The sequence below is a fragment of the Dendrobates tinctorius genome, unplaced genomic scaffold, assembly GCF_039654945.1.
Source record: "Dendrobates tinctorius isolate UK_male_01 unplaced genomic scaffold, ASM3965494v1 ptg000208l, whole genome shotgun sequence".
NCBI lineage: Eukaryota > Metazoa > Chordata > Amphibia > Anura > Dendrobatidae > Dendrobates > Dendrobates tinctorius.
In genome coordinates, this window is record NW_027361875.1 from 8645184 (window position 1) to 8717272 (window position 72089).

Consider the following 72089-nt stretch of genomic DNA (forward strand, 5'->3'; position numbering starts at 1 on the left):
TCCTTCTAGTCTTGTATTCCAATCATGTGTATTGTCCCACCAAGTTTCAGTGATTCCAATGACATCATATTTCTTTTCCTGTGTTAGTAGTTCCAATTCTCCTTGTTTGTTGCCCATGCTTTGTGCATTAGTATAGAAACATTTTAGTTTGTGATTGGTTTCTCTTTCTCCAATATTTTTATTAATTAGATTCTTTCGTCTTTGTTCTTCCTTTCCACTTCTAATAGCAGAGTTCTCAATAGCATTTGTCAGGTGTATGGCTTTTTCTGGTCTTTTGCTTCCCTTCCCATGTTGTTCTAGTTTAAAGCTCTCCTTACAAGTGTAGCAAGGCGACTTCCAAATACATGCTTTCCAGTCTTCGTAAGGTGCACCCCATCTCTAGCAAGTAGTCCATCGTATAAGTAGTTCACTCCGTGATCCAGAAATCCAAATCGTTGCTGACGGCACCATCGACGTAGCCAGTTGTTCACCTGCAGAATCTTATTCCACCTCCTTGTTCCATGGCCATCCACTGGGAGGATGGAAGAGAAGACCACCTGCGCTCCCAGTTCTTTCACTTTCTTGCCTAAGTCTTCAAAGTCTCTGCAGATGGTTTCCAGGTCGTTTCTTGCATCCAACTTGCATCCAACTTGAAGCAGCTGGAGGAGTTTTGCCTCGAGGAATGGGCAAAATCCTAGTGGAAAGCACATAGAGACTTATCCAAAGCGACTCGTAGCTGTAATTGCAACAAAAGGAGTCCCTACAAAGTACTGACTTTGGTGAAGTGAATAATCATGCACACTGAAGTTTTCAGCTATTTTGTCCTATTTGTTGTTTGCTTTATAATAATAAGAAAACTAAATATTTACAGTTGTAGGCATGTTCTATACATGAACTGATGCAAGCCCTGAGAAAAAACAGTGAAATTCCAGGGTGTGAGTTAGCAAAAGTCAAAAAAATGCAAGCAAGTGAATACTTCCGCAAGCCACTGTATGTATGGCGCTTTGATATATGGAGCACTGAACAATAAGGAGGCTGCAGCCCCTTTAAACAGTTTTATCAGTGTGATGCCGGGTTCAGTCACCGCTCTGAGTATATAGAGCGGCGGCTGTAACCGCAACCCCGTCCCTGACTAACGCTCACTCTGCATTGGGGACGGCTGTCAGTCAAGGCTGGGGGTGAGGTTACAACTGTCACTCTCTATACTCAGAGCGGTGACTGAACCTCCGCCAGCGCCGCCCCCGTGACTGACACCGTGACGCTGCGGGGGGACTAAAGTTAATTCTCCCCCCTATGGCATTCAGCTAAGTGCAGGTGCCGGACAGGTTAGCAATGCCATTAACCTTCAGATTAACCCCATATCTGCAGGTTAATGGCGTTTTTTCTGGTGACAGGTTTGCTTTAAATGAACAAATTTCCTACACTTTATTAAAAAAAAAAAAACTGTCTGCATTCCCTTTTAGCGCTTCAGTCTTTGAAAGCTATAAAGCGTCTAAAAGAAGTGACCTGACCATTCTTCAGGTGGCTCCTACATTGAACCTGCCAGTAAAAATTAAAAAAGACAGACATTGGTGTCAAAACTGCAACAAACATGGCGAAAAGGATGCCAAAAGACACTTCAGAAAAAATGCCGCCAGCGATTCCCTGAAGATTCTTATGCTTTAAAAGTAACGTGGAAACTCCTGCGTCTAAAAGATGTCGTGTGCACATACCCTGAGTGATACATCGCTGGAATCAGGGTCTCTGTCCCTATATTATGCTCCTCTTAGATGGGGTAGCAAAAACCTGAGGACAGATTCCCTTTAAGTGATGTTTTAACGATCCAGTCTTAGAAATTTCCTAAAATAGTGTCATTACTGCAGTATTGGAAATCGAAAGAAAACTACAGACTTGTAAAACAGCAGACAAACTGCTGTTACATCTACAATATTATTGTTGACAATTATAGTGGGTGTCATAGCTGCCTCCGGATGCCAATTTTTCATGACACCCTAAGTATACAGTGTCATTACATGTATAGTATTAGTCACAGGGTAGTGAGTCTTTCTCTGGCCCCCTATTCCCCACAGTACAGACATGCAACAATCTGGGACTAGCACATGGTATCTGAGTAATGTTGATCTACGAGGTACTTCTCCCACTGCCTGTGAGAGTAGAAGGAAAGAGCACCAATTCTGGGGAAGAGGTTAGTTAAAAGGAATGTGTCAACAGGTTTTTGTTCTCCATTTGAGAGCAGCATGATGTAGGGGCAGAGACCCGGATTGCAGTGATGTGTCACTTATGGAGTTGCTTACAGCAAGTTTGAGAACATAACCATTTTATTTTCTGCAGCTCTAGCAGTTCTCTGAATGCTGAGCTCTGTATATCCCGGCCCACACCACTGATTGGCGGCTTTCTGCCTATGCAGAGAAAGATACCAATCAGTGTTGGGCCGCGGTTGAACTACATGACCATAGGTTTACTAGTCCTCTAATAATCTGGCTGATTAAACAGTTTATCAAAACTACTGCAAGCAGCCCAGTAAGTGACACATCATTGGAATCGGGGTTTTGTTCTCTACATCATGCTGCTCTCAGCCTGAAATTCCCTTTAAAGGATTGCTATTGGAGCAAATTAGGTCAGTTTGTTGCATTTTTGCTTGTTTTTTTTTTTTTGTTTTTTTGCCAGAAAAGCAAACTGAGGATATAAATATTTAAGATGAAAATAGCCCTTAAAGCTTTAGGACATCATGGGAGTTGATGGATTTTTTGCAGAGGTCACTTCCATTGTCATTATCCATTTTGGGAGCTCTTAATAGGCATCCCGATTGCCCGATTGACCTATTTCATGGACAGTAAAGCCCATGATATGCAGTGAAGTTGACTTTTTATGGCCTTATTATATGTTTTCAATGGTCTAGAGGTGACGACGATATTTATATATGGGAATATTCAGCTTTGGTACATTACTAACATGTGGTAGATGTACAGTATATTTGTACTATCCACATGTGGTAAATGTGAGGGAAAACTTGCACCCTCCACCGCACACGTCGTCCTAGCACCCCACGGCAAGCTGAAGGCGCAGATGTTAGGGAGGATTTCAGGAGACAACAGATCGGATCTTTCTTCCTGGGGTAAAGCGCATGCTAACATTTGTAGACATTAACTGTACGCTGATCACATAATACTATATGAAAACATATGCGCTCCTCATTAATCCCCTTAATCCTTAGAACGACAATTCCAAAAATACTTGTTCCTTTCACTGGCAATCGCTGGAAAATATGGACTGAAAGGAAAGCTTGCTTGACTAATGGCTTGATCCCTGGCTGGTTGCTGTGGGTTATTCAGCTGACCGCAGGAGTAGAGATCCAACATTTTTGGCTTTTCGGATTGTTTGTTTTTAAGTATTTGCAAAAAGAGGACTGTAACTAACTAGCAATGTGATCGATCAGATTTATTATGGTGGCCTGGGAGTTATAGTTTCACAGCATCTGGAGAGCCAAAGGTTGTAGATTGCTGGTAAATATCTACTCTACTATCATGCAGCTCGGGGCTCATTCACACATCTGTTATTCAAGTATGAGTTCCCCCCGTATTTTTCACAGATAGCCTAACATATGAATGAGTTCTATGGGGTAGTTCACATGGCTGATTTTATTTTTTGTTTATAGAGACCAAGAGGTTTACACAAAATTGCGGAGACGTGTCTGATTTTGACCTAGCGTTGAACCAAAATTGGCAATGCACGTCTATGGGTCCATGAAAAAAATCCATTTTTCACGTACTCCGAGAAATGAGAAGATTAGAGAAACTTTCTTATTCTCAAAGACAGATTAAACTAGGACAATTTTTTTAATACGTGAAAAATAAAATTGATATCTGAATGAAACAGAACAGACCCTTGAGTAATGACATCCAGAGCTCCCCATTACCAGTATTATGACAGCCAAGGCATTCCTGCAGAAATCGCAGAGATCATGTGTCCCCCATCCTTATACACAGTATACTTACAACTAGGGGTTCCCACTTTGCCCCCATTTGGTATTCTCACACCAAGGACTCCCTTCCCAATATCGCATTCATCTTCAAGCAACCCTGTAACTAGAGATGGACGACTTTGCCTTTTTTAGGGTTGAGTCGGGTTTCATGAAACCCGACTTTCGCAAAAGTCGGGTCGGACGAAATCGGCCGACTATAGGGAAAAGTCGGAGGCCGACTGGAACACGAAACCCAATGCAAGTCAATGGGGAAGCAAAGTCGGCAGGGAGTGGAGGACAGTAAACACACCTACTGTGCCCATTTCAGTGCCAAAAACATCAATTCTTATTACTGAAGCTTGTCAACCTTTATTTACTTCATAATAATAGTTACGCATTGAAAACTTGGTTATTTGGCTAAAGTTGTGGGGGGGTAGGGCTGGCTCCAGGTTTTCATGTGCCCTGGGCCAAAGAGTGTCATTGCGCCCCTTTAACACATACCACAACTCATGATGCTCCGATACGGCACAGAAATATAGGTATAGTACAATGACAAATACTTTACTGCTTACATGACATGACTGATCTATTGTAAATTGTACAATAGCTCAAAAAAAAGGACAGTATATTACTCCATACAGTATTATGGCCACCACATTGTTCGCCATACAGAATAATGAACCCCATATATTTCTCCATACAGAATAATTGGTCACATATAATGTTCCATACAGTATATGATGAGCTCCACATAATGCTACAGTATATGATGGTCCCCATGGACGATGCTCCAGTGTGTTATGGGCCTAAATAATGCTCCATATATAATGGGCTCTATTTCTAATGCTCCAGTGTATAATGGGCCCCGTAAATGCTGCTCCAGTGTCTGATATCCCCCATTTGGAATGCTCCAGTATATGATGGGCCTCATGGATGATGCTCCAGTGTATGATGGGCCCTAATAATGCACCATATATAATGGGCTCCATTTCTAATTCTCCAGTGTATGATGGGCCCTAATAATGCACCATATATAATGGGCTCCATTTCTAATTCTCCAGTGTATAATGGGCCCCATAAATGCTGCTCCAGTGTCTGATGTCCCCCATTTGGAATGCTCCAGTATATGATGGGCCTCATGGATGATGCTCCAGTGTATGATGGGCCCTAATAATGCTCTATATATAATGGGCTCCATTTCTAATGCTCCAGTGTACAATGGGCCCCGTAAATGCTGCTCCAGTGTCTGATGTCCCCCATTTGGAATGCTCCAGTATATGATGGGCCCCATTTTTAATTAACCCAGGCATGGTATGTGAAAAGAGCTCCATGGAGTAATTTGAAGTGTGTTCTGCCGCATCCTTCACTTTTAGTGTGGGTGAATGACACAAGGAAAGGGGTTTCTCCTGACCAGAAGCCTGCACTGACGACTCAGTGCTTGCATTTTTTTTTAAACTTCAGAAGAGGAGGCGATTGAGCTGGAGGCTGTTTCAGCAATGTAAGCCAAAAACAGTTCCTGATGCTCCGACTTTAAAAGCAGTCTTCCTACTCCCAGAAAAGGGAGCCTTACAGCCCTTCCAGAGCTACACCATGACGCAGGCTCAACACCTCCTGCCTTAGCTGCTATTGTGTTTTTGGCACTACCAGCAGATTCACCACCACCACCATCAGTACCAGGTGGCCCTCCACGCCCACGTCCACGTCCGCATCCTCTTCCACCATACTTCCTCATGTTTTGGAAAATGGACCCAAAATACCAGCAGATATATGGTACTGTATCAGAAGTGTACAGCTCTATACAGTCTAGGGATAGCAGTAAGTCTCCGGATATATTTCATGAGTCATACACAGATGCTCACAGGCTCAGTATGGATTACACAAGAATATGAAAAGCTGTAAATGGGTACTGTAACACAAGCGTACAGCTGTATACAGTGTTGGGGTAATCTTAAGGCTATGTGCACACGTTGCGGATTCCGCTGAGGGTTTTTCCACGCGGAAACGCAGGTAAAACCACGGGTAAAGTGACCTGCGGTTTTCTTGCAGTTTGGTCTGCGGTTTTGCCCTGCGGTTTCACACCTCTACTATGTTAAAGGTGTGAAACCGCTGCGGAAACCGCACAAACAATTGACATGCTGTGGTTTGTAAACCGCAGCAAAACCGCGCAGAAAAAACCGCACCGTGAGCACAGCGTTTTTGAAACCCCATAGGGTTTCATTGTACTGTACCATGTCAGCGGAACTGCTGAGTTTCCACAGGGGCAAAACCGCTGCGGAAACGCAGCAGAATCCGCAATGTGTGCACATAGCCTAAAGCTCCAAATATATTTCTGGAGTAACAGACAGACGTTCACAGGCTCATTATGGATTACACCAGAGTCTAAATAGCAAGAAAGGTTACTGTATCAGAAGCGTACAGTTGTATACAGTGTTGGCCAAACTTGAAATCTCTGTATATATTTCTGGAGTCACCCTCAGACGCTCACTTAGTCTGGGTTTCACCATAATAAAAAATGTTGTAAAAAAGGTACTGTATAACAAGATAGCAAGTATATATATTATAGGGTACAATTGAAATCTCCATATACATAGTCCCGTAGTCACTCTCAGACGCTTACTCAGTATGGATTTGACCGTATTACTAAATGTCGAACAAATGTACTGTATAAAAAGATACAAGCTGTATTGAGTATAGGGTAAAAATTTGTATCTCCGATTCACCGTATCAGCACATACCAGGTGTATCCAGTCTAGGGGTAATTGTAAATTTCTGTCTATATTTCCGGAGTCAGACACAGACACTCACAGGCTCACTATGTATTACACCAGAATTTAAAAAGTAGAAAGAGGGAAAGGTATTCGAAGCATAGAACAGTATACAGTGTTGTGGTACTTTTAAATCTTCGTATATATTTCAATCTCAGTAAGCCAGTCCAGACTCTCCACTACTGGAAACTACATGGATACAAGTACAGACGGAAAGTCGAGTGTTAGCAGAAATTTGGGAATTACTCATAGCGGGAAAACCTCCCGGTAGATGTTGTAGAGGCGATGCAGACCCTCAATTACTGTGTCTGTGGAGACAGCGAAAACGGTTCTTTGTGAAGAAAGGATTGCTTTATCGCAGTAGCGTGGATCACATCACCGTTATTCGTCTCCATCAAATTGTGATCACAGGGAGAGATGTACCCATGGTCCTCACTGCCTATCATGATGTGTCTGGTCATTTTGGAGTGAAAAAGACAGAAGCCACAGGCTGTAGGTGATTCTATTAGATTGGCATGAGAGGAGATATTGAAAAATGGTGACAGGAATGTCACACGTCTGTGACTATCACAATTGTGAAAGGTGATCATAAACCACCACTGCATCCGCTTGTAAGTTGACGTCCATTACAAATGGTAGCCATTGATCATTTGAAGGTAGAGGCCAGCAGGACAGGCCATAGCTACATCTTAACCATCATCGATCAATACACCAATTTCTAGTGGCCGTCCCTGTGAAGGATTTCACTGGCCAGACTACACAGCAGTGGAGCAGGGAGAGGTAAGTATTGCAACTTGCAAGTGCTGTGGCCATGACCAAGCAGGGGGGCACTCTTGTGGACGACGGTACTGGCACAGGGCCACTCATAGTACTCTGGTGTGTCAGATGGTGAGTGGGCCCCCCCACCATCAGAGACAATGTATTGTACTATGAGGGGCCCTGTGCCAGTGCCGTCGGCCATCAGTGGGCCCATCCACCTGTTCAGAGCAATGGCACTTGCCCAGGTGCGCCAGGTGTTGACCCCAGCCCTTGGGGGGGTGGGCAGCCCAGTTAGGGAGGTTTAAAAAATGTCATATGTTGATGTGTAAGCTGGACATTCAGCAGCTGCAAATGGCGGAATTGGGCAAGTCCGAGGAAGAGGAGGACAAAAGCGAGGCAGTTTTCTGGCAACCTATGTGTCATCAGGGGAAGGTGGGACAAAATCCTTTGAAACCCATGCATGGTTCATTTTAATGAAGGTTAGACCATCAACATTTTGGGTCGACAGACGGGTCCTTTTTCCTGTCAGGATTGATCCAGCAGCACTGAAGACTCTTTCAGATAACACTCTAGCAGCAGGGCAAGTGAGCTCCTGTAAGGTATAGTGTGCCAATTCAGGCCAGGTGTCCAGTTTAGAGGCCCAATAGTCAAAGGGGAATGACCTGTGAGGGAGAACATCGATATGGGAGGAGAAGTAGTTTGTAACCATAGTTGACAACTGCTGTCTCCTGTCACTTGTAATCGATGCAGTATTAGCAGTCGTGTGAGCGATACTTGAGAAATCATTCCACAATATGGTCATTAAACTCCTGTCTCCAACGCCACTTCGGCTGTGTGCACCACGAACACCTCTTCCATTGTGCCCACTACGGTTCGTGGGAGAACCAGCACCACTGCTGTGTGCTGGGAAAGCCTCAAACAAACGGTTTACCAGAGTTGCTTGTTAGGCAATATTATCTCTAGGTTCTCCTGTGGCATGATGTTGTGTAATTTGCCTTTGTAGCATGGATCGAGGATGCTGGACAGCCAGTAGTCGTCATCCTTCATCATTTTGGCAATGCGGGGGTCCCTTTTTGGTATCCGCAAGGCATAATCGCACATGTGGGCCAATGTTCCAGGTGTCAATAATGCACTGCCACTGCTTGGTGGAGGAGCACTTTCTGGCAAATCCACATCCCTACAGTAAACGCACAAACACTGTACCTGACCTTGGAACACCAACATTTTCTCTTGCCCCCTGAGAAGCATCCTCCTGCCCAAAATAATCATCCCCATCATCCTCCTCCTCCTCCTCCTCTTCTTCCTCCACCTCGTCCAGGACAGTTCCTGACCAGACAATGGCAGACTGTCAGCAAGGCTTCCCTCCTCCTCCTCCTGTTCCTCCTCCGCTGCAGATGCCAGATCCTTAATGTGCGTCAAACTTTGCATGAGCAGACGCATAAGTGGGATGCTCATGCTTATTATGGCGTCGTCTGTGCTTACCAGCTGTGTGCATTCCTAAAAAAACAAAGGACTTTACAGAGGTCTTTCAGCTTTGACCACTGCACACCCGACAATTCCATGTCTTCCCTCAAACTGCCTGCCTGTGTATCCTCCCACAAATGCATTACAGCCTGCCTCTGTTCGCACAGCCTCTCAACCATGTACAGGGTGGAGTTCCACCTTGTTGCAACGTCTATGATTAGGCGGTGCTTGGGGAGGTGGAGCAATCGCTGCAGCTTCTGCATACGAGTGGAGTGGACGTTTGAGCGACGGATGTGCGAGCACAGTCTTCGCACCTTATGGAGCAGGGATGTTAACTCTGGATAATTATTAAGGAAGCACTGCACCACCAGGTTCAAAGTGTGAGCCAAACAAGGTATGTGTGTGAGTTTTGCATGGGCTATGGCTGTCACAAAATTACGGCTGTTATCACTGACTACCTTGCCTGCCTCAAGATGTAGACTTCCCAGCCATGACTCAGTTTGTCGCTGCAAGTAGTCGGCCAGTACCTCCGCGGTGTGTCTGTTGTCGCCCAAACACATCATCTTCAACACAGCCTGCTGACGCTTACCACTAGCTGTTCGATAGTGGAACACCTCGTGTGCAACACTGCCAGCTGCGGATGGAGTGCTCGTGTGACTGCGCTCTGTGGACGAGCTTTCGCTTATTGTGGAGGAGGAGGGTCGAAAGCCTACAGCCAACTGTTTCCTATACCGTGGGCTAGGCAGCACTGTTCCACCGCCGCTGTCCCCTGTGGAGCCTGTATCCACCACATTAACCCAGTGCACAGTGATGGACACGTAACGGCCCTGGCCATGGCCACTGGACCATGCATCTGTTGTGAGGTGCACCATTCCACTCACTGATTGCTTGAGTGCATGGACAATGCGGTCTTTCACATGCAGGTGGAGGGCTGGGATGGCTTTTCGCGAAAAGAAGTGCCGACTGGGTAGGTCATAGCGTGGGACTGCGTAGGCCATCAGGTTGCGGAAAGCTTCGCTTTCAACCAAACGGTAGGGCATCATCTCTAATGAGATTAGTTTGGCAATGTAGGTGTTCAAACACAGTGTACGCGGATGAGAGGATGAGTACTTTCTTGTCCTACTCAGAGTGTCTGGTAGGGTGAGCTGGACTGGAGAGCTGCATATGGGGGAAGTAGCGGTGGACCGGACGGAGTGAGAGGGGGTTGGTGATGGTATTGGTGGTGATGACCTAGATTCAGTGTTATTTTGCAAAACCATTGTGATTCCCTGAGTGCTTTGGCCTTGCGACGACACCTCAACATTTAGTGATGGTGGTGTGCTTAACGGTGGCGGTGGTCTTACAGTGGGGGAAGCGATGGAGCGTTGCTGGCTACCTTCAGTGGGAGCAGGTGCACATGTGCTACCTGAGGTTTTGTAGTCCGTCCACGCTTGCAAGTGCATGTTGATTAAATGTCTAAGCATGCAACTGTTATTCAAATTTCTGAGTTGTTTACCTCGGCTAAAGGTCCTTCCGCACTTCTTACAGGTAACCTTTGCCTCATCAGTAGGAGTTTGGACAAAGAAGTGCCACACTGAACTCTTCCTACTATGGTATACTTTTTCTGGCAACTCTTTTAGTTTTTGGTCCACGTTTTTGGACAGCTACGGTCCTGCCAGATAACCGCTGCTGCGATGTCAATGCCTGCTGCGGATCCTTCTCCTTATCTGAACTATTGCCAGCGCTACCCTCCTCCCTCAATGGATGCCAATCCGGGTCAAGAACTGGGTCATCCATCACCTCCTCTTCAAAGTCATCTGCACTTTCCTCTTTACCTTCCTCTTTGTTACCGTGTAAGGTGGTATAGTATGCGGGAAGGGGCACCTGAGTTTCATGAGGGTCAGATTCTGGCTCAGTAGACTGCGAGGGTAATGTAGTGCTCTGGGTCAATGTACCAGCAGAATCATCTAGCAGTGACTGTTCATCAGTGCACTCCATGTCAGATTCATCTTGGACTGGGGAATTCAGGATTTGACTGGATAACCCAGGCATGGTATGTGAAAAGAGCTCCATAGAGTAATCTGAAGTGTGGGCTGCCGCATCCTTAACTTTTGGTGGGGGTGAAGGACACAAGGAAAGGTGTTTTTCCTGACCAGAACCCTGCACTGACGACTCCGTGCTTGCAGGTTTTGAACGTTCAGAAGAGGAGGCAATAGAGCTGGTGGCTGTTTCGGCAATGTACACCAAAACCTGTTCCTGATGCTCCGGCTTTAAAAGCGGTTTTCCTACTCCAAGAAAAGGGAACCTTACAGGCCTTCTTGGGCCAGACGATGACGCAGGCTCAACACCTCCTGCCAGCTGCTATTGTGCTTTTTCCAGAACCAGCCGATGCACCACCACCATCAGTACCAGATGCTCCCCCCTGCCCACGTCCACGGCCTCTTCCATCATACTTCCTCATGTTTGGGAAAATGTACCAAAAATACCAGCAGAGAGATGGTACTCTATGAGGAGCTTCCAGCTGTGTAAGGTGTATTAAAAAAATTAAATCTACGTATATATTTTGTTAGTCACTGACGCTCTCCCAGTATGTATTTGACGGTAATCCAACTAGCAGATATATGGAACTGTATCAGAAGTGTACAGCTGTATATGTTTTTTGTGTAACTAACAATCTCTGTGTATGTATTTGCGGAGTGTCACACACAGACGCTGACTCTGTATAGATGTGACTGTAATGCGAATGGCAGATATACAATACTGTTTGAGAATCAGACAGCTCTTACGGTGTCTGTATGGAAAATTGTCAGTCTCCGTCTATTTTTATACGGAGTGACACACGCTGTCTCTATAGTTTTGACCGTAGGCATACAGCAGATATACGAAACTGTTTGAAAAGCGGACAGCTCTATAAGGTGTAGGTCTGGAAAAATGGAAAATCTCCTCGGTTTGTTTTTCCAGAGTCACACACAGCTTGTATTTGTCCGTGATACCAGCCGATAAACGGTAGTGTGTAAGGAGCGTACACCGCTATACGGTGTCTGTATGGAAAATTGTCAATCTCTGTCTATTTTTATACGGAGTGACACACGCTGTCTCTGTATAGTTTTTACCGTGATAAAACAGCAGATATACGAAACTGTTTGAAAAGCGGACAGCTCTATGATTTGTTGGTCTTTAAAAATGGAAAATCTCCTCGGTTTGTTTTTGCAGAGTCACACACAGATAGCTTGTATTTGTCCGTGATACCAGCCAGTACACGGTTTTGTGTGAGGAGTGTACACCGCTATACGGTGTGTGAAAAAATGGCTCTGTAACTCACCAGAACAAAATAATAAAAGTTGGAGTGCTTTGAAAAAAGCAGTTTGAACAGCAGTGTGCACACAGCAATGCAGCTAGCAGGTAGCCTTAAAAGGCAGCTTAATCATCACCAGCGCTGCTGCACACAACAAAAATCCTCCCCTTTCACTGCACACTAACTGTACAGTGAAAAGCGCTATCAGCAGAAGCAATTTTTTTTTTTCTTCTTCCCTGCCTAATGCTCTCCCTGTTCAGAATCAGCAGCAGCACCTCTCCCTATTCTAAGATCGGCAGAATTAAGATGGCGGTCGGTGGTCACGGCCTTTTATAGCCACTGTGACGCCACACAAAGCCAGCCAAACACTTCGATGTCCTTCTCTAAGATGGTGGTGGCCGCTGCCCATGTCATCGCGTTGCCCACATTGTGCGTCCTCCATCATTGGCTGAGAAAAGGCGCTGGAAGCATTATTTGAAACGCGACTTTGGCGCTCGGCGACCTCATGGCTGACCTCACGCTATGGTCGGGTTTCGATAGGCGAAACCCGACTTTAGCTAAAGTCGGTGATTTTTGAATTTGACTGACCTGTTTCGCTCAACTCTACCTGTAACTAACGGTATCATCTTATCTCCTGCTTAACATATTACCCTATGTGCACCTAGATCTGCTCTTCTGTGCAGGGCTATTTCCAGAAGTCATCATCTGGAAGCCTGCTTTTCATAGCCATTTTCTAGACCTGGTGCTAATGCACCAAGCTGGCAGACAACCTCGAGCAACAGGTTGGGTACCCCTGGTCTAGAGAAATACAAAAACCAGACCAGAGCTGACTTGGCGGCTTAGGCAATTGTATAACACACAGTGCCCGTAGACATCCTTGTCTTTTTGTAGGGTGTGTCTGTATAGAAAAAGCAAGGACAATTGTACCTTTCAATATAGTGGTGACAAGGTATGCCACTGGCGAATATAAGGGGTGCTCACTGAACTCCAGATGTGGTGCTCCAAGGTATGTAAGTAGCAATCAAATAACAATAAGCTTGGCCACTCAAATGAAAATTTATTGTCCAATGTAGAACAACGAGGCAAATACCACCACCATACAAAAAGGCAAAAATAAGGAAAACTCAATAGAAAGACAGATTATCTTCCACAACGTTTCGGCACAAGCATGCCTTTTTCAAGCAGAATCTGCTTGTAGGAGACTACAGGTAACGGGACCAAGTCTCCTTGGTGGTATTGTGGTGGTATTTGCCTCGTTGTTCTACATTGGACAATAAATTTTCATTTGAGTGCCCAAGTTTTTTTGTTATTTGACAAGGTATGCCAGTCCATTCCCCAAATTATACCAAAATGAGAAGGATTGGCATGCGCAGGGTAAATGGAACCTATGTATGTGTTTTATGCCAAACATAAATGAGTCGTTTTGGGATTATATGATTCTTGCCTATACATATCCCGTCTTATATAGCCGTCACGAACCTGTGGCTTTCTACCTATGATGGAAATAGATTGCTTGCTACAACTCTAGAATGTGGATTTATATAATCAACTAATTTTATTATATAGCAGAGTATGCATAATGCAGTTTCCTGCCACATCAGAAAGTGTCCTAAAATACTGCTGAATAAATTAAAAACTTAAATAAAATAGCCTCCTAAGTGCAAAAAAAGGTACATTTATATCACTACTATAGTCATGTTTATGAACTTCTGACAACAGATATCCATTTATTTCTCATGGCCGACCAGCAGTAATGTTACCCCTCAACAACTTAATGCATATTTAAGGGGGATTTCCAGTACTCGAATAGTGACGACCTTCATATAGGTTATTCATATGCATTCGCTGGAGGTCCCACAACCAACTCCTCAAACAGCTCTTCCCTTCTCCAGCTTCTGCCAATGTAACAAGCTTTTGATCCTAGTTGAATAGGAGCTAATCTGCAGTAGCTACTAAATAGTGTATGGAGCTGTGGTTTTTCGGCTTCGCACAGTTTTCAGCTGGCATTTCTGGAGCTGCTAACTGATTGGCTGAGGTCCAACACTTGGCATCTTCACCATTCTAATCTAATAAACAAGGAATGGAAAAACACCCTAAATGTATATTATATAGAGTCATTACAAACATAGTGATCTATATCAAGTGTTTATTTCTATTAATGTTGATGATTATAGCTTACAGTCAATGAAAACCCAAAAGTCATTATCTCAGTAAATTAGAATAATTCCAAAAAAAGACCTGCAAAGGCTTCCTAAGCGTTTAAAAAGGTCCTTTAGTCTGTTTCAGTAGGCTCCACAATCATGGGAAAGACTGATGACTTGACAAATGTCCAAAAAGCAGTCATTGACACACTCCACAAGGAAGGTAAGCCACAAAAGGTCATTGCTAAATAAGCTGGCTGTTCACAGAGTGCTGTAGCCAAGCATATCAATGGAAAGTTGAGTGGTAGAAAAAGATGCACAAGCAACCGGAATAACCACAGCCTTGAAAGAATTATTAAGAAAAGGCCATTCAAAAATTTGGAGGAGATTCACTAGGAGTGGACTGCTGTTCGAGTCATTGCATAAAGAGCCACCAGACGTTGACGTATCTAGGACATGGGCTACAAGTGTCGCATTCCTTGTGCCAAGCCACTCATGACCAATAGACAACTCCAGAAGCGTCTTACCTGCGCCAAGGAGAAAAATAACTGTACTGTTGTTCAGTGGTCCAAGGTATTGTTTTCAAATGAAAGTAAATTTTGCATTTTATTTGGAAATCACGGTCCCCAAGTCTAGAGGAATAGTGGAAAGGCACACAATCCAAGCTGCTTGAGGTCTAGTGTGAAGTTTCCACAATCAGTGATGGTTTGGGGAGCCATGTCATCTGCTGGTGTAGGTCCACTGTGTTTTATCAAGACCAATGTCAGCGCAGCCATCTACCAGGAAATTTTAGAGCACTTCATGCTTCCAAACTCTGTCAACAAGCTTTTTGGAGTTGGAAATTTCATTCTCCAGAAGTACTTGGCACCTGACCACACTGCCAAAAGTACCAATACCTGGTTTAAAAACAACAGTATCACTGTGCTTGATTGGCCAGAAACCTCACCTGACCTTAACCCCAGAGAATATATGGGGTATTGTCAAGAGGAAGATGAGAGACACCATCCCCAACAATGCAGACGAGCTGAAGGCTGCTATCAAAGCAACCTGGGCTTCCATAACACCCCAGCAGTGCAACAGGCTGATTGCCTCCATGCCATGCCGCATTGATGCAGTAGTTGATGCAAAAGGAGCCCCAACCAAGCATTGAGACCAAGTATTGAGTGCTTTTACTGAACATATATTTCATTAAGCCAACATTTCAGATTTTAAAATAATTTTTCAAGCTGGTGTTATAAATTGTTCTAATTTACTGAAATAATGACTTTTGCGTTTTCATTGGCTGTAAGCCATAATCATCAACATTAACATAACTAAAGACTTGAAATAGATCACTCTGTTTGTAATGACTCTGTATAATATATGAGTTTCACTTTTTGTGTTGAAAAACTGAAATAAAATAACTTTTTGATGATATTCTAATTTTGTGAGAAGCACCTGTATGTTCATCATTCTTTTCATGTGCCGAACCTGGAAGGAGATGGACATTATGTCTGCGTTTCCCTCTTGAAGATCAATTATATAGTTATTTTGTGTAATATGAATTGTGCAATATGATAGTAAAGTGGGTTGTTTGACAGTAGGGAATGAGAGTTAATGGTTGGGACTAGCCCTGAATTGGAGAGGCTACACTAGAGAGACAGATACAGTTTCTTATAAGGCATACAGAAAGGGCCTATCATGCATAGAAAGTAACCCAAGGTCTGATGTAAGCAGTGCCACATGACATGGGTGGTCTTAACGAGAGAGAGGAGACATAGGATAGCGAGATCCTATCGGAGAGCAAGAGAGAGAAGTGACTGAAAGGCAGAGTGATCGATCAAAGATGGGTCCTGGGACAGGACGTCTAGCGGTGTAACTCATAGAGGCAATGGGGCCTAGACAGGACAGAGTATGTAAGACAGAGAGGGCTCCGGGCGGGAGTCCCAGAGCATCAGAGACAGAGAAGATAAGTACCTGCCATGCTAGCAATATAGTTACCTAGAGAGGAAAGAAGACGCGGAACCAAGGGTTGAGTAAAGGACTCTTGCTAGCTGGACTGCAGTATTGAGCTAGGCTGTGGTGAAGTTGAGAAGAACTGCAAAGATAGAGTGCAAGTAAGAAAAGAGAAAGGAGCCGAAACTGTATGGAAATTGCTACGTATTGTGAAGAAAGTGTTCATTAAGGCTGGTTTCACATTAGCGCATTTTCAGCGCGCGCACGGCCGGGGGTAGCTCCGCCCCCGAGCCGGCTCTCTGCCCGGCGTGCCCGCCCCTTCCTTGTAGCGCCGCCTCCTAGCGCACAGCGGCGCCTGCGATCGGCGCACCCTATCTTTAGCATAGGGTGCGCAGATCGTGCGCAGGCCGTGCGCTAGTTGCGCTTTGACCTGCGCTGCGCACTTTTGACGGTGCGCCGTGCGCGCCAAAATCAAACTTTTCGGATTTTGGCGCGCACGTCGCACCGTCAAAAGTGCGCAGCGCAGGTCAAAGCGCAACTAGCGCACGACCTGCGCACGATCTGCGCACCCTATGCTAAAGATAGGGTGCGCCGATCGCAGGCGCCGCTGTGCGCTAGGAGGCGGCGCTACAAGGAAGGGGCGGGCACGCCGGGCAGAGAGCCGGCTCGGGGGCGGAGCTACCCCCGGCCGTGCGCGCGCTGAAAATGCGCTATTGTGAAACCAGCCTAAGTTATGTACCCACTATCTACTGTATATAATCCCCACATACTGTAGTTGTTGTTGAGTAAAATATTTCTTTTTGACTGGTGGACTCCCTTATTGAACTGTCAAACACCTCTTCCTGGCCAACCCAAGTCATTGGTAACATGCGAATGCGTAGCACCCCCCATAGCACAAGTCCCCAAGCCCAGGCCGGACTCCCACCTTCATGTAATGTCACAGGTCTCAAGAGATGAGTACCTCACCCTCATCTACCGCCATGTTACCTGCTGAGTTTTACAATAGGAAAACACTTCACGAAACGGCAACATTTATTTAGTAGCGTCTTTTTAGTGGTATCTTTTCAACTGCCATTTTCCAAACTTTTTACTTCACTCAACAATGAAAAAATTCTAGCGTTTTTTGAAGCAAAAACGCTGGTAAAATACCCAAAAATATTCCCTGGCATATTCTGAGCCTTCCCATTGACTTCTATTATAAGTCCTAGAGCATCTTCAGAGTGGAAATGCCTGAAAAATGGTCAGCTCTCTTCTCACTGGTTGGTGTCTTGGAGACCTGAAGCAGTCACAAGTCTAAGCATATGCATAGCAAGTGTTTTTTATTTAGGAATGCACATGCTCATTCTTTTTCATTAGCACTTTTTAAGGCAATTTTCAATGAATAAGACATTGTGAGCGCATACCCAAACATTGCATTAATTACCAACTGCAAAGTAATATACACACAGCCATAGAGAAGGGATTTACATGGGGGTTTTATTGCTCACCATGGTAAGGCACATTCAGGAACATGGAATTGGTATGCATCGTAACACAGCACGTCCATGTAATGTATGGAGGGATGATGCAGAAAATTACATTTAAGGACAGATATTCCTAAGACTATTTTAGGATTTAGTCTTCATGTAACAGTAACGGCTCCTGCATGTACAGGAGCTGATTAAATGCTTAATTCAGGCCGATTTGAGTTGTACAAGTGCCGGGCTTACAGTTTGTCTCTTAAGTGCTTTATAAGGAACCCTTTGCTATCACTCCACTGATAGACTCCAACAAAGTGTTGTTTCCTTCAGCGTCAGACAAGCCTGTAAGTCCAGCAGAATGCACACTTGCTCGCTGTCAAGAGGTTGCGGCACATTGACGTCCTATCGGTAATGGATTGTTCTTAGATTTAAAATAAATTAGCATAACTAGAATAGATTTTGGCTGACATGTTGAAAATGATATAGCACTTACACCAGAATACAAGAATGCAAGATGATACCGTAGATTGTGGACAATAAGACGCAACTTCAGGGTTATTCAGCACCGTCCAAAGCCGCTCACTTCCATATCGAAAGACCGCAGGGCCAATGATTTGGTGTTGTAGCGTCATCAGCACCAGTCCCTTCCCATACAGAGAAGTGAGCAACTTTGGATGGGCCTACATAAATTCCCCATATGAATTAAAGAAAGTTGCCCAAAAGACAGAATTGTTTAAGGTGATGGAGCTTTACGACAGATGATGTTGGAGGAAAGGAGTTGGTCAGTTGACTTTCACCACCTCTTCATTTTTTCTCCAGAATGATAAGCCGCAACCAGATATATGACATTGGCTTATTTTCATTCTCCAGGCTCAAAACACTTGGCAGAGCAGAGTGGCTATGTGTATGCGGAGTCAGGAGAGATTACTGTTCGCTGAAGAGTGATCGACCACCCACTGTCTAAGGTGTATGGGCACCCCTAGGCCTCTCTCACACGACATTAGTTCTATATTTTGCACCGATAATTGTAAGCCAGAAACATGGAAGAAAATGTCTGCATTGTTTTTGCTGTTTTGCCCCAATTCACTATGGCTGCTATCATGTACACCAGTATTAAAGGGAATCTATCAGCAGGTTTTGCTATGTAATCTGAGAGCAGTGAAATCAAGAGACAGAGATCCTGATTTCAGTAATGCATCACTTGCTAGTCTGCTTGCTGTCTTTTTTATACAATCGTTGCTTTACCTGCTGCAGATCTAGCAGTGCTCAGAATGCTGATATGTGTGTATAATCCGCCTACACCACTGATTGGCAGCTTTCTATGTATACTGGGCATTGACAAAAAGCTGTCAATCAGTGCTGGGGGTGGGGTTACACAGAGTAGTTGATTAGGAGGCACAAGGCACCTAGTCCTGTAGTGATAATCTCCTGCTGATAAAACACTAATTATATTGATACAGCAGCACTAGTATTTGACACATTGCTGGAATCAGGGTCTCTGCTCCTCCATCATTCTGCTCTCAGATTATATAACATAACCTGCTGACAGATTCCCCTTTAATTAAGGGAACACTTGTGTAAGATGCCTTAAATTCATTATGAGTCGTACGTTTCTTAAAGAAGAGGTCTTCTCCCTTTTTTTCACCCTAAGCCCTCCTAGTTATGTATATGATATAGTGCAAGTGTATTAAAATATTTACTGATCGCCATCTTCCAATCTCTCTAACCTCCCTCCAGTTCTCTTAGTGCCCATAGGACCTGTAAATTGACTAACTGGCTCACACAGGGATTGGTGAGTGGAGTTGAAGTCGCTTTCTCATTGTAAGTCTATGTAGCCTTGTTTGGTTTCTCATAGACAAAATGGAACAGAAGCTCCGGTCACGTAATGTGAATTGGCAAATTGAAGACCTGTCATGTACAGTAAATCAAAAAGGACCAGAACAATGCTCGAAACCGAGGAAGGCGGCAATTGGTAAGGATTTTAATACACTTGCACTACATCACATATATAATTACGGGAATATGGAAAAATTGTTTAAAGAATTTGGATGATTTTTAAATTTCTGTGCTTACTTGTCTGTTATAAATTAAACCTCCCATTTCAATTTGCACAAAAAGTTTACAACATTTCAAGAAGTTGTATCCCAGAATTATGGCAAAAAAAGTGTGATGAAGGGGACCTTTAGGTTTCATTCTTGGTTTTGGCTTACAAATACTGATCCAAAGTACTGAGACAATCACTGCCTGTGGAAGACACCAAAGCATCTATACCAAGAGTGGCCACATCTTTTTTTCAGTGTGGGACCCAATTCTTGTGGAACCTAAGTTAGATGATGTGTCTATGGTACCCATTGAGATCTACTAGTACTTGCTCTAAGGTGCGAGGCTGGTGGCCATAATCTACTGTTTGGCTAGTGATAGTCTATAACACCGTTATTGGGTTTAGAGCATAATGCTAACCTAGACCCAACCTGTTGGAGTGAAAAAAAACTTTTTTCCTGATCTATAAAAAAGAATATTGATAATTCAAATTATTGTAGGTCATGCTTTAGGGTACCCTCATGTGTGCAGTATATTCATGCAGATTTTGAAGCCAAAGCAAGGCGTGGAGTACAAATTAGTAGATGAATATTACCTATATAATTCCACTTCCGTTTCTACTTGCTTTGGCTTTAAAAATAAAATAAAAACTGTATCGAAACATGTCATGTGAAAGCACCCTGAAAGGTGTTGTTCACCCTAACTTTTTTTGTTCAAAAAGGGCCAAAATTGTTAAATCTAAAGTATACAGTTTCTGCGTTTCCTCTTCCAGCCATACTGGCATGTGATTGGCATCACTGCTATGGCCAGTTATTGGCTGCAGATGTCACATGTCTGTTCATCCAGGACTAGATGTATAGTGATTCATGGAGAACCCGGACGGTTGTGGGAGATGAGTGGCGGGAGACTGTTATATACTGTAATTTTTATTTTTATGCAATTTAGACAATTTTTTTAAAATAAATTGATGGGAGGACAACTCCTTTGAGCCATTACTGCAAATTATTTTGCCCATTTTAGAGGTTGCACAGCACCACAAGAATTAACAAAATACATAAGTGACCACAAGTAGGTCCGTGGTTGGCCACTTGTTGACCATGTTTATTTATTGAGATAGGATGGAGGTTTAACCAGTGAAAAGGCAAAGACCACATCCTACATTTAACCATCGCCAAGCTCTGAATCATTCATTGAAGATTGAATACCCTAAATATTCAACGGGGACCATCATGAGGTTTTTTTTCTCCTTTTTAAATTATCTACAAAAAAATTCACCTGTAAAGTAAAAGACAAAATATTACCCCGACCCTCCCGCCCATTAGTTAAATTGGACCATAATAATTAAAACCTATACAAAAAGACAGAACACGTTTTCACATTTCCGCATTGGTTTGTGCTGGTCATCTACCATATGTTTACATATCCTAGTAGACGTTGGGCCAAGATGTGTTTTATTTAATGCTTAAGAGGCTGAATCGTTAATTGTAGGAATGAGTCCTCCAGATTTTATCTGGTTCGATCACTTTGAGTGATCATAAGCCTTTGTGTAGTTTGGGTTTTAAACCCATAATACCCCATTTTTGGCTGTCGAAGATTTGCAAAGCTTGACCCAGCACGAGGTGCAAGTCAAAAATCCCTTCATTTCCTCTTCACATTGAGTTCAGGTTTCATGACTAGATTTTTTATGTGTGAGAGATTCTAAATTTTTAAAGCTACAAACCACAAGTCTTATAAAAGGCAAATAGATATTGAGCATACGGTAACAAAACTTTTTCTTTTTGTTTTAGTTCAACGGGAAAGTGGCATGTTTCAAATTCCATAGGAAGGTGCAGAGATATGGTTCATTGAATCCAGAGAAGATTCTTTCACAGTATGTCCACCAGGTGTATGTCTTTCATGCTGACCACATATCCAGGTGAAGATGAGACAGCTGGTTGCTTTGCACAAGTGGTCAGGTGTTCACGATCCACAAGATTGGCAGATTTCTGGCAATGTTCCAGTTCTGTATGTGCAACTGGCTTGATAGGATGTGGAATGTTTTCTGTGATACTTGTATGTCAGATTGCAGAGGTTGTCCTTCATTTCTATGCACTTGGCATATGAGCAACTGTCCCGTGGCGTTGGGATATGTGGTAGGACTGCGGAGATTTACGCGAATGGATGCTTACTTTTGTTTCTTCTGCTAAAAAATCAAAAGGAAAAGAAAAATTCTATAAAATAGAATTTACACTTCTTTCACATGCTAACAGTTTATTTATAGGGAATCTGTCACCAGGTTTTTGCTACCCTATCTGAGAGCAGCATGATGTAGCGGTATGAACCCTGATTCCATCGACATCTTTCTTACTTTTCTGGGCTCTGAGTACTAAATCATTCTTTTGTTTCTAATATGAGCTATGCATGCCGGCATTTTTACATTTGTGCCGATAGTTACATTGGATATTTGTGCCTCCACTGTGAAGCTGGCATGCTGATCTAATGTGATATTCAGTTGTTGAGGGTTGGAGTGTGGTGGTCGTGTGTGTGTGTGTATATATATATATATACAGTGGGGAAAAAAAGTATTTAGTCAGTCAGCAATAGTGCAAGTTCCACCACTTAAAAAGATGAGAGGCGTCTGTAATTTACATCATAGGTAGACCTCAACTATGGGAGACAAACTGAGAAAAAAAAATCCAGAAAATCACATTGTCTGTTTTTTTTTTTCATTTTATTTGCATATTATGGTGGAAAATAAGTATTTGGTCAGAAACAAGCAATCAAGATTTCTGGCTCTCACAGACCTGTAACTTCTTTAAGAGTCTCCTCTTTCCTCCACTCATTACCTGTAGTAATGGCACCTGTTTAAAGTTGTTATCAGTATAAAAAGACACCTGTGCACACCCTCAAACAGTCTGACTCCAAACTCCACTATGGTGAAGACCAAAGAGCTGTCAAAGGACACCAGAAACAAAATTGTAGCCCTGCACCAGGCTGGGATGACTGAATCTGCAATAGCCAACCAGCTTGGAGTGAAGAAATCAACTGTGGGAGCAATAATTAGAAAATGGAAGACATACAAGACCACTGATAATCTCCCTCGATCTGGTGCTCCACGCAAAATCCCACCCCGTGGGGTCAGAATGATCACAAGAACGGTGAGCAAAAATCCCAGAACCACGCGGGGGGACCTAGTGAATGAACTGCAGAGAGCTGGGACCAATGTAACAAGGCCTACCATAAGTAACACACTACGCCACCATGGACTCAGATCCTGCAGTGCCAGACGTGTCCCACTGCTTAAGCCTGTACATGTCCGGGCCCGTCTGAAGTTTGCTAGAGAGCATTTGGATGATCCAGAGGAGTTTTGGGAGAATGTCCTATGGTCTGATGAAACCAAACTGGAACTGTTTGGTAGAAACACAACTTGTCGTGTTTGGAGGAAAAAGAATACTGAGTTGCATCCATCAAACACCATACCTACTGTAAAGCATGGTGGTGGAAACATCATGCTTTGGGGCTGTTTCTCTGCAAAGGGGCCAGGACGACTGATCCGGGTACATGAAAGAATGAATGGGGCCATGTATCGTGAGATTTTGAGTGCAAACCTCCTTCCATCAGCAAGGGCATTGAAGATGAAATGTGGCTGGGTCTTTCAACATGACAATGATCCAAAGCACACCGCCAGGGCAACGAAGGAGTGGCTTCGTAAGAAGCATTTCAAGGTCCTGGAGAGGCCTAGCCAGTCTCCAGATCTCAACCCTATAGAAAACCTTTGGAGGGAGTTGAAAGTCCGTGTTGCCAAGCGAAAAGCCAAAAACATCACTGCTCTAGAGGAGATCTGCATGGAGGAATGGGCCAACATACCAACAACAGTGTGTGGCAACCTTGTGGAGACTTACAGAAAACGTTTGACCTCTGTCATTGCCAACAAAGGATATATCACAAAGTATTGAGATGAAATTTTGTTTCTGACCAAATACTTATTTTCCACCATAATATGCAAATAAAATGAAAAAAAAAAACAGACTGTGATTTTCTGGATTTTTTTTTCTCAGTTTGTCTCCCATAGTTGAGGTCTACCTATGATGTAAATTACAGACGCCTCTCATCTTTTTAAGTGGTGGAACTTGCACTATTGCTGACTGACTAAATACTTTTTTTCCCCACTGTATATCTATATATATATATATATATATCTTGCTTTGTTTCTGGTGTTATATGGACGTATATTTTGGGACCTACACCGTTTGGCCACTATATTAATGGAGTAACTGATGCTAGCCTAGTACACCTATGTTACATCTACCTCTAGAAATTGTCAGGGACCTCGTATCATACAATACATTTATGTGGTCCCAGTGACATCTGCAATATTGATCACCTATTTGATCGTTCTCCCACCATTAAATTATATTTATTTTTACTACACATTAGGTCTAGTGTACATTAGGGACTTTAGGGCCAGCTGCTGTGTAGTGGGGTTGCCATAACGTGGAAACTTAGGGTGCCAACCTGCACTGTAAGGTGGGGCATCCAGTAGGGATTTATAGTGCTTACTAGCCCACATACTGTATTATTTACCCCCAGTCTCTGCTTTTTTTGTTTCCCTACTGCCCATATTTTTTCTTTTTATCTCTTAATTTTATGCATTTGCCTATTTAAATATGTCCCGGCCTATCATGCGATACTTTTAAATAACTTTCTAATAAAAGTTACATTTAAGGGGTCTTTTTTTCTGTTTAGTTTTTCTCTGTATATCACCGCCCACCTCAGTGATTGTCAGCTTTCTGTGTACACTGTGCATAGGCTGAAAGCTAATCAGTGGTGTGGGTGGGGCTATACAAAGCTCAAGAATATGGAGCACTACCTGTCAGCAGGTTTACTAGTCCTCTAGTGATAATTTCCTGCTGATAAAACGGTTTTGTTTTTTTTAAAGAAAAAGGGGGAAAAAATTAAATTACATCACATTACCACAAATACCAAAGGTCTTGTGGATAAATTCCAAAAATTGAAGCAAATCGTAGTTGAAAACTGTCTTGATCTCACCCAAAAAAGAGGATTTTAATGGACACTAATAAAATGGATTTTTAATACCAAGCCAACAAAAAAATAACACACTTTTTATGTATTATTTTTGTTTGGTTCTTTGAATTTTAATGGACAAGTGGATTGTTAATGCCCTCTTTTTGGTGCCAGATTACCACCTTTTTCACGTATAATTTTACAAAAACTACAGTAAGTGACATTACTTGAATCACGGTCTCTGTCTCTAAATGATGCTGCTCTCAGAATAAGTAGCAAAATCCTGGTGACTCCGTTTAAATGGAACTAATGTCCAGGTCCTCAATTACATATATCTATATTACACATGTGGTCAAAATTGTTGGTGCCCCTCGTTTAATGGCAGAAAAACCCACAGTGGTGATGGAAATAAATTGAATCTGACAGAAGTAATAATCAAAAATCTATGAAAATGAACAAATGAAAGTCAGACATTGCTTTTCAACCATGGTTCCACAGAATTTTTTACATTTCTGTGGAAGCATTGATTTACATGAAACCTCTGCGGACCCCCTCGCTTTGTACGTACGCTGCAGCACTGTGTTACTTCTTACTTACATAGGCTGAAAAATACACAGGTCCATCAGATTCATTTCCCTCCACATTACGGTATACATTCTCTTTCGCTAGATTATTCAGAACCCACAACGCCCTTTGTTACGACTTTACTAAGCCGTTGCTGAACAGTAAAGTCTGAGGCAGTGCTGGGTTAGTACAAAGAGCAAGATCTCGATCTTTCACAGAGAGAAAGACCACGGAGGGTTTAAGGATCCCACAAACCAGAAGGTTGGGCTTCACATTTGAGAGATCTTTTGACAATTTATATTTGAAGAAATCACTAATCTGGGGCTGCCCATTCTTTTGCTGAGTTAAAAGGGCATCCACAGATGGGTGATAGGTACTCTTTAATACACAAGTCAGGGAACACTTCCAGTTTTGAGTTGAGTGCTTGCTCAAGGTTATGTTAGTGTACATCCAATTTGTTTGTTTTTTTTTAACCAAAACAGTTTAAAAAAACTCTCTGTTCATTTCTATGAGAATTCTACTTTGTTGTTCATATAAGGAGTGTTACCTTTTTTTTAAGAGGCTTTAAAAAAAAGTGCATGGCACTACTTTGAAGCAGATTCCGATTAAATACACTTCACATCAGATAAAACCAGATTTGTGAAAATAGTGTGCAAGGCAACCATTAATAGTGAAAAGCCACCTTATTAATATAGCAGAAAATCAAATGAGCTGTGTCAATAAATTGGCTTTTTCTTAGTATTAATGGTTGTCTCCAACACTTTTATTTTCTCTTGTGGTTTCATATATGATAAGCCAACATCAGGTTTATTTGATGCCCATATAATGGGTTCTGGGCTAGTTTTCTAGGTGGTTCTCACCTTCTCGTGCTGTGTGCATGCCTTTAAATGCTAGTGATGCGGCAATGTCGCAGTTATGAGGAGATAATGGCGTACCCCCGGTATGCTGCCATCCATGACCTGTCACATACCCTGTGGGGGCTGCTGTGCCATATGCCATGTAAGGGGACACTGGTGCTGGAGTGGGGTATGGAGTCATTCCTGAAGCTGCAACAAAACTACCAACCGTTGGTAAACCACTGGCTGTCTGCAAAAAAGAAAGGCAAAGAATTAGTGTTAAGATTTAGATTCACACAATTTAAGAATCTTCATTTGCATTCCTGCTCGTCTTGTCGGAAATACTTTTTATGAATTATGTCCCAAATATGTATATGTAGTCTACAGTGGGGAAAATAAGTATTTAATACACTGAAAATTTTGCAAGTTTTCCAACCTACAAAGAATGGAAAGGTCTGTAATTTTTATCGTAGGTCACTTCAACTGTGAGACAGAATCTAATAATAAAAATATAAAATCACAATGTAATATTTTTACATCATTTTAATTACATTTTATTTCATGAAATAAGTATTTGATCACCTACCAACAAGCAAGAATTCTGGCTCTCACAGACATGTTTGTTTTTAATTAAGAAGCCTCCTACCCTGGACTCATTACATGTATTAATTCCACCTGTTTGAACGCATTACCTGTATAAAAGACACCTGTCCACACATTCAATCACACTCCAACCTTTGCACCATGGCCAAGACCAAAGAGCTGTCTAAAGACACTAGGGACAAAATTGTAGACCTGCACAAGGCTGGGTTGAGCTACAGGACAATAGGCAAGCAGAATAGTGAAAAGGCAAGAACTGTTGGCACAGTTATTGGAAAATGGAAGAAACACAAGATGACGATCAATCTTCCCCGGTTGGGGGCTTCATGCAAGATCTCACCTCGTGGTGTAAGGAAGAATCTGAGAAAGGTCAGGGATCAGCCCAGAACTGCACGGAAGGACCTGGTAAATGACCGGAAGAGAGCAGGGACCACCGTTTCAAACATTACCATTAGTAACACACTAGGTCATCATGGATTAACATCCTGCAGGGCACGCAAGGTCCCCCTGCTCACGCCCCATCACATGTCCAGACCCGTTTGAAGTTTGCCAATGACCTTCTGAATGATGCAGAGGAGGCATGGGGAGAGGGTCATTTGGTCAGTTGAGACCAATATAGCACTTTTTGGTATCAACTCGACTCGCCGTGTTTAGAGGAAGTAGAACGAGTACAACCCCATCAACACTGTCCCAACCGTGAAGCATGGTGGGGAAACATCATACTTTGGACAGGATGACTGCACTGTATTGAAGGGAGGATGGATGGAGTCATGTGTCACAAGATTTTGGCCAACAACCTCATTCCCTCAGTAAGAGAATTGAAGATGGGTCGTTACTGGGTCTTCCAGCATGACAATGACCCGAAACACACAGCCAGTACAACTAAGGAGTGGCTCCGTAACAAGCATTTCAAGGTCCTGGAGCGGGCTAGCCAGTCTACAGAGCTGAGCCCAATAGAAAATCTTTGGAGAGAGCTGAAACTCAATGTTGCCCAGCTACAGACCTGGAGAAGATCTGTATGGAGGAGTGGGCCAAAATCCCTGCTGCAGTGTGTGCAAACTTGGTCAAGAACTACAGGAAACGTCTGACCTCTGTAATTGCAAACAAAGGTTTCTGTACCAAATATTAAGTTCTGTTTTCTATTGTATCAAATACTTATTTCATGCAATAAAATTCTAATTAATTATGTAAAAATCATAAAATGTGATTTTCTGGATTTTTTTTAGATCGTCTCTCACAGTTGAAGTGTACCTACGATAAAAATTACAAACCTCTTCATTCTTAGTTGGTGAAAAAACTTGTAAAATCGGCAGTGAATCAAATACTTATTTTCCTTACTGTATATCATCACCACTCTATTCTTTGGGCTTTGTCTGGCATTGCATCTCAGCCTCTCTTATTAGAAAAGTTGATTGTAGTATCCCATAGGTGACAGTGGTGCTGTTGTTGGGAAATCAACGCACAACTTTTTTTGTTGTTGACGAATTCATACTGCCATATTAGGCCATTTGGGACTTTAAAACTAACTAAATACACATGGTGACACTGAAGCTTAAAATGTAGACTAAGAAGTGAGATCTGAAATGAGTCACCAGCTGTGGAATACAGTGACGTTTATAGTCTTCTTCAGCTTCGCAGTCTAAAGGCCCCGTTACACTTAACGATGTCCCAGCGATCCCACCAACGATCCGACATGGATGGGATTGCTGAGACATCGTTAGGCTGATCGCTGGAGAGCTGTCACATAGACAGCCCCTCCAGCGATCAGGACCAGCAAGCAAGCTGGTATCTTGGATATCCACTGTTTACCCTGGAAACCAGCGTGCACGCTGGTATCTAAGGTAAACAGTGGGTTTCTAAGAGCCGCACGACTCTTGGATACCCGCTGTTTACCCTAGAAACCAGCGTACACGCAGCGATGCGTGCTGGCCAGCGGGAGACCAACGATCCAAAAAATGGCCCAGGACGATCCTGCACGATCAGCGATACCAGGCAAGGGGGCCGGTCGCTGATGTGTGTCACACACAGCAATGTCGCTGGCGAGATCGCTGTGATGTCACAAAATCAGCGATCTCGCTGTGTGTGACGGGGCCTTTAGGGGTACTTCACACTAAGCGAAATCGCTAACGAGATCGCTGATGCGTCCCCGATTTTGTGACGCATCAGCGATCTTGCTGTGTGTGGCACGCATCAGTGACTGGACCCCTGCCGGGTATCGCTGATCGTGCAGGAATGTCCTGGGCCATTTTTTGATCGTTGTTCTCCCGCTGGGCAGCATGCATCGCTGCGTGTGGCAGCAGGACACCAATGATCAGAGAGCTCCCAGCGCTGTAAGCAGGCACTGGGAGCTGGTATCCAAGGTAAATAGCTGGTAACTAAGCACGCGCGTCCCTTAGTTACCGCTGTGTACCCTGGATACCAGCGTGCTCGCGCTGGGAGCTGGTATCCAAGGTAAACAGCGGGTAACTACGGGTAATTACCCGCTGTTTACCTTGGATACCAGCGTCCTCACTGGCCCTGATCGCTGGTGAGTCTGCCTGTTTAAGAGCTCACTAGTGATCATGTAGCGATGCACCAGCGATCCTGACCGTCGTATCATTGTCGGGATCGCTGGTGCATCATTTAGTGTAACGGGACCATAAGCAGTGTCTTTGTAAGTCAAGAGTGTGGTCATGTGCCTGGGAAACACATGATGGTTCCTAGGGAGTTCCTCTCTCCATTACTGATTTTCCAAGTTCTAATATAATGATACAGAAATAATAGTAGTGTGGCATATCCTTCTAGCTTTTACAGAATCTTCCATTGCTGCTCTTGCTCCTCCTGTAGGCTTCATTTGTTCTGCCCATGCTCACTTGTAGTGAGTTTATGCGTTGCATATGTATTGCGGTTTATTTTTATCACAAGCAATTTACACACACACATTATTGCCCAATTTCATGACAAGATCATGATTTTTTGGAATTCACGGTCCTAAAGTAGTAGGAACATGTCCCTTATTGTAGAGAAAACTTTGAAACCCATTTATGGTTAAAACATGATGGTCTCCAAGCAACAGCATTTTCATTCTGTTGGGCATATTGTCATCTTAGATTGACTTAAGAAAGATAATACCTTCCAATGACTGACATCTTTCAACAAAGCAGCTTTAATAGGTTTTCTCCTATCTGTGCACTTTCCTGGTATGAGGAGTTGCCCTGTGGATCAGCGACACTTCTTAAGAGTCTCAATGGCTTTCATAGGAGTGGAAATCACTTAGATGGATAAACCGATTCACAGCTTATTGACTAGAGGCCTACACTTCCATTCTCTCAATCCCACAAACAAAGGCGATGTTTGCCAAGTAGTTTTGACCTTAAAATTTCACACAAAGGATCCTTTAAACCTGAGCCACCAAGACCAACTTATTCCGTTTGTTTAGACATCACCTTGAATGATCCGAAGTAAACAGCAGGACTTTTAGAGAGCCCCCAAATCTCCTGAGCGGTGGCAGGTGAATTAACCTTTCAGTACAATCACATCTGTAAAGATCTCCAATTTCAGGAAGACGGGCCGCCTGTTTGTGGGAAGCTTTGTAGCCTATGTTATTTTACTAGGTCAGGTAGGAAAATCCCATAACAAGGTCCTAGAGACGTTTGGTCTTTCTCATTCTTGTATTGTTCTACCCTTTTTAGGAGCAAAATTACCATTCCTTGAAGATACAAAGCCCACCACCAGTTAATCCAGTTTTAATGGCCCACCACATAGTTACCAATCTATTTTTTCATGGTGACACCAGCTAACGTCATAAAGGCAGTATTGAATTTAGCTCATATTTTTCTTTCCCAAGTTCTCAATAACTGAAAAATAACTAAGGTTTTTTTTCTTTAAAACTAAAACCTCCTTATGAAACGTATATTGTATTCATAGAATTAAGATATGTGCACAAGTTAAATATTTGCAGCAGATATCTGCACTAAAAACATGGGGCTGGCAGGAAAAAGCTACATAAAATATTCAATTTTTCACGCATTTGTATTTACATTTTTTTTCTCCAATTCAGGTGCAGTGAAAACCACTACAAAAAACACCGAAGGAACCGACATGCTGCAGATATGAGAGAAAGAATAAGTAGCGTGTGCATGATATTTCAGAAATAGCAATCAGTTTGCTGGTAGCCTAAAGTAAAACTAAAAAAAAAATGGCTGGCCCACTTGTTAGACAGAACCTAGGATAAAAATGATGGTTCTGTGTTGGCCTATTTTTCAGTTTTGCTTTAGTTCTTTGGCTCTCCTCCTTTTGTTTTCATCTTATGCTTTGGAACCGTACAGTGAAACATTTGGAAAAAATGCAGCAACATATGAACAAACCTTTATGCCCAGTGTCTAAGGAAATAGTAAAGGGCTTGTCCTGGATACATTTTTATTTTTGCAGCGACCCTCAGGTCCAGCAATGACCCTCTGCTGCTGCTGTTCCAGTCTTTGTTGTCAAGCGAGGAAAACTATATAAACATAATGAACTACCCGATTTGATTTAGTTTTTTGTACGTTGTACATACAGGAGCGTGGCTCCCCTTTTTAGGGCTGTTTATTTTGATTATATAACTTTCCATGGGCAGGTGTCTCAATAGTCGGGACCCAGGTCCTATTCTATTGATTTCTACATCTGCTGACACATAGTGAGGTGATTTATAAGAGTTAGGTACCGCCCTAATTGGGCTACACCTTGTCGTGATGGGTAGAGTTGAGCGAAACAGGTCGGTCAGATTCAAAAGTCGCCGACTTTCGCCAAAGTTGGGTTTCGCCGAGCGAAACCTGACCATAGCGTGCTGTTGGCCATGTGGTCGGCGACCCGAGCGCCAAAGTTGGATTTCACAGAATGCTTGCACGTGACATTTTTTCAGCCAATAAGCAAAGACGTACACTGTGGGCAACGAGATGACATGTGCAGCGTCCGGGGAGAGAGAGAGATTTCGCTCACTTTAAAAAAGTGGTCCATTGGCATTGCAATGGGCACTTTAGTTGTGTTTACAGTCCTCCACTCACTGCCGACTTTGCTTCCCCATTGACATGCATTGGGTTTCGTGTTTCAGTCGGACCACCGACCTTTTCCGATAGTCGGCCGATTTCGTTCGACTCAACTTTTGAGAAAGTCGGATTTCATGAAACCCGACTCGACCCTAAAAAAGGCAAAGTCGCTCATCCGATGGGATATCTTTTACATTTTTTGATCAAAACAATGTTAACTAAGTACCCCATGTTATTTACATGTACTATTACTATTTATTCACTTACTACAGGGTATTTGCTCATTTTGTGTTTATCTTGGATTCTGGTTACGCCACTGTACGGAAGACTACAAGCTATACACTGCTTGTTACTTCTACCCTGACAAGTGGCATCACCGCATTCAGTGACTAAGGACCCATGTTATAAAATTAAAACCTTCTCTTTCCCCACGGAGTGTAATCTGTTAAAAAACAAAACAAAACAAAGGCAAATTTTATGTTCATTCTGTCTCAGGGCAGTTTCACACGTCCAGATAATTCCGGTACCGGAAAAACCAGTACCGGAGCTATCCGTGTCCGTGTGCATACGGAGGCCATCCGTGTGACATCCGTGTGCTATCCGTATGTCCGTGTGTACCATCCGTGTGCTGTCCGTGTGCTGTCCGTGTCCGTGTATTTGAAAAATTAGTTTCAATGTTAACCCTTTGACTTTTAAAAACGCACACGGATCACACACGGACAGCATCCGTGTGCGGTACGTGTTTACACGGACCCATTGACTTGTATGGGTCTGTGTGATCCGTGCTGTTGCACAAAAACGGACATGTCAGCATGTTTTGCACACGGACACACGGTCCGTGAAAACACGCTGACATCGGCATAGACACATTCATTAGAACGTGTCTACGTGTCAGTGTCTCCGGTACGTGAGAAAACTGTCACTACACGTACCGGAGACACTGACTTGTGAAACTGTCCTCACACAAAAAAAATTGAATTAAAAGTGATCAAAAAAATAGTTTGTGCTTCAAAATGGTACTAGTGAAACTCACAAAAAAACAAGCACTCATACTACTTAAAAATAAAAATGTTATAGATCTTACGAAAATTGTTTTCTTAAAAAAAAAAAAGTAAATATATATATATACATATATTTTTTAAAGTATATAAATTTGTATAACCTTTTCATGTCATTATGCCATTAAAACAAGAATTCTGCAATTGTTTTTTTTGGAGTTTGAGATAATGGATCAACTTTCTTTTTTGATCTATCTGATCTCTCAGTTATCTTTACCTCAGTATTTATAATGTCCGTTTGGCATCAAATAAACTTTTTGGTCTGCCATCTATGAACAGTAGCCCCAAAGGCAACCTTAATCCAAAGTTGCTCAATGATTTGTAATTTTTGAAATTTGTGCTTTTTGATAACTAATGATGAAGATGCAGTTCTCATGCAAATGTTCCAGATTTCTCTCACTGCAATAGTAACAAAAATGGTTAAAATAATAAATAAAATCTGTCTTCATGGCAATATAAAAACAAAAGAAAAAATTAAAATCAGATTTCCATGGTTGAAGTCACAGAGATATGAACTACCCATTTATCGGAATGGGATAAATTACTCGTATAATGTTTTCTTTTTGTTGACTGAGAGCTGCCATGTTGATTTATCCAATGAACCAAGTCATTCCTAAAATTGTATCAGGCCAAGTGTTGAGTACATTGTAAACACTGTCATCCTCAGAGATCACCATCATCCAGAAATCATCCCCTGCCAAGCGGCAAACACAGAAGAGTAGAATTATACTAATGAGATAAACAAACACCAGTTGTCAAACATTGGATTTAGTTGATTGACGTTATCCAAAGGAAATGTTTATTTTAATTCTGGCAGATCATTTGGATCTCTCCTTGATTATTATTATTATTTTCCATTGTCTTTACATTGGTTTTATATTTATTTAATAGGAATGTTAAACCCCTCCAAGAGTAGGCCCAACCTGCAAAAACAAATTATGGGCCCCTTGCTCTCTAACAGCTCATCAGAAAGCATTTTATTCATGTCTTCTTTCCAAAAAATCTGTCACATCTAATCCCTCACAATTTTATTAGCTGTTTGCTGAATGTATGAAAAGGGACTTATTTTTTATCTCTTCATTTACAGTAAATCCGTGGCCAAGAGTATGACAGTCCAACAATCTGCTTTACTCATGGCTTCTGTTCTTTAATCACCAAAAAGAAAATAAAACTGCAAACTGCAGCACAAGTAGCCAGGTATATAATAATGAGTGCTAAGTTTATATTGGACTCTGTAGTTGATGGGTAACCAGTGCAACGACTGGCACAGGCTACAGGCAACAGTGTAGCAGTTGGAGAGGAATATGATCCTGGCTGCTACATTCAGGATGGAGAGGAGAGAGTGTTTAGTAATCGGGAGACCGATATATATGTCACTTTATATTTCTCTCAAATAAGTAAAGGAGTGGCAGAAGCGATGAACTCTCATATACCCTAGGTGACTACTGCAGCCAATCACTAGCCTGAAGAATTAAATAAAAAAGTACAGATACTTGCTTGGCTATCTCCTAGCTTGCACTTCTACTGCCATTAACTGTTTCTTCCAGATCATAGGGGACGTCAAAGCTGCAGCCTATTAGTGGCTCCTTATTGGCTGCAGTGGACGACCCCTGCCAGAGGAAATGATGAGACAACAGGCCACAGGCACCAGTTCTGAGGAATGCCAGGAGTATGGTACTTTTTGTTTTATTACCACTATGGGCCCATTATTGCTACAATATTTTTTTGATTAGGAATATTCACAGAGTATGGTCACGCTACTATTAAGGCCAGTACATTCTTTTTTTGTTGTTATTTGATGGTGTGTAGACCACTTTATTCTCCCGTAAAATAACAGAGCTATGAGAAACCCATTACGAGACATTGGGATCAGTTAAGATCCATAACAAAAAAAAGAACAGATACTCTGTCCAGCGTTGCCCCGGTAATAGCAGAAGCAGTGCCTTAAAAGGAACTTGTCAGGGAATTCATGCTGTCCGAACCATGGGAATTAATCAGAAACCGGCTCCTGCGCTCTTGTCGAGAGTTTAAAACATACTTCAGCCGTAAGCCAGGAACAACGTAACTAAGATGATTAGTTATGGGGGAGGGATGTGATGATGGAGCCTGTCTCTGATTCACACATCCTTTGTATCGGGCAGCATTAATTGCCTGACAGGTTCCCTTAAAGTGTGTATAGAGCCCAACATTTCCAAGGGCGAAATTCAAATGCCAAATATGTTGTAAAAAAAAAACCTAGATATTAATGTAACTAATAAAAGACGTAAAGATAAATCTGCAACGCTTTGTAATGCGACATTTCACGTTGGGTTCAGCAAACACTCGTCCTGACAGGCTATTGCTGCATCTTAAATAGTAACTATTGACCATAATAGAAGAAATGGTGAAGCGGGTACAGTAATCCAGGACATTGTCATGAGTAGCCAAGAACAAGAAGTCGCCATCATCCTCATTCCTCTCCTTTCTGGTAACAGTAGAATGTGTGTACGGGAAGCAATGGCAAGGAAGAGAATTAGAGAGTACAAAAGAAAAGCCAAGGTCAAGAGATTGATCTTGATTTTTGAACAGTGATAAGAGCTCTCTAAGCCCCATATTATTAGAGGCTTATTTGTCAAATGCTGGCATGTATCCAGCCCTTTAACATGTCAGTGCTAGAGTCATCATCCGTTTCACCACACCGATTTCTCTTAGGCATTTCTTCTCTTTAGAGAAAAGAATCTGGATTTTGTTGATGAGAGGCATCACTGGTCGGATAGCTCATGCAATGGCAAGTTGATGGGGGAGCTGGAAGGCATTCCTCATCAAAGACTGTTTGTGTAATGACTCAAACTGATTAAATCGGACCATAAACTTCACAACAACATTAAGTGTTTTCGTCTGACGTTAGATAAAAATGGTCTTTAAAGGGGAAAGCAGCTATATGAAAATACATAAAGTGTTAAAAATATATTCTTCCCGCCAGTGCTATTTCCTTGCTGTCATTTTATTAATTCCATTTTCCAAGAGCCATAGCTTTTTTATTTGTTATTGCTCACATTCACTGGCAGACGCAGACAGATGAGGCCTCTGTGCAAGAATAATATATGTACTTTTTGAGACCAATGGCTCATCATAATGCACAATTCCACCAGCAATGTAGGTGGAAATGGGACCCCTTACCTCTTGGGCCCCTGTGCGGCTGTACAAGCTGCACCAATTATATAAGCACCCCTGGTCAGATTACATGGATGTTTTTTTTTTTTTATTCAACCGTACTATGAAGTTCAAGCAAGGGTTAAGAAATGTGAAGGTCCCCCAAGGAATGAGAGTGTGCATCTCTGAAACTCATCGGTTCAACATTGACCTAATAAAGTGAAGACCTTGTAGAGTATTGTGACACTATATACAACATACACAGAAATCAAGGCCGAAACGCTGCTACCTACCGGCTGGAGCACTCACCAGTCGCCACAGAACAACTTTCATTTGTATTCTACAACAGTCAGTGCAAATAAATCCCAACCAAAACCACATTACCAGCAAAGCAATTGGAACGCATTTGCCAGCTAATTTGGGACAACAAGAAGGTTAGTTCATTCTAGCATTACATTGACTGCATATTGTAATTACTAGTGATGAGCGAGTATACTCGTTACTCGAGATTTCTCAAGCATGTGTGGGTGATCTCCGAGTATTTTGGCGTGCTCAGAGATTTTTATAGTTTATTTCCTGTTTGTTAGGCAATCCCTACATGTATTCAGGCTGTCTAGCAGCCGCAAATCATGTAGCTATGGGCGACAGAAACTAAATCTCCGAGCACACCAATATACTCGGAGATCACCCAAGCATGCTCGGGAAATCTCGAGTAATGAGTATACTTGCTCATCACTAGTAATTGCTTCCGGCCACACCACTGAGTAAGATTTATGGTGTAAGAAACACCGCCACTATTGATAAATTTTACAAACAGGTGCATCCATGTCTCATACTTCCTCCTCTTCAGATCCACCCATTCTGGCAGGAAAATGCCAAAAATCACATCACACAAAAATGTTGCTATTCTTCCAAGTGTTTACGCCAGATTTCTGGTGTAAACACTTTGATGAATCTGGGCTTTCATGTTTTTTATGGTTCAATCGCTTTTGGTTCCTGATAGATTGAGGCTGACTATTTTGTAGCCATTGTGACTAATTGATACAAGGACCATCTGTGTGTTTATTACTTGTCAACATCTTTGCCAAGAGATCCCTAAAAATAAGCCAATCATACAGTTTCTCACTGCCTAGCCAGCGATCAGCTGTAATCTGCGTACGAACTTGCTTGCAAAAGCCTAATTTCCCTGCAGCACTCCCATAGGTGATATTAGGCATTACAACATTCTTATTTAAATCAATGAACGAGCGGTTTATAAAAATGTACAGTGTATCCGGTCTAAGCCAGAATATATCGGGATGCGTTCACATGTATAAGTGATAGGAAATTATAAGATAGCTCAAAAACGTCTATAACATCTGAGAATGACATTGTAAAAGACATATTAACTGCTGCCTGACAAAGCGTATAAAGCCGCTTCCTGAACACGGACTGGTGCAGACACAAGATTACTGTGGTTTTCGACTTGCAAAATATCTCACATGTAGTATCCGTGATGCTATGTTCACGGCATTAAAGACATCCTGCTCTATAAATCAGTGTACAAAAAAACGAGGAAAAGCCGAGAAAGATAAGACGTTCTCAGGCAGAATGAATTGAGAACACATGCAAAAATCCTATTGTAGCAGCCAAATGTAGGGAATCATTGACTCATTATGGCTGTGATATAACGTTTCCTGCAGACCATTATCCTAGTCAGTGTTCGTGTGGGAAGCCTATCTGCCGGGGCAGTCTGAGCACTTAATGGTTGGTATGCTTATTTCTGCTCATTTTCACATGTAGAATAGTCATAGACTAGTAAATCCATTTGCCGGGATCACTGTAGAAATTAAATGATAAAAATCAATATTCCTGTTCCCACGTAAACTGCTTTAAAAACTAAAGTTAAAGGGTGCGTACACTTTTACGACACCCCTCTATTGCGGCTTTTCTATGGACTCGGCTAAAGGGCTTTTTTTTTTGCGGGACAAGTTGTAGTTTAGAATGACACTATTCATCTAACATAAGATAATGGTAACCAAGAAAAAAAAATTCCACGTCGATGACTGAAAAAACCCCAAAACATTCTGACAAATGTAAAAATGACCTGGCGATATGATCCTTCAGGTCTGTACAATTAAGACAATGAAAAACTTGTATAGTTTTAGATTCTAGTGGTTAACAAAAAAAAAATCTGAATTTAGAAAATATCAACACAAATCTTTTTTTTTTTTCTTACGAGTACTCCAGCTTGATTTCTGCACGTTGAGGTGTACTTTTTATTTGTATCATTTTGGGTGCATTAAACATTTTGATCACTTTTTATTGCAGTAACCAAAAAATGTTATTTCTGCCAGTTTTTATTTTTTTTTAATACCAATTACCATATTCGTTAATTACCGTATATATTGTGATAGCTCGGAATCTTATGGATGTAGCGATGCCAAATGTGTGTGTTTTTTTTACCAAATATATTTATTTTCCTTTTTAATATTGTTAAAAATATGAAAAAATATATCTTTTTATTCAGTTTAGGACAAAATCTTTTAATCACTTATACAATATCTTGCATTATTTCTGGATTGCAGTATATAGTAAAAATCACTATCTCCTATGAAGCCCAGTTGGAAGAGCTTCATGAGAATTACAAAAATGAAGGTGACAAACAGGGGTCTTTAGCAATCCACAACTGAGGACAATTGATAGGGACTATTTAATTGGTTAAATAGAGGCACTATGATCATACACCTGTACCTGATGTACTGCTAAATACTAGATAGAAAAGTGATTAAAATATATAAAAAAAAAATTGAAATGAAGCAACTTTGAAAGTAATTTTAATTTCAAATTCATCATTCTATGTCTACAGCTCCTATGCATAGCTATGTGTCTCCATGGCTGCAAACCACAACGAGTGTGTGGACTAATCCTGCAGCCATGGGATTTATGTGGTTCGGAGGTGATTATTAACTAATAAATACACCAGGTTGTGAAAAAAAATCCAAAGTTTGTTTTAAAAAAAAAAAGCGTCATTTTCTGAGACCCATAGCGTTTTCATTTTTCGTGATCTGTAGCTGGGTGAAGACTTGTTTTTTGCTTGCCGAGCAGACGTTTTTATTAGTAACCATTTTGGTGTAGATACAATCTTTTGATCGCCCGTTATCATATATTTTAATGCAATGTTGCGGTGACCAAAAAAAATTTAATTCTGGCGGTTTTACTGTTTTTTTGCTACGCCGTTTATCGATTGGATTAATTATTTTTATAGCTTGAGAGATCAGGCAATTCTGAATGCAATGAAACCTAATTTGTGTATATTTTATTTTTTTAATTGTTTTATTTTGAATGGGGCGTGATTTGAACTTTTATATGTTTTTTATTATTTTAATACGTATTTTTTTTTTTACTTTTCCCTTGCTTCAATAGTCTCCATGGGAGACTAGAAGCTGCCATAACCCGATTGCCTCTGCTACACCCAGGCGATGATCAGATTGCCTCTGTGTTGCAGAAATGCTCACTTTGCTATGAGCGTCGACCACTGGATGGCGCTCACAGCAATCTGTCTATAACAACCATAAAGGTCTGCTGGAGATCTCTGGTTGTCATACCGACTTATCGGTGACCCGCGGTCATGTTACGGGGTCACCAATGAGCGGGATTACTGACGCACTTCCGGCGCGATCACATTAAATGTCGCTGCCTGATTGACAGCAGCCTTTAACAGGTTATAGCTGTGGATGGATCGCGATTCCACCAGCTGCTGTTAGGGGTACATGTCAGCTGTTCAAAACAGCTAACATGTGTCGGGAAAGATGTGGACTCTGCATCGGAGCCCACATCAACGGGAGAGACACGACCTAAATGAACGGCGCATGTCATGAAGGGGTTAAACCACAGATGAAAAATGAAAAACTGTGAATATGTAGTATATATCCCAACACAATAACAATTAAATCTACCACTTGGTGCGCTAAAAAAAGCTCTCACACAGCTCCATCCTCGACAACAAAAAGTTACAAGCTCCAAAAAATGGGGACACAAACCATTTTTGTTTCAAACAAATATAGAATATTTTTTAAAGCCACTGAAATACTTTTAAAAAAAGAAAAAAAACATTTTGTTCCCAAATTGTATTTACCAGACAAATAATGCCCAAAATAAAAACTCAAATACTGTGGGGAATTGCTTTTTTTTTCCCCAGACTTTCTCCTCATTTGATATTTCTTCACGTTTCCAAGCACATTACATGGTGCAATGAATGGTCTCAATTAAAACGACAACTCGTCTCATTAAAAACAAGGATATGTTGGACTGAAAAATAAAAAGTTATGGCTCCTTGGAAAAGGAGGGTAAAAATTAAAATTGGTTGCATCCTTAAGGAGTTAATTCACGCTGCCTGACCCTAATCTCCCCTGACATCATTTGTCTGAAGAGTCGGGTGCCCCCCATACACAGTAGACTGTTGGCTAATTGCACATGTACCCATTCAGCATCTTGGTGACCATTTAATAAAGTATCGGCGTTAACCTCTTTTCGATGAGCAACTCTGCTCAAGATTTTGTTGCAAACTTTGCAACTTTTTGCTCCTCCGTTGAAGCTGTAAAGAGCGACATGTGCTAACACCGTATTCAATAGCACCATAAATGTTTCTATACCATATGGAATTCGTATGTTGTTATATGATTTTTTGGGAAGAGTTAAGTATTTAACTAAAAAAAAAAATAAGATCTAAACACATAACTCCATTGTATGATCAAAAGTTAGTGTAAAAGGCATCTAATTGATAATAATATAACAATGTAAATTATTATTTTAGTCCTAACCAAAAATTTACCAAATAGTCTTACTCAAGAATTGGGCAGATGAGACCCAGTTCATGGACAAAACGGCAAAATTCACCTTGTTTTCCATACAGATTTTGTTGTAGTCATTATTTGTACTGTATGGACAAAATCCACCAGACTGGGAATATGCTGTGGATTGTATTCCCATAGCAGGCCCTCAAATCTGCTGCCTAGTAATGGGATTTAGATTTTTGGCACAGAGAGTACCATTAAAATAAGCAGTAAATCTGCAATGTGCAGACCTGGCTGAATATTATAAATTTTAATTAGAATCCTGAATAGATTAGATCTCATTTTTTCATTTTATTAGAGTAAGAGATAACAAGTCCTTGTCTTTAATTAAAAATAATGGCCTTGTTTTACTAATCCCTTCTACTTTTTAGACAATATAAAAGTAGAGTAACAGTCTGAAAGCCACCAAACAGCACACAGCGGCCCATGTTGGATTTGTTTGGTGAATCCTTTAATACTTTTGGCCACTTTCACAGCACCTTTTGGTTGTTTTTCTCTGCACCAATAATTTGGTGTAAAATTGGAAAATTGGCGAGCGCCTTTTCCATCTGCCTTACGCCTTACTACCTTATCGAACAAGGTGAAAGTGTCTAGAACACTACACTACACTCATTATATATGCTAGCTGTAATAGGAATTCTTTTATTTTTACATAGTAACAACTTATTTTGGAATGTTCTACAAAAGTAAGTAACCTGAATGTGTTATTCTCAGAATTAATATGTATTCCCTAGCCATAGGATAACTTACTAGTGATCGTGGGGACCAATCTCTCAGACCCCCATCATGAGTGGAGCTGAGGTGCGCGTGGTTGACCTCCACTTCATTCATTGGGTATAGGAGCCAGAGAAAGGAGAGTAAAGCAGTTCACCATTTCCAGCAGTCCCATAGACAGTGAATAGGGTGGAGGTTGAGTGCATTCATCTCTGCTCCATTCAAGACGTGACTCTGTAGAGCTGGGGTCCTCTTTTTTTCAGAGCCCAATGTTAAAGGAGCACTGGGGGCCCCAGTGGTTGGACCACGGCTATCAGTAGCTTACATGCTATCATACGGCTAGGGGAATACTTTTGATTCCGCGAACAGTTTAAGATGTCAAGCTTACCATTTTAAGAGTTAAAATTCTGGTACATGACACCCTATGGAAAGTCATTTCACCGATCCACGTAACAACAGTGGTGTACAAGTCCCAATATAGACACAAACCAACAAAGCTGATAAATTGCAGAAAATCATATTGTTAAAACTAAACTATGCAGCAGCAAAAACAGCTAACACTGTAAGGGTATGTGCACACGTTGCGGATTCGTCTGCGGATCCGCAGCAGATTTGACCCTGTGGATCCGCAGCAGATTTGGCCCTGTGGATCCGCAGCAGATTTGGCCCTGTGGATCCGCAGCAGATTTGGCCCTGCGGATCCGCAGCAGTTTTTCAAGGGATATACAGTACAATGTTATACTATGGAAAACATAAACCGCTGTGCACATGCTGCGGAAAATTACACGCGGAAACGCAGCAGTTTATTTTCTGCAGCATGTCAATTCTTTGTGTGGATTCCGCAGCATTTTTACACCTATTCCATTATAGGAATCCACAGGTGTAAAAACACAAGCGAAATCCGCACTAAATCCACTAGAAATCTGCAGTAAATCTGCAGGTAAAACACAGGCATTTTGACCTACAGATTCTGCAGATTCCGCGGGGAAAAATCCACAGACTAATTCGCAACGTGTGCACATACCCTAAGGCCGGTTTCCAAAATTGGTTCTCTTGGTACGTGTGTTATCCGTTATTTTTCTGGGCAGATCATGAACACATAACAACTCACACATACATGTCCTACTTTGCTTCGCTTTTCCCCATGAAAAATAAGACATTACATGGACGTCATCCCTTGGCTGAACGTATTTTACTTTTAATGGGTAGGAGAAACGGGAAAAAATAGATGCAATAAGGACTGAAAAACTGACACACTGACCAAAAATGGATCCCGCAAACTGGAAAAAAAAAATTAATGTGTGAAACTTGCGTAAAACTGATCTAAACATGTTACAGTCTTAAAATATTACTATAGCGGATGTTTATATGGACGGACAAGAATTTATTTTTATCAAAGTAAATACTAATTATATAATTAGAATAAAAAGTAATGAATATCTAAAAGTTACCATAGATATTGTATATATAGGGGAAGGGCCAGCAATCGATATGTCCAGTATAATATATCCTACATGGACCAGATCACGTAGCTAACCACATGCTTGCAGTATATATGTATTTATAAGATTCCACTTTGTTACATTGACGTCTTTCAGCCATACATTGTTTATTTTCGCCATGCCTATCTGACGATATTCAATGGGTGCAGCGCCTGAACGCAGCCCAATGCTCTAATTGTGAAGAGGCAGAGACTCACACGTCAGGATGGCTTCAGAAGGGTTTGCTAGGAGCAACACAAGGATGTTCAACATAATGGTCTGTGAGCTTAGAAGTCAATACACGTGTCTATGACTACCGAGCGCTCTCCCTAGATGTCTACGACTCACTGTTTTGCCAATTGAGCATTGCTTCTGTGCTAATGAAAGCAGGGGGACCTGCACCCTGACACACATTATGCCCTCCAGCCCCGTTGATCAACAAGTGGGTAAAATTCTGTGATATAAGCCCTATGTCCTGGGTCTGGGACTTGCAGGAGTAGGGCGCCAGAATCATTTATTCAATATTTTGATCAACCAAGTGCTTGAAGCTATACATATCCTGCCACCGGCCAGTAATTCCTAATCCCTGCTGGCTTCATGTCAGTAGCAATCCTTCGCTTCCAGATGCATTTAGGGGAAGAGCTATTCCACTAAGATAATTTCAATAGAATAGTAAAATATGATTCGCAAGATTTAGTGTACGAGCATGTTGCGAGATAGCGGTCAGTCAGTGATCAGGACCACCCACTGGTCTCCTAAACCTAGAATGAACAGGTATGTGAATGACTAAAATATAAGATTGTATATAAAATAGAGAGTGGAAGAGTGTGTCTTCTCTTTTTGAGAAGCTGGAGAAATACCTGGGCCTCAAAGGAGAACTGGAGATGTGGAAGGTGAAGGCAACAGTGATTCCAGTGGTGATAGGAGCACTTGGAGCAGTGACCCCCTAAGTTGGGAAAATGGCCACAACAGATCCCAGGAGCAACATCTGAGCTATCCAGAAAAGCGCAATGCTGGGAACAACTAAGATCCTGCTCACAACACTCAAACTCCCAGGCCTCTGGTAAAAGACCCGAGAATCAGAAAGGACTAAAAAAGACCACCCCATTGAGGGGTGAGAAGGAAGTTTTTAGGTAGATAGATAGATATTTTAGTTAAAAAAAAGAAGACAGCACACCATTTAGGCAAAAATAGATAATTGTGTTTTAATAGCCCAACTTGAAAAATGTTCTCGGTAGACCCGAAAAATCGTTAAGCCCCAATGAGCTATTAAAACATAAATTTTCTCTTTTTAATTATCTTGAGGACTGGTCTATGCCTGGAAGGTTTGGTACCCGGTTATTATAACTGTTTCCTAGTGCCGCTTTCAAATCTCACTCTCAGTGTATATATATATCTATATATATATATATATATATATTATACATTCATACATACAGAAAAAGATATCAAAATTAATTTAAAAAGGCGACACTCCATGAAAAAAGTAATGGGACACACTTCCACTCTCTATATATAATCTTATTTTTTAGTCATTCACATATACATACATCCTAACATGCATATACAATACATATGTGCACATATGTAACGTGTATATGTATATATACATATAGATGTGTATGTATATTATATATACAGTTTTGGACTGGGTTGGCAAAGGCCCACAAGTAACATTGATTTATGGGGCCCACTTTTCAGCTACATGCAAAAATAACCTGACCCCAGTCCACAAATTTACTTTTGCTTCTATGTAATATGAATTTGGCTAGCTTGTTTAATGAATTATTAGATTATACCTTTTTCTTCAAATTGTGAATCAAGTGTAATAGCACTGCTCATTAGCACGCCTTCACAGGGGCCGACGGGAGGATTTTCTCCCTCTCCTGTGGCCAGTCCGAACCACCAGTTGCTTCACTACTGTACTAAATAGTCAAATATGATAAAAGTTTGTATTGTCAAATGTCTTCTATTAATTTGCTGCTAATTAAATTGTGAAATCTGAAAACCCTTCACCCCAATAATATGCCAAGCGGAAATCAATCTCTCCTAGGTGTCTGCAAGCAGAACGGTCTGAGGATTAACTCTTCCAAAAATCAGAACCAAACTGGGCTACAGCAGTAATGCAGAAGTGACATCAAATAGAAAAAAAAAAGTACATCATTAATGGGGTTGTCCAGTGTAGGACGAAAAGTTTGCAGTCACAATGCACACAGTCATGATTCCCCTGTATTCCCTGGGCAGGTGGGCGGCATTGTGATCATATATATTTGGAATTTGCAAACTTGTGGTCACGTGTGGACTAGACTTTCCTCTCTTAGGCTGCTTTCACACATCCGGCTTTTTGAATCCGGCACGATGCGGCGAAATTTGGAACAACTGGATCGGGTACTGGATCCAGTTTTGTCCCATAGAGTTGTATTGTCGCCGCACCGTGCCGGATGGGTATGCGGCGCATCTGGTTTTTGCCGGATACGGCAAAAAGTAGCCGTCCGGCGTCTGCAAAAAACGTTCACTGCAACGTTTTTTGACAGCGCCGGACCGGTTTTTCTCAGAGCGCATGCGCGGAGACTCTGAGTCTCGCACTGTTCTTTTAAATGTGGACGCCACCGTATCCGGCCACACAGGCATCCGGTGTCTCCGGCACATCCCGGATCCGCCCCTACGGCTTTTTGCCGCACGGCGCCATAGACACAAAGCCGGATGTGTGAAAGAAGCCTTAGAACATTGCGAAGCGGAGTATTTGGCACATGACCAGCTACCTGCACGGGAACATATAGTTCAGCAGTCACAGAGTGATTGCAGACTGGACAACCCCTTTGGCTAAGACCACCTGTCCATTTGGACTTTCTATTTGTCTCTTCCATCTTAACAGACAAATGGAATAATTGATCCATTGCATCCGTTATGCAAACGGCAGCAGGAACCCGTTCATTATTATGGGGTTTATTTAGTTTGAAGTTTTTAGAATGGAAAAAAAAAGTCCTGCAAGTAGGACCCAGATGATCCCCATAATAATCAATGGAGTCTCTTCTTGTGTTTCCATGACTGATGCAACAGATTCATTCTGCTTGTCTGCTAAGTGTTAGGCCCAGACAAATGTAATGTCCGAACAAGTGAACTGAGCCTTAGGCCTCACCCCGGCGCCCATGAGTCACATCTGTGTCCGATCTGTGATTTCCACAGCTATAGCACGTACCCATTACAGTCTATGAGGCTGTTCACATGTCAGTGTTTTTTTTTGTGGAGCGAAAAATATCAGAGACACGTCCATTTGTGATCTAAGTCATGCAGTAATGTTACAGATACAGGTCTATGAGCCCGGGAAAATCTGTGGTTAACGTCAGATTGGAGAGAAGAAGCTTTGCAGTTTTTTGTCTTTTTTTCAGTGATGGTAAAAACTGATTAAACGCTGATGAAAATCAGATCCAAAACACTGATGATCAACGGTCCATTTACCAATCTGTTGACGACGTAATTAAGATGCGTTTATTTAGGTACGCTCCTAAAAATGTTCCCTATATAGGAAACGTAGCCCTGAATGTAAAGCTGTCCAATCACCCCTACACTTTAAGGGCCCTGACAGATCATATCACATTTCAACATGCCCAATCCTGTGTTTCCATGCTAAATGACTTTGTTCTACAATTACAATTTATCATCTACCCACAGGATCCTGCTGGGACCCTTCTTATCACAAGAAGAGCAGTTCTGCATACCTATGTTACGTGAGGCGACGGTCGATGACTTGTCTGTCGATGCCTTTTCTTGCCACCTGTAGAATATGTATGTCCTCATTACTAGCTCTGCCCCACTGCTGTTTAGTTTGCAGAAAAAAAAAATAGTATGTTCTCACAGCTGTATGAACGATCTCTGAGACCGCGACGCTTTGTGCCCTGCCTGCTATATTATGTATGGTGGTCAAGTGATCTGCAGGCGGTCTGTGACCTAATATAAGGGAGTCGCTGTGTATAAGATCCTAAGTGGATGTTCACACATGGCATTTTTGCAGCATTTTTATTCTGTCCCAAAAACCATAGTGGTGACGGGAAATGGGTGAAAAAACCGCTGAAAGGATTGACATGCTGTGTATTGGCAATACACTACACGCAGAAAAAAAAAAGAACAGGTGTGTGAATGGGATCTCATAAATCAATAGACTGAAAATTTTAGACACCAAATACGCTGCGGAAAATGTGCAGAAAAAAACGTCCCCTAAAAGGGAACAAATCCAAATATAAAAATGCAAATATACCTTTAGATACTTTCATGTTTATATTTAGATACTTTCATGTTTATTTATGTTTTTAGTGTATTTGATATTAATAAAGAATAGCCTTATTTCCTTGGCGATTTGTTTACAAATGTGCTTTTTGGCATAATTATACGGATTGTGGGTATGGGAGTTTGTGTGCAAATGCGGAATATGTTGGCGCTATAGAAATATAATTATTATTATTAATGTAAAGCGCTGCGGAATATGTTGGCGCTATAGAAATAAAATTTATTATTATTATTATTATTATTATTATTATTAAAGATGGCAGAAAATCTCACAATAGGTGAGATACATGGTAACCAATGTCCTTCAAAACACACACACATGCAGAGATATAGATTATATCTATATCATGGGGGGAAAGGATTGTTCTGTCCTAAAAAGAGAACACTACAGGATGTCCAGTCACTGATCTACGGTGTATGAAACAGACTATGATGCCACCGGACGCGCTTGAAGAAAGAAATGCCAATGAAGGTTGATCTTATTCCTTTTACTACTGGATTACGTACTCCCATCTATACCTTCAATTCCATCAAAACAAAGTAGCAAGAAATCAGCACAAGGATAATGAAAAGGGGGGTGAGAAAGGCAGCCAAGCACCAGGCCCTTCTGTCCTGTTGGCATTACCCAGCACCATAATGGAACAAGCACGGTGGCTCATTGATTAAGCACTCCAGCCTTAAAATCCCACCAAAGTAAACATCTTCAAGGAGTTTGAATCTTCTCCCCGTGTTTGTGTGGGTTTCAACCTAAGCTCCAGAGACATACTGATAGGGAATCTAGGTTCTGAGCCCCATCAGGGCAGTGATGATAATGAATGTAAAGTTCTGTGGAATTAATGACGCTATATAAGCAATGCAAAATAATAAGGGATGCCCCGCTTCCCTCTTTTTACATATAAGGGATGCCCCTCTTCCCTCTTTATACATCTTGTCCTTATAGTAGAGTGGGAAAAATGTTCCTACATGCATTGAGACATCCAAGGTTCACATCCTCTGATTGTTAGCCCAAGGTGTTCTCTACTGTGACCCTACGCCTTCTATTCATCCCAACAAATCTCCCAAACTATGAACAGAAGATATATAGAGCTTCATTTAAGGATTGGATGGAAGTGACTGCAGGAATGGGTGCTGGGTCTTTCAGATTATTGTTACTGCATGCCTATACACAGTATCACTCACAACTTATGTTTATGGTATATTCAGCTTTGTTACAGCTGCATCTGAAGATCGGTGGGAATTGGGGGCATCATGTGAAGAAGAACAAAAAAAACATTACTTTTTATAGGATAAAATGAGCTGGAAATGCTGGGATTGTTAGACACGCCAGAAGACGGGCATCGAGCTGGATGGAAATTGCTTCCAGTTTGATCATTCGTATAGGGGTAATGTGTTATTATTAGGAGATGACGCGTTACCTGTGTGAACTGACCAGATGGGTTCAGATTTTCCATTTTCTAATCATTTATACACAATGTTTCCAATGTGTTAAAACCGTTAAAATCAATGTACTCAGTGAAAATAAACTCTGGTTTCTTTGAGCAACAATAGCTTCATTTTCCTGCACTGGTCCCATTTTCCCCCCCATTAATGTCTAACAACGCTTTTAAAATTCTCTCGGTCGCCCTTAGAAACAGACAACATGTTGTGTCCATTCTGCCATCAGAAATATCCCATAACTCCCAGGGTCACCTGAACACAATGCCCTGGTGTTCACAAATTTGGAATTTAGCTTTAGCCATAAATAGAGAAGAAAACACCCTGTAACTCCACGTTGGTGCAAGGAAACTAAAAAGTGAGAAAACTAAAAAGTGAGGCATTTCCAAAAGTTAGTGAACACTGAATGTAGGTTGTAACTTCACAAGATGTTCGCACTCTCTTATGTGGAGTTTTTCCTTCTGCAGTGAACCATATGGCATCAATGTGGATCTATCTGCAGACAAATCTATCAAATATATATATTGTATATATTACTTTTTTGGGGGATATTTTTTATTATTTGGGAGAAAATAGCTCAAATGATTCCAGGTGACCTAAATATTAATATCTGATCATAAAACAAATATAAGGGGCTTTAAAATAATAGAAATATCTCTCTGGGTATTTGTATATACACTCACAAAGCAAGAAAGACTCAGGCTTTTAGAAATCTAGACTTGTCTACAAATAGATATCAGAGATCTTAGAGAAATATCGCACACGACAGAAAGAAATATTCACATAGAGCCCATCTCTATAGAGAATAAGGCCAAGCACTGAAGCTAAACAGACAAGCCCACCAACCATGCTAAAATCATACTATGTCTATGTAACATATGAGACACATTATTAATAAGGATTCCAGAAACTACCCAGAAAACTAGAAAGACCCATATACCATAACATCAAATAGAAATATAGATTCAGGGTTTTATCGTCTTCTATGGATCAATTATGTCCGAATAATATTCATATCACACCAGATATTACATAGACGATTCTCCTGCATCAGAGCCACCACTGCATATATTTTACACCCCATGTTATATATGTATATATATTACATATACAGTATATACATAGTTCACATTTTGCACACACATTTATAGATACAATTTGTAAGTATATATATTTACATACTGTATATGCACACATACACACTAAGGCTCTGTTCACACAGTGCGGTTTGTTTTTTTCTGCAGGAAAAACCTGCTTGAAGTTGCTACAAAATAAAGCAGGTTTTGCTGCTTTTTTTTTCTGACTTTTTGTAGTCTCTTGTGCATGCTGATAAAGTTTAGTGTCCCCCCCCCCCAAAAAAAAAATGTATGCGGTTATTGCTGTGTTTTTGTACTTACCAATTGTTTCTAAAGGGTGGGAAAAAAAAATATAAAAAACACTGCAAATATGCAGAAAATAAAACTCTGAAAGAAATTGCATGCTGCAGTTGTTTGTAATAACATAGCTGTTTTCCGAATTAGTCAGGAAAATAAAAATATGTGGGCATGAGATTTCTGAAATCCCATAGACTTTGCTGGTACTGTAAAATGCAGCAAAATACTGCAAAAACACATGTGAACATAGCCTAATACTATATATGTAGTCTGGCTCTAAGTATGGTATGTGTGATGGTGTGTGTATATATATATATATACACATACATACATATGTAGACATATAAATAAACGCCTACAATTATAATCCATGCAATTTGGCTTAAATACATAGGCGTCAGACACATATTATATATATATATATATATATATATATATACACTGCTCAAATAATTAAAGGGAACACTTAACCGACACAATGTATTAAGATGTGCTCCCTTTATTTTTTGAACAGTGTATATATATATATATATATCCCAAATTGCAGGGATTATAATTGTAGGCATTTATTTATATGTCTACATATGTGTGTGTGTGTGTGTGTGTGTATATATACTGTGTATATATATATATATATATATATATATATACACTGCTCAAAAAATAAAGGGAATATATACGGCTCAAGAAAATAAAGGGAACACTAAACAATACAATGTATTATTTAGTGTTCCCTTTATCTTTTTGAGCAGTATATATATATGTATATCACACACACTATAGCACATGCACTATATCTAGGTATAAAGCTACATATATAAACAATAAATATAGATATGTGTATATATAATTTTTTTATGATTATAATTTTTTGAAACATGTTGTGTCCATACCCAGTAGATCTTGGCTGGGTGTTTCTGTCTCTGAGCTAGTGATGCTGACAACCCTTCCCCTCTGTGCTACTAATAATATACACACTGTTAGTTCCCGAGCATTCTGCTCAAATTTGCTCAATTAGAAAGTAGCAGCATGGTTTTAATTGCAAAAACAAAAACCTGCCCCCCATCCCCAGAATTGGATGCTGTGCTGTAGTGTCTTGGGCAGAACCCAGAGCCAGGCTGGTGCTGTTCAGCCGGTCACAGTCCCTGCAGCACGAGCGGGGTCCTCTGCCAACCAGTGCTCAGAGACCTGGGACAGTTCTATGGACACTTTTCTCTTTATATGTATATATATATATATATATATATATTTTTTCTTTGTAACTGTTATTAGTCCCTTCTGAATTCCCGGCTGGATTTACTAGATCAAGCTCGATAATAAGCGATGTTTAGGAAAATAAAGTAGGAAAAATACAAAACTTAGAACAAAGTACAATAATAAACCAATAACGATCTTTAGGATCTAGGATGGAAGAATTTCAGATCTGACTTGTGCTTTATCGAACATTGCCCCAATGTGCAGTGTAGAAATACATATTCATGGAGCAGACAATTACATGAAATATTAGAACGCTATTCCACAGCTGTGTGACCCGACAGCTGCAGCTCATTCATGACCGATCCCCCGACCCTACCGACCACACACCCAAATCTCCGGTACCTACCTGGCTGTACTTCACCTCCTGCTCCAGGGAGCCTTTCTCCAGGCCATTGATCATGTGCTGTGTAGACTGGAAGCCATTCCTGCTCAGGCTGCTCCATTCCTCAATCTTGGGACTGTGGTATGGAGAAGTGTCACTGACTGCGGGCACAGGAGCATCAGTCACTGACTGTACCAGGGCCATCACTGCCTCCACATCATACAGTATATATAAGGAAAGGGGGAGAGACAGCAGAGAGGACTGAAGAGAGGACTGCACAGGAAAATGCCAGAAAACACAACAGATCTCCTAAATACACTGAAAACACAAAATCTGGATATACAGATACACCAAAAATATTCTCAAGATAGAGATGAGAACGACATTAGAAATCACTCACTATATATATATATATACACACACACATTATAAACAGAGAATATATATATATACAGACATTTATACATATATGCACGCTATAAATTGTATATGTAAATATAAATTTTTGAAAGTACACACACATCGTTCTCTTTATAAATACATACACACACAGATATGCACTATATATATATACATACACACATACACATTATGAGATATTTTTCATATGTATTTGTATGTATGAAATTCTATATATATGTATATATACATACACACACTCCACTTTAATATCTCTGGTTTTTGCCTCCCTCCATCTGTAATGTATCATCCATCTGTCTGTCTCACATCTAGGATCTACCTCTAATTTCTCTCTTTCCCTCTTGTTAGATGTAGTTTTTCTGAATGTAATTGCTGTGAATACTGTAAATCTTTGGCAATTTGGAGGCAGTGCAGACTACATTTGGTAGGCCATGTCTGTGCTCTTGGTATCCAGCAGCTTTGCCCCTTCTCCCATCTAACCCCAGGCCCTGGAATCAGGTTATCCCAATCTTGTGCTGAGTGGGGGTCTTGGCTCTCTGCAGGCTGTGCTCCCAGATGTGTGAAATTCATAGGTGCAAATAAAATGGAAGTTACTGTGTTTTCAGTGTAAACCAAAATGTGGCTGAAAACTGCAATAGAAAAACCCCATCATGTCATGGAGGGAAAATGCAGTGATTAGCCGCAGCCATTAATCCCAGGGCTCATTAATCACTGCCTGGAGTTCCAGCACACCATTCATTTATTCCCATCTTGTAAGGAAATGGGATTTTTCTACAAGCAAAAATCTAGTCTGCAGCCCCAAGAATTTGGGGAAAATAAAGTGCGGCCTGTGTTTGAAGAAAGGATTAAATATGGAAAATGCTTAGCATTCCAGAATTTGTCAGAAATGTTTATATTACAGTGAGGGGAAGAAAAAAAAAACTTTCCAGATTCATTCTCACAATGTAGTGAAAGCTGGAAGATCTGTCAGTCCGGACTGTACAGAAGGAAGGATCCAGCATGGTGATGAGCCCCCTGTCCTCAGTGTATACTGTGCCCACCTTATACAGACCTGCAGGGATGAGAGAGGAATAACCCTATGCTATAAGGATCTGATCAGAGGCAGATTATCATTGAGGGGCTGAGGAGATATGTTGCAATATACATTAAATGTGGCATTATCCCTACCATAAGTTATCACTATAGATTTTTTTAATTTTTTTTATTATATTTGATATTATAGATTATTTATCTTTTGTTCTATTTTAATCATGTTATGAAATGCATTAACATAATATAATATACAAATCCTAACTACATTATATATATGTTACATGCTAATGTTTATTATATTTTTGTTATTTATATTGCTTTTTTTTTATTAATCATACATTTTTCTGCACTCATTCACAGCCTGCTGCATTAACCCATTTATGTATTTCCTGATCCTTTTCATCTGATTCTATAGACATACTCTTCTAAGTTATCCAGATATCTGTTCAATATAAATAATAATAATTATTATAATAATATATTATTATTGCTTATTTTCATCTGATTCTATAGACATAGACTCTTCTAAACTATCCAGATATCTGTTCAATATAAATAATAATTATTATAGTAATATAATGATTATTATTATTACTTATTTTCATCTGATTCTATAGACTTAGACTCTTCTAAACTATCCAGATGTCTGTTCAATATAAATAATAATAATTATTATAATAATATAATATTATTGCTTATTTTCATCTGATTCTATAGACATAGACTCTTCTAAACTATCCAGATATCTGTTCAATATAAATAATAATAATTATTATAATAATATAATGATTATTATTATTACTTATTTTCATCTGATTCTATAGACATAGACTCTTCTAAACTATCCAGATGTCTGTTCAATATAAATAATAATTATTATAATAATATAATAATTATTATTACTTATTTTCATCTGATTCTATAGACATAGACTCTTCTAAGCTATCCAGATATCTGTTCAATATAAATAATAATAATAATAATTATTATTATAATAATATAATTATTATTATTACTTATTTTCATCTGATTCTATAGACATAGACTCTTCTAAACTATCCAGATGTCTGTTCAATATAAATAATAATAATTATAATAATATAATTATTATTACTTATTTTCATCTGATTCTATAGACATAGACTCTTCTAAGCTATCCAGATATCTGTTCAATATAAATAATAATAATAATAATAATAATAATAATAATAGTAACAAACTCTGCTTAGGGGACCTTTCTCCCCTGCCTCATTAATAACCAGTTCACACTTTCCTACTAGAAAGTGCTGTCCCTGTGTCAGAGGCAATGCTCTCCCCACTAAATTAGCAATTTGCTCACAAAAGAACAAGGTTAATGGCCTGAGCAGTGTAGAGCAGGACCCCTTGTACATAGCTCAGGAATCCTTTCCCCAAAAATCTGAGACATAGAGGAACAACTCCAGACAGTTCCCTTGGAGGCCTGACTGCCAATGTGGTGTTAATAAGAGAGGAAACCATTAGAGGGATCTCCAAACATTCCCAATTTGTAATCTAATTCTCCAATGTTAGGCCAATTCAGGAAATGGTAATGTGTGTATATTTCTGGGGCAGTCTGTGGGAAGGGGAGAAAGCACTTGGTCTCATTAGCTGTTGATGGGACTGGACTGGTTGGAGTCCAGCACTGGTATAGTTGGGCCTTTACTGTGGCACCAAGAAAAGTCGCAGGAAGGGAGATAGATCCTAATAGTCCATCATATGCAGGGAAATAAGCAGAAAATGAGTCTCTAGGTGAAGGGCTCTCCTCCTGTGCACACTATGCCCAGAGGTTGTACTCTGGGCTCAGAATGAAACCAATTATCTGACATTTGAACTTCCTGTCTGGGTAAATTTAGTCTGATTGCACAAACTAGAGAAGTGAAACTTTTTTTCCCCTAATTTCCAGCAGGCATTGAGCTGATGACACAGGCCTGCCCGAAAAAGTGAAAGCTTGGGAGACTGCACTTCTTCACCCTTCATCTCTATTAGACCTGATCTCTGTTGTATACAGTTTTCTCAGCGTGTCTACAAGTATTAGATGGAGAAGCTGCACTGCACAGAAGCCGCAGCTGCCATCCCGACACGCTGCGACATATGTGTCTGCATGCGACATTTGAAAAGAATTCATCAAAATCTGCTGCTGGAGCATTCGGGCTCCACAAATAATGTCTACCTCCTGCAAATGCTACTAATGAGAAAGAGCAAAATGTTTGATGGGTGGCAGAGAGATAAATTGCAGGTGCAGTGATGACTAGAGGACAGTTACTAATTACAGATATTAATAGCATATAAGGAATGGGAGATACGTTGCTAAGGGAATGGAAACTAATCGGATTATTTTCTAGGTGTCTGTGACAAAGAAGGTTTAATTTGTGAAGATTATGTTATTATTTTTAAAATGTGATTTTATAGATTAAATAGTATAATTAGATCTTGTCTGTTTCTGGTTCCGAGCTAGAAGAGGTGTAATCGTTGGGTTTCATCAGCTGTAAAGTTGGATGCTGTTTGTGCCCGACTTGGAGAATTCTGATTCCAGTCATTTCATGGGTTTAATAGCCAATACTATTGATTATGTCACTGATCCAGTTGGACCCAGGGATCTCTTACCTTGATCTGTGATCGATCTAATCCCAAGTATGTCCGTAACAGAATGTGATGAGGGCCAGGTCCTGGGCATGGCCATGCTGCTGGGGATGGAGTGCATGCCAGGCGGGGTGGGCACCTTGGCCCCTGCAGCCATGGGGTTGGGGTAGGAGTAGATGTGGTTGTACTGCAGGGCAGAGGCGGCTGTGGGGTGGTGGTGGTGCTGCTTATGGGACTCGTAGTGACTCTGCTGGGACAAGTTTCCAATTTTGTTTCGGAGGATCCGGCTGATGGAGCTGACTGAGGGCACATTGTATTTGTCGCACACCCCATCAGCCAGCAGCCTGTCCCTGATTTCCCAGGCAAAGATCCCAGGGTCTCTCTGTTTGTAGGTCCTGATGTGTTTCACCACAGTCGGGGTGGTCACTCGCGGTTTGCTGCCCCCAATGGCTCCTGGCAGGATGGATCCAGTCTCATTGTACCGAGCCAGAATCTTGCTGACACATCCATGGGAAACCCGCAGCTGCCTGCTGATGTCACAAGGCCGGATGCCCAGCTGGGCCAGCTCCACAATCCTCAGTCTGATGGCATTGGGCAAGGGTCTTCCATTCACAAACACCCCTCCTAGCTGGTTCACTTCTCCAAAGGCAGGTTCTGTGGACAGATGCATGCCAACTGGGGTTAGTGACAGGCGGCAGAGCTGGTACTCACCTCGCCGGCAGTGAATGGGTTACCCGTGGGCAGGGTGAGCCGCCTCTGCTAATGAGGTCACCAGTGGGCACAGGGCATGGAGAGGAGCCACTTACCCATGGCAGGGGTCTGGAGGAGCTGACAGCTAGATCCAGGCTGCACAATTGCAGGGAAACCAGGAGAAGACCCTGCCTTTTCTTGGTGCAACAGTGGAAGTTCTGTATTTCCCTCTAATAGCAACGTGGGCAGGGCTGAGCTGTCACTGGGGCTAGGCACTCCTCCGTGGGCAGGCTGGGGACCATGCCCCCCTGCTATTGGAGCTCTGCAGTGACTGGCAGCAGCCTCTCTGCCCAGGCCGGAGCTGTGCCCTCTGAGAGGCGGTAAGTGCCAGCACAACTCTCTGCATGCCATGGCACACTGACCCAGGCAGAAAACCTGCACTCCAGGGAAGAGAGAGAAGGTTCTGATGTCATGTGGATAGAAAAGAATCCAATCCATAGTTAATATATTCATTCAACTAGATTATATTCATTATATAATACGTGCAATATATATAGTGGCATGCATCATGCTGAAACCAATATCACCCTCACATTGTTAGTGTTTCTTTACAGTATGTGCTCATCTGCTGTTAGTTTTTGTATTTCTGTATCTTCTGTATCAGCCAGCCTTAATAATAATTAATGCTAAAAAATGATTATTATTTATTCAATAATTAATGCTAAAAAATGATTATTATTTATTCTTGAACAATATTATTAGGGCTGGATGATACATATTAGATACGGAAATAGGAAAACTAACAGCAGATGAACACATACTGTAAAGAAACACTAACAATGTGAGCTTGATATTGGTTTCAGCATGATGCATGCCATTATATATATATTGCACATAGTATATTATACAATGAATATACATTAATATAATCTAGTTTCATTATTAAAATATGATATATTTTCAATATCATGTTTTGCATTGTTATATATATATACAGACCGGCTCCATCCATATTACCTGGGTTGTATATATTATTACACACACTTTTGGTGCAGCATTTTGGAGTGATGCCTGTCTCCTCTCTATGTATTATATTTCTACCATATACACACTGGCAGAATTAGGGATAGCTGCAGGATGTGTGGTTGCAGTGTATGAGCCCCCCATACAGCACAGTGCCCCCATACAGCACAGTGCCCCCATACAGCACAGAGCCCCCCATACAGCACAGAGCCCCCATATAGCACAGTGCCCCCATACAGCACAGAGCCCCCATACAGCACAGTGCCCCCATACAGCACAGAGCCCCCATACAGCACAGAGCCCCCCATACAGCACAGAGCCCCCATATAGCACAGTGCCCCCATACAGCACAGAGCCCCCATACAGCACAGTGCCCCCATACAGCACAGAGCCCCCCATACAGCACAGAGCCCCCATATAGCACAGTGCCCCCATACAGCACAGTGCCCCCATACAGCACAGTGCCCCCATACAGCACAGAGCCCCCCATACAGCACAGAGCCCCCATATAGCACAGTGCCCCCATACAGCACAGAGCCCCCATACAGCACAGAGCCCCCATATAGCACAGAGCCCCCCATACAGCACAGAGCCCCCATACAGCACAGAGCCCCCCATGCAGCACAGAGCCCCCATACAGCACAGAGTCCCCCATGCAGCACAGAGCCCCCATACAGCACAGAGCCCCCATACAGCACAGAGCCCTCATGCAGCACAGAGCCCCCATACAGCACAGAGCCCCCCATGCAGCACAGAGCCCCCATACAGCACAGAGCCCCCATACAGCACAGAGCCCCCATGCAGCACAGAACCCCCCATACAGCACAGAGCCCCCATGCAGCACAGAGCCCCCATACAGCACAGAGCCCCCCATGCAGCACAGAGCCCCCATGCAGCACAGAGCCCCCATGCAGCACAGAGCCCCCATACAGCACAGAGCCCCCATGCAGCACAGAACCCCCCATGCAGCACAGAACCCCCCATGCAGCACAGATCCCCCATACAGCACAGAGCCCCCATACAGCACAGAGCCCCCATGCAGCACAGAGCCCCCATACAGCACAGAGCCCCCCATGCAGCACAGAGCCCCCCATGCAGCACAGAACCCCCATACAGCACAGAGCCCCCATGCAGCACAGAACCCCCCATACAGCACAGAGCCCCCATACAGCACAGTGCCCCCATACAGCACAGTGCCCCCAAATAGCACAGAGCCCCCATACAGCACAGAGCCCCCCATACAGCACAGAGCCCCCATGCAGCACAGAGCCCCCATACAGCACAGAGCCCCCATGCAGCACAGAGCCCCCATACAGCACAGAGCCCCCCATACAGCACAGAGCCCCCATGCAGCACAGAGCCCCCATACAGCACAGAGCCCCCATACAGCACAGAGCCCCCATACAGCACAGAGCCCCCATGCAGCACAGAGCCCCCATGCAGCACAGAGCCCCCATACAGCACAGAGCCCCCCATACAGCACAGAGCCCCCCATACAGCACAGAGCCCCCATGCAGCACAGAGCCCCCATACAGCACAGAGCCCCCATACAGCACAGAGCCCCCATACAGCACAGAGCCCCCATGCAGCACAGAGCCCCCATACAGCACAGAGCCCCCCATGCAGCACAGAGCCCCCATGCAGCCCTGTATCCCCCTATGTATCCCCTGCTCTCTGTGTGTTCCTCTCGCAGAGAGCTGAGTGATTGCTCGGGGGTCTCCAGTGGTTATAGCAGTGTGGGCTGGGACAGGAGAGGTCATCAGTGGCCTGAGAGCAGGGTGTATGTGCGCGTGGGGGGCACTGTCCAAATATACACTGGTCCTGTGCAGCCTGGCAGAAAGATTAATGTGAGGACGAGGTTTCCTAGTGATTAGCATACGCCTTGGAACAACACATTGTGCACAGACAGCACAGGGCCCATTGGGCAATTAGGATAATTGGTGTTGGTCTTGTCGGATAATTAGGGTCTGCAAAACAACCAGAGAGCAAAGGGCAATGTGGGAACACTGGACAAACAAATATCACCAAGAGGAATATTAATACAGTACTCAGAGCACAGCTGATGGCTTCACTGTCTATCCTGCTCCCAGCATCTATTATAGACATTATTCATCTGTATGCCTGCTCTATTAGAGGAAATGCTACATTACATGTGGAAGAATAGTTTGATATTACACGCAGTAGCTGTTGCATTTGATACATTTCATAATGTTATTCTCATTATTGTTTTCTTTTCCATCTATACCTAATGGCATTCAATTTTTTTGAATATATATATATATATATATATATATGTAATTATAATAACATGTATTACAATAAAATACTAGTATATACATATATATAGTTGGAAACTAATTTACTATTTTATTTATATATATTATATATATATTTATTGCACACACAGTCTATTGAATATAAAATAAAATAAATGTATTCAATTATATATATAAAACTTGATACATTGAAAATAAAATAATAAAAGGAAATGTATAAAATTGTATTTCTATGAAACTGTGATACCTTTCTTTTGCATTTTATTTTCAATAGACAGCATTTTGTGTTTTCCCTTCCGATCACACGGAATATTCGGCCTCGCTCCATACACACGATTGTGCGATCGGTCAGTGTGAATTGCCCTGTACATCGGATATATTATTCACCTATCATTCCCCCAAAAATATGAAATGTATTCAAATGTGGTAGTATTGATAAATGCTATAAAATCGGTGACAGATAAATCGGATCAAAGGAATATACAAAATAAATGGTGCATAAAGTGCGATCCATAGCTAATCAGGGATAGATGGAAAGACGCATCTGGATAGCTCTCATATACAATATACCGAAAGAGCGATTTAAATACAAGTAGAATAATACTTTTTTATATAAATCTAATAATTTTAAATGTGCAAAACTAACTTTAAAAAAAAAACAAAAATCCCAAACTAGAAGCCTCCCATTGAGTTGAGTTCAGACGGTGCGGCTTTACACTGCTATTCCAGGGGGCTTCATGTGAAAATCTGACATTACTGCACATGGCACCGAGCAGACCCCACACTGCAGCTCAGCACATTCCCCCTGATGGTTTTACAACCCAAATTCATTTATTTTACATTCACTTTGTGTTCTATTTCATTCCCCACAATTTGCTAATATTTCCAATGCATTTACCCAAAGAAACTCTATAGCATGCTAGAATAATAATAATAATAATAATAATAATAATAATAATAATCATAATCTTTATTTTTATATAGCGCCAACATATTCCGCAGCGCTTTACAGTTTGCACACATTATCCACTGAAGAAACATCAGGACATTGCACAACTTGTTATTACTGCAGTTTGTTATGAGAATCCCTCAGATTTCCACATTTCTTGTGGCTGGGGACAGAAGCCGCAGCTCTCCCAGCTCTCAGGAGCCGCAGTCAGTGTAAACATCGGACAGGAGACGTGCGGCAATCTGTGCCGGGGATCTCAGACATCACCCTGAATTATCAGCTTTCTGAAGCTAGATCGGATATTCAGAAGTTGGATGAAAGATCCATAGATAGATGGATAAATAAAGATAAAGTACACAGAGGAGATGCGTATGAGAAGGATGTGTACAGAAAAAGGAGATCATTGTGGTAGATATGAACTAGAAAGAATAAATAAGAAGATAGATGGATAGAATATAAGAGACAGATGAATAGATAAATATATAGATCGATATGAGCTAGAAAGAATATAAGATAGATAGATAAAGAATATAAAAGATAGATAAGCTAGAAATGAGCTATAAGGATAAAAAAGGAAGAGAGAAAATAGATAAATCTAAAATAGATAGAGGAGATAAGTGTGAGATTGATATGTAAATAAAAATGAAATCATAGTGATGGATAGAGAATAGATATTAGCAAGAAATAGAGAGAGGGAGAGATAAAATAAGAGATGGATAGAGATAGATATGGGATAGATATATGAAGAGAGATAGATAGATATATGAAGATAGATATAGAGATAGATATGGGATAGATAGATAGATAGATAATAGATAGATAGATATATATGGGATAGATAGAGATGAGATAGATAGATATGGGATAGATAGATAGATATAGGATAGATAAATAGATAGATATGAGATAGATAGATAAATATGGGATAGATAGATATGAGATAGATAGATAGATAGATATGGGATAGATAAATAGATAGATAGATATGAGATAGATAGATAGATAGATATGGGATAGATAAATAGATAGATAGATATGGGATAGATAAATAGATAGATAGATAGATAGATAGATATGGGATATATAGATAGATAGATATGGGATAGATAGATAGATAGATATGAGATAGATAGATATGGGATAGATAGATAGATAGATATGGGATAGATAAATAGATAGATATGGGATAGATAAATAGATAGATATGGGATAGATAGATAGATAGATATGGGATAGATAGATAGATATGGGATAGATAGATAGATAGATATAGGATAGATAAATAGATAGATAGATATGAGATAGATAGATAGATAGACAGATATGGGATAGATAGATAGATATGAGATAGATAGATAGATAGATATGGGATAGATAAATAGATAGATAGATATGGGATAGATAAATAGATAGATAGATAGATATGGGATAGATAGATAGATAGATAGATAGATATGGGATATATAGATAGATAGATAGAGATGAGATAGATAGATAGATAGATATGGGATAGATAGATAGATAGATAGATATGAGATAGATAGATATGGGATAGATAGATAGATAGATAGATATGGGATAGATAAATAGATAGATATGGGATAGATAGATAGATATAGGATAGATAGATAGATATGGGATAGATAGATAGATAGATATAGGATAGATAAATAGATAGATAGATATGAGATAGATAGATAGATAGATAGATAGATATGGGATAGATAAATAGATAGATAGATATGGGATAGATAAATAGATAGATAGATAGATAGATAGATATGGGATAGATAGATAGATAGATATGGGATATATAGATAGATAGATAGAGATGAGATAGATAGATAGATATGGGATAGATAGATAGATAGATAGATATGGGATAGATAGATAGATATGGGATAGATAAATAGATAGATATGGGATAGATAGATAGATATGGGATAGATAGATAGATAGATATGGGATAGATAGATAGATATGGGATAGATAGATAGATAGATAGATAGATATGAGATAGATAGATAGATATGGGATAGATAAATAGATAGATAGATATGAGATAGATAGATAGATATGGGATAGATAGATATGGGATAGATAGATAGATATGAGATAGATAGATAGATAGATAGATATGGGATAGATAGATAGATAGATATGGGATAGATAGATAGATATGGGATAGATAGATAGATAGATATGGGATAGATAGATAGATAGATAGATAGATAGATATGAGATAGATAGATAGATATGGGATAGATAAATAGATAGATAGATAGATATGAGATAGATAGATAGATATGGGATAGATAGATATGGGATAGATAGATAGATAGATATATATGGGATAGATAGATAGATAGATAGATATGGGATAGATAGATATGAGATAGATAGATAGATAGATAGATATGGGATAGATAGATAGATAGATAATAGATATATATGGGATAGATAGATAGATAGATAGATATGGGATAGATAGATATGGGATAGATAGATAGATATGAGATAGATAGATATGGGATAGATAGATAGATAGATAGATATGGGATAGATAGATGTGGGATAGATAGATAGATAGATAGATGTCAGTGACGCGCACACATAGATAGATAGATATGGGATAGATAGATAGATAGATAATAGATATATATGGGATAGATAGATAGATAGATAGATAGATATGGGATAGATGATAGATAGATAGATATGGGATAGATAATAGATAGATAGATATGGGATAGATAGATAGATAAATAGATAGATAGATATGGGATAGATAGATAGATAGATAATAGATATATATGGGATAGATAATAGATAGATAGATAGATATGGGATAGATAGATAGATAAATAGATAGATAGATAGATATGAGATAGATAGATAAATAGATAGATAGATAGATATGGGATAGATAAATAGATAGATAGATATGAGATAGATAGATAGATAGATATGAGATAGATAGATAGATAGATATGAGATAGATAGATAGATATGAGATAGATAGATATGGGAAAGATAAATAGATAGATAGATAGATAGATATGAGATAGATAGATAGATATGGGATAGATAAATAGATAGATAGATAGATAGATATGAGATAGATAGATATGGGATAGAGAGAGAGATAGATAGATATGGGATAGATAAATAGATAAATAGATAGATATGAGATAGATAGATATGGGATAGAGAGAGAGAGACTAATGTTGCAGAGCATAGTCTCCTTTCTGTATGAGTTTGCAGGCATTCTCCAGTGCTCGGTGTCAGTGAGGTGACTGGTGCAGTGTCCTCCTCTCCCCTCTGGTATAATGATGGCGGTGGGGCACAGGATTTGTGGGCAGAGCTGCTGTGATTTCCCGGACACCTGAGATCAGCCTGCTCTGTGTGACTGGAGCTACACCTCCTCCTCCCCCACTAGAGTGTAGCCTGCGCCATGTGGCTTGCTGGGAGTTGTAGTTTCCCAGCAGCAGAGAGCCCCAGAATGACTGATCGCCCCGCACTAGAACTGGTCCTGACAGCAGGAGGGCAGCGGGGCTGCGATCCGTCACTGCTCTGGTGGATGGCGGATAATTGCATTGCTGCTCCCTAATGGTTTATTTACCCTGAGAATAGACCCAGAAACCACAGGTCACGTGCTCTCCACAGGATGTTGTTGGGCACCACAACTCTCAGCACTGCAGGGAAGACAGCGCCTTCTTCTCTTGGGCTTATTAGGTTTTGTTTTGACCTTTCTCTGAAGTGTGTGCTGTTCTGGTTTACTCCCCATGACTCTGGCAGCACCATGTCTTGCCCCCAGCTTGTTGGCATAGTTGGGTGTTCGGGCAGCACCATGTCTTGCCCCCAGCTTGTTGGCATATTTGGGTGTTCGGGCAGCACCATGTCTTGCCCCCAGCTTGTTGGCATATTTGGGTGTTCGGGCAGCACCATGTCTTGCCCCCAGCTTGTTGGCATAGTTGGGTGTTCTGGCAGCACCATGTCTTGCCCCCAGCTTGTTGGCATAGTTGGGTGTTCGGGCAGCACCATGTCTTGCCCCCAGCTTGTTGGCATATTTGGGTGTTCGGGCAGCACCATGTCTTGCCCCCAGCTTGTTGGCATATTTGGGTGTTCGGGCAGCACCATGTCTTGCCCCCAGCTTGTTGGCATAGTTGGGTGTTCTGGCAGCACCATGTCTTGCCCCCAGCTTGTTGGCATAGTTGGGTGTTCGGGCAGCACCATGTCTTGCCCCCAGCTTGTTGGCATATTTGGGTGTTCGGGCAGCACCATGTCTTGCCCCCAGCTTGTTGGCATATTTGGGTGTTCGGGCAGCACCATGTCTTGCCCCCAGCTTGTTGGCATAGTTGGGTGTTCTGGCAGCACCATGTCTTGCCCCCAGCTTGTTGGCATAGTTGGGTGTTCGGGCAGCACCATGTCTTGCCCCCAGCTTGTTGGCATATTTGGGTGTTCGGGCAGCACCATGTCTTGCCCCCAGCTTGTTGGCATATTTGAGTGTTCGGGCAGCACCATGTCTTGCCCCCAGCTTGTTGGCATATTTGGGTGTTCGGGCAGCACCATGTCTTGCCCCCAGCTTGTTGGCATATTTGGGTGTTCGGGCAGCACCATGTCTTGCCCCCAGCTTGTTGGCATAGTTGGGTGTTCGGGCAGCACCATGTCTTGCCCCCAGCTTGTTGGCATAGTTGGGTGTTCGGGCAGCACCATGTCTTGCCCCCAGCTTGTTGGCATAGTTGGGTGTTCGGGCAGCACCATGTCTTGCCCCCAGCTTGTTGGCATATTTGGGTGTTCGGGCAGCACCATGTCTTGCCCCCAGCTTGTTGGCATATTTGGGTGTTCGGGCAGCACCATGTCTTGCCCCCAGCTTGTTGGCATATTTGGGTGTTCGGGCAGCACCATGTCTTGCCCCCAGCTTGTTGGCATATTTGGGTGTTCGGGCAGCACCATGTCTTGCCCCCAGCTTGTTGGCATATTTGGGTGTTCAGGCAGCACCATGTCTTGCCCCCAGCTTGTTGGCATATTTGGGTGTTCGGGCAGCACCATGTCTTGCCCCCAGCTTGTTGGCATAGTTGGGTGTTCGGGCAGCACCTCCATTTCTAGATAGATGTGCCAATTCTTATTACTAAGCTGTTCTGCACCTGCTTCTCCTTCCAGGACCCAATTTCGTTTTCCTCCTGTAGAGGGGATCTGGTTCTGCCCTTTGGATGAGGACACTGGACCAAGCTGAGGTGCTGAACACTGGAGTTTGTGGGATGTTAAAACTAAAGCCCCAACTTGGCCTCTGTAGGAGCAGGACATGTGAGGCCATACACAGGCGTCCTCTCATTTGTCACCTGGACTCTTCTTCCCTATTATGGATTAGGTTTTTTTCATTTTTTTTGTAATTATTTTATTTTGCAAATATTATGCAAATTAGGTGTCTCAGCTCCTTTCTAACTTTTGAAAATTAAAAAAAAATAAATTTTTAAATAGAATAATAGGACTCACTTTTTCCCACCATCCCTTTGACTTATGTAAAGATTTCTGTAGTTGCAGAACATTTTTTTTTAACTGTCCCATGTAGGTTTTAATTTGCAATGCAGCAACAATAACAGGTCCCAGCGCCAAACTGTGCATAGAATTCCTATTTATATCAGATCCATATCTAGCGAATACATACATACAATGAATTCTCATTTGGCATCTTTTTTTTTTTTTTTTTTTTAAGAAACCGTTATATTCTTTTTTTTCCCCCTTCAAAATAATCTTTAGTCAACCCAGTTTTTATTTTATTTTAATACTTTTCTACTCAGCTTAGCTATCAGTTATAAACTACCATTATCATTTTTGTATATTTAGTTAAAACAAGGAATAAAAACTACTGCTACCCAAAAGGAATTTAGAAAAATATTTATTCCAATGAAATGATTCGTGCTGCAATGGGAAGAGTTAGTTTTTTATTGCTATTTAAAATGTTTGTTTTTGTAGAAAATCTGCAAAAAAATGCATGGAAAAAAAATGAAATTGTTAAGAATATGTGCTCCATGTGTTAAATACTATTTATTAATGTTACCCCATATGCATTTTTGGAGTGGCTGAAATTATATACATATGTAATTAGAAAATTGTGTGTGTGTATATATATATATATATATATATATATATACACTGTATATGTATTTGTATATATATATACACACATATACAAACATATATACATACATATATACACACACATATACATACATATATACACACACATATACATACATATATACACACATATACATACATATATACACACATATACATACATATATACACACACATATACATACATATATACATACATATATACACACATATACATACATATATACATACATATATACACAAATATACACACATATATACACATACATATACATACATATATACACACATATACATACATATATACATACATATATACACATACATACATATACACACACATATACATACATATATACACACATATACATACATATATACACATATATACATACATATATACACACACATATACATACATATATACATACATATATACACACATATATATACATACATATATACACATACATATATACACACACATATACATACATATTTACACATACATATACATACATATATACACACACATATATATATACATACATATACATACATATATACACACATATACATATATACACATATACATACATATATACATACATATATACACATATATACATACATATATACATACATATATACACACATATACATACATATATACACACATATACATACATATATACATACATATATACACATATACATACATATATACACACATATATACACATATATACATACATATATACATACATATATACATACATATACATACACACATATATATATACATATATACACATATATACATACATATATACACACATATACATACATATATACATACATATATACACATATACATACATATATACACACATATACATACATATATACATACATATATACACACATATACATACATATATATACACACATATACATACATATATACACACACATATACATACATATATACACACATATATACATACATATATACACACATATACACACATATACACACATATATACATACATATATACACACATATACATACATATATACATATATACACATATACATACATATATACATACATATATACACACATATACATACATATATACACACACACATATACATACATATATACACACATATACATACATATATACATATATACACATATACATACATATATACATACATATATACATACATATATACACACATATACATACATATATACACACACATATACATACATATACATACATATATACACACATATATACACATATATACATACATATATACATACATATATACACACATATACATACATATATACATACATATATACATACATATATACACACATATATACATACATATATACACATATACATACATATATACACACACATATACATACATATATACACACATATACATACACAGAGACATAAAGACACACCAATATATATATATATACATGCAATTTCCTAATTTTATAATATATACACATATATATGTAAATAAATATATAAATCTATACATAATTTTTTCATTTTATAATAGATATATGTTATTATATACTATATGATGGAGAGTAGGATTGTCAATTTTTTGTGTTTAATTTGTAAGAAAAAAAGTGAAGTCTCGCAGGCTAAGCATAGTTCTATCATGCTGGACTTATTTGAAGAATAAAACTAACATTTGATGTCAGCTGCTCAGAGTTCTGGTTTTATTACACGTTAGTTTTGTTGTGAATCATTGCTATGCCTGTAGGAATCATCTACACACCGACTGCAATGGGACAGAACAGACATGAAAAGAAAATCTGCACGTTTTAGGGTGAATTCACACACAGCAGATTTTGTCACGGAAATTTCTTCAACTGAAAATCAATTCCATTTATCTGAATTGTTTGTTGTGGCAGAATAGGACAATTGCAGCAAAATCCACAGCGCCTCTGCCATGTGTGACCGTGGAAGGTCAAGTTTCCTTGCTTAATCGGTGCAGATTTTCTGCATGTAAAATCCGCAGCAGATTACAATACCGGCAAAGTGGAGAAGTTTTACCATAGTCTCATCCACAAAGCTACAATAAAAAATACTGATAAAAATGCATAAATAAGTGCAGAAAATATGCACTGATTTTAGATGCAGAAATCCTGCAAATGTATCTTGTGCATTAAATCAGCATCAAATATGTACATCTCCACCAACCCATTAATATACATTAAACAAAGAAATAACATTCTTTTTTGCTGCAGTGCATTTCACACTTCCAGACTGATCTACAGTCCAAATGTCACAATGCCAAGTTAATTCCGAATGAGTAAAACCTGCTAAATCTGCAGGGGGTTGAATACTACTTGTAGGCACTGTATATGCTGAATATGCTAAAGCTAAAGCACATTCCCATATACTGTGTATATATATATATATATATATATATATATATATATATATATATATATACAGGTATATATATACATACAGACAGGAATGTACTTTAGTATAAACAGTATATATGGTGATTATTGGAACAGACATTTCTTTCAACAACAAAAAACGTGTGAACTCTAAAATAGGGATGGGATCGGACGAGACCACAGGGATGATAGGAAGCTTTAGGTTATGTTCAGCTGCACAGGAATCATAGCCAACATACTATATATTTCAGTACAGTTCGTGCAGCAGGACAAACCTTTACTGTAGCCGTGGGCAGCACCTTCTGTTACCGCTGCTTTCCTTTCTGGATTACTGTCATCTTGTGTACAAATTTCATAGAGTCCCTAAATAAAAGCTCCAAACATACAGTGGGTATGGAAAGTATTCAGACCCCTATAAATTTTTCACTCTTTGTTTCATTGCAGCCATTTGGTAAATTCAAAACAGTTCATTCTTTTTCTCATTAATGTACACTCTGCACCCCATCTTGACTGAAAAAACCCAGAAAAGTAGAAATTTTTGCAAATTTATTAAAAAAGAAAAACCGAAATATCACATGGTAATAATAAATAATTTTATTTCTATAGTGCCAACATATTCCGCAGCACTTTACATGTTAGAGGGGACTTGTACTGACAATAGACATTACAGCATAACAATAACACATAGATCACCAGATACAAAGAGGAATAAGGGCCCTGCTCGCAAGCTTACAATCTATGATCTATGGTCATAAGTATTCAGACCCTTTGCTCAGACACTCATATTTAAGTCACATGCTGTCCATTTCCTTGTGATCCTCCTTGAGATGGTTCTACTCCTTCATTGGAGTCCAGCTGTGTTTAATTAAACTGATCGGACTTGATTTGTAAAGGCACACACTTGTCTATATAAGACCTCACAGCTCACAGTGCATGTCAGATTAAATGAGAATCATGAGGTCAAAGGAACTGGCCAAGGAGCTCAGAGACAGAATTGTGGCAAGGCACAGATCTGGCCAAGGTTACAAAAGAATTTCTGCAGTACTCAAGGTTCCTAAGAGCACAGTGGCCTCCATAATCCTTAAATGGAAGAAGTTTGAGACTACCAGAAGTCTTCCTAGAACTGGCTGTCCAGCCAAACTGAGCAATCATGGGAGAAGAGCCTTGGTGAGAGAGGTAAAGAAGAACCCCAAGATCACTGTGGCTGAGCTCCACAGATGCAGTAGGGAGATGGGAGAAAGTTCTACAAAGTCATCTATCACTGCAGCCCTCCACCAGTCGGGCGGGCCTTTATGGCAGAGTGTCCCGATGGAAGGCTCTCCTCAGTACCAGACATATGAAAGCCCATATAGAGTTTGCTAAAATACCCCTGAAGGACTCCCAGACTATGAGAAATAAGATTCTGTGGTCTGATGTGAAGAAGATAAATCTTTTTGGTGATAATTCTAAGTCGTATGTGTGGAGAAAACCAGGCACTGCTCATCACCTGCTCAATACAATCCCAACAGTGAAACATGGTGGTGGCAGCATCATACTATGGGGGTGTTTTTCAGCTGCAGGGACAGGATGACTGGTTGCCAGTGAAGGAAACATGAATATGGCCAAGTACAGAGATATCCTGGATGAAAACCATTTTAAAGCAGGCCTGTATTGATTTTGAAATAGTAATTATAATCATAGCCAGGCTCAGACTGGCCCACAAGAGATCAGGAGAATCGTCTGGTGGGCCCCTGTGCAAGAGTGGGATACCACCCTCTTATATGAGCAGTACTTGACACAATACACTTGATTTACCATACACCAAGGCGGATCTTATTTATTGATCCATTAACCCGGTTTATTGCTATAGAATTTTTGTGACTGAGGGTAAAGTCACATTTGCATGTAGCTGAAATGTGGGGCCCTGAAGTTGGTTACTGGTGGGCTCTTGGCACCCAAGTACAACACTGTGCCATAGCTGTATTGTTTTAGGCTTCAGAAAGGCCAATTTTGGCCGAAATGTTGCCGGATTTGTCTTCCTGTTGTGATTTCTGTGTTGGGGCCTTGGCTTCTCTGGATCAGTTGGGAGGACATGCCAAGCTAAGCACAAATTTGGCTAATGGTGCAATTGAATCAACTAATGAACCATTTACTACAGATGGGAATACCTTGCTTTTTGGGGAATAACCCGTTAAGGAACGAGTCATGTCAATACTGGCTCTTACCCATATTCATAGCTGTGGATGTAATACGCGCCCCTACGCGTGTTTCAAGTTGGCTTCCTCAGGGGGCCAAGATCAAGGAAGCCAACGCAAAATACGCATAGGTGCGCGCATTACATCCACAGCTATGAATATGGGTAAGAGCCAGTACTGACATGACTCGTTCCACCAGTATTAGGGATAGTACTTTGATGGTCACTGACTTTACAATATATACATTACAACTTGCCTCCCTTATGTGGTGTTAGAAGTCTGCCATTTTTTACCTGCTCTTTGCACATTTATCTGCACTGTCAATTTATGTATACATTGAGTCTAATATGAAGACCCTTTTTCCTGTATTCATGCCTGTGGGGTGACAACACATTTTTGGTGCACCTTTGACCTGATTTGAAAAGCTCTGTTAATGACAAATCTGTATTGATATGTGAATCATACAGCCAGGCTGCAATTCATGGTGCCTGTGGTTTGGGGAGTGTGAATCACGTGACAGGTTCCCTTTACCACTGCTGACATTCTATAAGGACACAGGGTGATAGGAAGACTGCAGGGGCAATTCATGTATTCTCAGGAGGAATAACAAAGCAAAGAGGCACAACACAAGTCTCGCGATTTCAAATTGCAACTC

At 40.8% G+C, this 72089-nt stretch overlaps 1 protein-coding gene across 1 annotated transcript; it reads right to left on the bottom strand.

Moving 5' to 3' along the window:
* Window positions 1-21533: 21533 nt before the first annotated feature.
* On the bottom strand, window positions 21534-56395 carry PAX9 (paired box 9). Its single transcript, XM_073554132.1, has 4 exons — window positions 55750-56395; window positions 51700-51836; window positions 26207-26432; window positions 21534-21960 (listed from the first exon to the last, which is right to left on the bottom strand). Exons 1-4 carry the CDS (start codon window positions 56393-56395, stop codon window positions 21863-21865), a joined length of 1107 nt encoding a protein of 368 aa, XP_073410233.1. The 3' UTR covers window positions 21534-21862.
* Between the last annotated feature and the right edge of the window lie 15694 nt (window positions 56396-72089).

Bases quoted from the DNA above. Each gene is read 5' to 3' on its own strand.
- PAX9 (XM_073554132.1), bottom strand. From the start codon at position 56,395: ATGCATCTGTCCACAGAACCTGCCTTTGGAGAAGTGAACCAGCTAGGA. The intron at 51,837-55,749 runs GTAAGAGATCCC...CTGTGCCCGCAG, and splicing joins TAGATCGATCACAGATCAAG to TCAGTGACACTTCTCCATAC. The intron at 26,433-51,699 runs GTAGGTACCGGA...TCTTTTTTGCAG, and splicing joins AGGAGGTGAAGTACAGCCAG to ACAGCCAGTGGTTTACCAAC.